The following is a 72,089-nucleotide window of genomic DNA, read 5'->3' as shown; positions in this document are numbered from 1 at the left end:
AAAAGCATTTTTTTTATTTTCCATTTTAAACTAAACAGTGGGCCTTTCCTGTTCCAGGGAATGGGAGTTTTGCCATTGTCTTCGGCAAGACAAGGAGTTAACCCATAATATCCATGCATCTCATCACTGAAGTTGATATGAGAGCTGAAAAAGAAAGATTTAAAGGGAAGAAACAGTGTTGAACATTTTACAGTTTATTTCCAGAATGATCCAGTAGGTTTGTTAAACATTTTTAGTATTTCATTCACCTAAGCAGTCATGGCTGATCTGCATACATTTACACTCTGAGAATAAATGAAGCATTTCAAGAGTTTAGGGAATCACAGTATCCAAAAGACTATTTTTTGTCCTACTAAAAACATAAACTATATGTTTGCCATTAACAAATTCAATAAATCACATGTCAAAACTCATTTAGGTAATGTCTCTATTGAAAACTCAGCGTATTTCAGTCAAATAATTGATTATAATTCTCTTGTAATTAGTTTATTGTCTAATATTGTGTATACAACTCAAGTTGTTTTCTAGTCATGCTCATATTTCACCCAAGATACTAAATATTTATAAATACAAGCTGTCTCTGTTAGAGAAATATTGATAAACAATTTTCAAGTCATCCCTTTGTTCAGTCTGTCATTTAATCATACTCAAGAAGCAAAATATTTTTAGATACAAGCTGTCTCTGTCAGAGCAATCACTTTCATCTGATGTTCTGGCTGTTGCATTCATCAGGGAAGCAGAAGTGGAGAATGCTCAGAGGAGGTTTAAATAACCAAGAGCGCCCCTCCTCCACAGAATCTGCATATTGTAGCAAAGGGGCCCAGTGCTTCTCTCAGCTCCACTTGGGCAGCCTCATTGCCTTGACTGGATAGCCCCAAGAATAGATATTACAGCTATTTCAGGCAGCAGCTGGATTTCATTTGTACTGGTGTGACTGGATTAACTCCAGTGAGTTACTGTAGCTTTACACTGGAATAAACTACATCAGAAGTGTGGCCATGAGTGTGTATGTTATATGGTTTATCTGCCCTAGGCTTAGTGCTGAATTGTGTAACGTAGATCCTGAACTTTCAAGTCACATATATATATATGTTAAAGAACAGCCAAGTTTAAGACCTGGAATTGAAAGTCATCATAACATTCACCACCCATGTGATGACATTAAAGCTGTCCTGAATTTTAAATATGTGTAAGAGTGAGATAAATTCCACTTGATAATCTAATAGATATACTGGTCCTGAATCTTCTCTCACTTACATCAGTGACAATCCACTGACTTCATTGGTGATATTCCTGATTTAGCCTGATATAAATAATAGGGGAGTTAGCCCACTGTATTTAAATTCTACATCTGTCTCCTATGTAAGGATGTGGTAAATATTATGTACAGTTATAATGGATAAGCTAATGGACATACTGGACCTCATTTTCATTTACACAATCTGCTCTAGCAGAATAAAGGGAGCTTAAATGCAATTAGGTGTTATCTGGTACATAGCCCATACTTCCCCCTGTACTCAGAGCCAGGATCTGAGCAGGTGTAATATGGTTGCAGTAGCCAATAGGGTGAGGCCTCACTTCCCTCATCTCCCGTGTCTGATTGTGTTAGGCCCTGGTCACACTCTAGCACAATGAAAAATGTTGCAGTTTGAACAGTTTCCTTCAAATTACAGAAAGAGAAGAGTAGTAATGAGACATGACATGTTATCAGGGGCGTCTCCAGACACCACCGCACCAAGCGTGTGCCTGGGGTGGCCTGCCGGTTGCCGTGAAGGCGGAAGTCAGGCTGCCTTCGGTGGCATGCCTGCAGGAGGTCCGCTGGTCCCACGGCTTCGGCGGCAATTCGGCGGCGGGTATGCCAAAGGTGCGGGACCGGCAGACCTCCCGCAGGCATGCTACCGAATCCGCTTTACCAGCAGACTTCCTGCAGGCATGCCGCCGAAGGCTGCCTCACTGCCATGCTAGGGGCGGCAAAATACATAGAGCTGCCCCTGCATGATATGTTGCTCATTGTATTAGAACATGTATTTTTGAACACTGGGACAACTCAAATATTCCATAGCAGAAAACATGGTCAATAAATGAACCAGAAATGACATCCCAGATTATAGTTTTTATATATTAGGCCTATTATTGCCATGACATGCTTTGTTGTACCACATCGATAATGATACCCATGATTTCTATTATAGGCATGGGCGTGGAGAAAGGAGAGGTTGACAATCTCTGGGAAGCTGATGAAAATATGAAAGTGAGCCTTACTAGGCTAGATTCCCAAAGGAACTTTGACACGGCAAACGCTGACTGTTACCACATCTAACTCTCACTGCCCAGGGGAGCGCACTCACTCCCAGGCTACAGTGTCATTCTCATGCTTGTTCTCTCTCTGTCCCAGAGATTCATGCATTACTTACCCAAAGTGAAACGGCTTCAACATTGGACCAGAGAGAGAGCTGTGCAAGCCTGAGAATGACTTTGTAGCCTGGTGGCTATAGCACGCATGTAGAAGATCCAGTCCTCCTGCACCAAAGAACTTTAAAATTATAAATCCACAGATGAACTGCTTGAACAGGAGAGACTGGGGGAGGCCCATGTCACAATATCCTGCAGCCCAGGGGCTAGCATGCTCACTTGAGAGGCACCAGATTCCTCTTCAAAACCCTTCCCTCCCTCATTTGGAGGTCCCATAGGAGTATCCTAATCACTGGGCTAAAAGTGACAATTCTTCCACATTCCACCCACCGCCGGTGATTTTGTTTAAGATCCCTATGGGGGTCCATGGGGTTTGTGAGCTCTGAACAAAACTTACAGGATCAGGTCCCACACACAAGTTAGGTGGAGGAATGCCTATCTTCCCCCAGATTGTGGCATGGGGCTCCAGTGCACATGCACAGAAAAAGAAACAAAGGTGCCTATGAAATTTTTACTGCAGACATTAAGGTACCGAGTGAGTTTAGGTATTCACAGGGTTCAATGGCAGCTGAATGGGGGCTTTGTGAATCCCCGTAGGGCCTGATCCTGGGATTTAGGCACTTACTTCTTTCTGTGAACCTAGCCCTATGTTTGTATGCGTAAATGACTACACAACGTGCAGAGCAAAACAGAATGAATGTTTTTGCCAGTGATGGCTTCTTAATCTTCTGTTGCTATTGCAGGCGACACCAGAGTTTGTTATAAATACCATCCAGCCAGACTTCTCAACTGGTAGAAACCAGACAAGTAAGCAGAGGTGACACGTTGGACCAAGCTTTGCTGCAGCAAGATTATTAGGTGAGATTGCTGCCAGCCTCCCTCCGTGAGTGAGATTCTCACTTCCATTCCAGCCCCTTTGCAGCAGGGCCTGAGCAGAGTAATGGGGCCTGGAAAGCTCTGGATCCATCTGGCAGAGAATTATCCCAAGAACTCAGTAAAGCAGCTGCAGGCTGTCTTCTGAAGATCCCCTTGCAAGCCCTGATGTAGCCGGTGTGCTGGGAACAGAAGAGGCATTGCAGGTCCACGGAACATAGGAAGGCAGAGATTCTGGGCAGCATTGCTGCACTTAGGCAGCCAGAGAGTGGCTGTTGTAACTGACAGAGCCCTTGGGGCTATTTAAATTATGTGGAATGGTCCAGAATGGAGAGGGTGCAATAATGGCTTTAAGACACCTTAGCTCCCTCTCCCTCTGACCTACGAGTTTTATGCTGCACTGTTTAGAGGCAGACCCCAGAACCTCACTATTGATGCTGGAATCCTCAGGAGTAAGTTGAAGTGGAACAGTTGTGTGTGTTTCCACAAGATCGGGCCTAAAATTAATTTTTACTGTAATAGCCTCACTAGAACTGGTTGAGCAATGCTATGTGTTTTTCTGCAAACATTCAAATGAAACAAGAGTTTCATTTACTGTAGCATTTTTGTGGGCTTTTCCATTTTTTTCTTTCTTTTTCTTTTTTTAAGTAAAACAAAACTCACATTTTTTCCCCAACAACAAAATGAAAGTGTTGACAAATGAACACTTTCACTTTGGTAGAAAACCTTTTGTTTGTTTGTTTGTAATCACCAATAAAATTTCACTCATTACATTTTTATATAACATGCATTACATAATATAATGTATTACAGAATCCTTGTTCTTACTTTGGTCTTGATCACTTTTAGGCATCAGTGGGGAGTCTGAGTACCAACTAGTAGCAGGATCTTTGGAGAATACCACCAAAGAGGATCTGGTCAAACACAATGCTCGGTGGCACCTTACATGCTATAAGTGAACTGAATTTGGCAAGGTTGGAGAGGAGGAAGTACATCACTCATCACGAAAACGTTGAAGATACTGGGCCAAGTGCCAGCTGTGGGTGAGACTCTCCTTACACTAGTTCTCATGGCATGTGTTTCAAGAAGAAGACATGCTTCGTCGGCGGTAAGCCAGAAGGCATCTGGTAAGCACAGTTTCAACACATGAAAAACTGTATGAAGCAGTCATTCTTAGCGAGAACATTGCACAAAAAGTAAAGATAAGTGGGTGAACTTGTTATGCTTATAAGAAGCACACGGATTCTTTTAAAGGGGATAAGGCAATACGCCGCATTTATTGAGAGTACAACTTAAGCGTTAAAATCAGCATGCTTCCATACACACACATCCACACCCACGCACCCCAAAAGGTTCTGCAGCTGGATTTTATAGTTACCTTAGTATTGCTTGGTCAGTTCCAGTGGCCAGCTGAAACTGCACACGAGGGCGGGGAGCTGGGCCTCTGTCGAATGTGTTTCAAGCTCCGATGTTGATGCAGAACGAACCCAAAGTCCCAAGGCAATACACCTTTTTTTATAGTAATAAGTTCCCATACAAGTCTCTGGACCTTGCTGTGTTCCACGGGAGCTGTTCAAGGTTGCTCCAATCAGCATTATTTGGGTTGTTACTGGGAGTTATCTGCAGCTGTTTCTCATCCCTCTAGCTCCACTCTTTATCTTGTCCTTGGTGTGTGTGTCTGCCTTTGCTTTAGGGTCATCAATCTGCCATCTGGGTGAAAGTCGGTGCCTCTCGACTCTTCCACTCCCTTCTTGACCATCTGGCCTAGCTGTCCTTTCTCAGTTAATTACCATACATTCTTCACTCACACCAAACAGTAAATAAGGCAATTACAGCCATAAAACTTCTATACTGATTGTGTTAATGATTGTTTTTAGAAGGAAAGAATAAATTCAGAACTATTTCTTCTTACTAATTCAAGGCTACAATTTCTTCTTATTAATTCAAAGCTAGCAACATGGAGTATAAAGCAAAATAAGCAAAATGGAGTACACTTTTACTTGAGACAATTTCTTCCCATTAGGCTTTTGCTTACACACTGACCCAAAAGATGCTCAGGCCTATTGACATTGTGTGTCACATAGAGTGCTACACCAAAAAAGTATGTAATGTGTTGCGTCAAAAATGTAAAAGCAACAGAAACAAATACTGATTTTACTACTGCAAACTGTGCAACTCAGCTGGAGTTCATAAATTGCCTCTCAAAGACGCTAATGGATGGGAAAGTGGTAGCAATGGGCAATACAGAGGCTAAGTATAGAGAAATATGTGCTTTGAATAGAATTGAAGAGGAAAAATGCTTAGCAGAAAGGTTCTTAAAGCATGTATTGAAGATGAACTGTTGGATATGGACAGAGTTTTTAGCAATCTTATCTGCAGAACTTAATCACAGAACATACTCTAAAAAGCTGTAAAAGACACGGCACTATCAAAAGTGGAAGAAAGCGCTGGGTCATCAGTAGTATGAAGACTCTGTTTGCAGCTGCTAAATTTTTACAGAAAGGCATTTTGTGCTTCAGTACGTGAGAGTTTCAGGGATTCATAGCTGATGCCAAAAATAAAATTCAGCGTGACCTGTACTACTACTGTAAGTGTTGCATCAGTGGTCACAGTGACTTCAGCACCAGCAAGTATGACACTGAGCAAGTGGAGCAAAGCTGCCACTTTATTGCAAAGGCTCTCGTACAAGTGCTTGAGAAAGAGGCAGGTTTCCAACACACATGCAACACTGTGTGGCATATGTGTAATTTGCCACTACAAGTAGCTGTTGGTTTAACGATTCATTCCAAATCCTGTAGCAAATTCATCACGCAGCTTATGCACAGCATTGATTCCTCCAATGACTATAGCAAAGTACTTCACTTGGAGACTGCAGTTGCAAACGAGGTTCTTCACCGCATGGAACTGAACAAAGGGTTTGTACATTTCCCCCAGACCTTGTCAGAGGTCGGTTTATATTTTATCCTGACAATAACTTAAACTTTATTGAAGATATGAAGGATATATTTGGCATCTGCTTATGATGCTCTTATGGTCTGCTATCAGGAGCGTATTAATGGGGACCAGTCTGTAAAGTTGGTTGCAGTGACTCAAGAGCATCAACCTCAGAGCAGACTTACCTCAGGGCACAAACCCTAAATTTGTTGTGAGTTCTATACTTAGATTTTACCAACCAAACATCCCTATAAACTCCTCAGGCATTATATAAGCCTAAGTATGGAGTCACAATCACTTGGGTACTTGAATCTATCTTGTCATATCCAGCTCCAGAGCGGGAGCACCCACAGGATCAACTTCCCTCTCCCAGCCACTGCAGATTAGCTGTTCCATGTCATGCAAGAGGCACTAGTAGGGAGGGGGAGGAGCAGGGACAGGCCAGGGGTGGGGCTTTGGGGCAAGGGGTGGAGTGGGCAGGGCTGGGAAGAGAAGGAGTCAGGGTGGGGGCTTGGGAGAAGGGGTGGAGTGGGGGTGGGGCTTGGGGCTGAACATCCCTGGGGCAAGTTGGAAGCTGGCACCTGTGGTTACATCAACTGTAGAAAAGTTTTACATTCACTAACCTTGCCCACATTTGGTTATTGTGCAAAAGTAGGATGCACTCCAGAGGCAAAAAATCATTGAATGCAGCCTCCGATTAAGAGAGAGATTTATCCTTTAAATGATCTGAACATCCAAGGACATACTGTACCGCACCATTTCAGGACAAAGATACACTCCAACATGGTTGGTGGCCAAGGATCAGAGAGACAACATGTCTAGCAGTGGTGCCTTAAACAGTGATGATACTGATGATGACTTGAATAAATGAATGTTTTCAGTTCTACAAGTCAAGACTAACTTCCAAGGATTGCCAAAGTTCAATGTCTTTTTTTATGTAAGCAATTCACCCCTGCGTTAAAGCATAATTTTTTTTTTAAAAAGTTGATCTTTAAATATTTTCTCAAATATATATCTACTTATTTTTTCTAGGTTTGTCATGTTTGGAGCCATTGTGTTTGTGGGAGAAAGGGCTCTAGAATGATACCCAACTTGACACATTTCTGATGACATTGTATTATCACAACTTCCACCAGGCGGAGGACCTGCAGCTTTGGACTGGAGGAGAAGGGCAGTGAGTCCCCCTGCCTCATTACAGAAGGTGAAATTATGATTCTGTAGATTTTTATGAATCAGATAACACATCCTTTGCTTTTCTATCACTAACTTGCCCACAGAATGAGATTTTTTTTACATTATGCTCCCAGCCTACCTTTGGCTCTATGAGTGAATGAAAAGTCAGTGGTATCAGTAAATCAACTTAGACTTTCTTCTAGTATAGCTCTGTAAAACTTAAAAGACAGGTGCCTGTCAGATCTACCTACTACAGTATACACTTGGTTTGTTGTATTGGCACTGCAATGCTTGGGTTTTCTTCTCTTCTAGACTGAAGTTCTCCAGAAGTTCAGATTAAAATAAAACATCGTCAATTAATATTTCCTTTTTGCTTTAGCTGGAGAGTTGCATAACTGTTGGACATTACATTTTCTATTCCTAGAGATTACTTAAAGAAATCTTTATTAACAGATGATTGACAAAAAATTGCATTTAATATCCTTGGAGGCATAGAATATCCTGAACCATACTTATTTTTAGAGCAAAATGATTGATCAATTAATAACTGTGATCACTGTGGTAAGATATAATCTTAGCTACCGGTATAGCTGCCAAATATTTATGCAGCATATTTAATTTTTAAATGAAAATTGTGGTTAGCAGAGCTCTGTGCCTAAAATAAAATTAGGCGTGGAGAGATTCGGACCAGGATAGGGTTCAGAATAATTTACTATATGGCGGCTTTAGCTCGGCCAGCAGTTGAATTTGGCAACATGTGCATCTGCAATTTGATATTGTTTATTTTATTCTTTTGTTTGTTTTTATTATTTATATTATGGTTGTGTCTAAAGGCCACAGTAGGATCATGATCCTCTCCTGCTAGGTGCTGAATAAACACACAGAACTATCTCCACACCAAAGAATTTACAAAGCAAATGACATGCAATTAGATGTCAAAGATACTCATCTAGCAAGTTCCTTTTGTTATTTAGATTGATTATTTTTAACCATTTCCCATCTGTGCAGGGTCCAGGTGCCTCAGTTAGATGCTACACTATTGCTGTCCCCAATATTCTATCCTTCCAGCTTGTTCACCCCATGAAAATAAATCTAGGGAGAAAAATTCTCTTTGCCTTTAAAATTTTCTTTCTTCAAGTGGGGAAAGTCTGCAGCTCCTGCTTGCAGCTCCTTGGAGGCAGAAAACAGATCTATCAATCATGGTACAGTCCTGAAGACCCAGCCAGTCAGTTCAAGATAGCTCTTTGCAGCAGTTTTGGCACTAAAGTTTTATTCAGAGGTTATCAGATAGCACAAACATTCATATCAACACTTCCTACTGTAAGCAACTTCAGATTCCACCACAATTATCAAGGGGGACAGGGAGAGAGTGCTCCTCTGCATAGTTGTGGTGGAATTTGAATTATAGATAATGAAAGTGTGGAAAACATAAGCAGGTGGCCACGCTACATCTCTTTTTGTAGGTTGGATATGATCCTTCAGGCCAGAAGGCTTCCATGGCTCTGAATGAAAGTGCACCAATGTTTTTTTGGGGGGAAAGGGTACCTTTGAAAACTTATTAAATATTCCAAGTTAGCCACATGAAAAATGAAGGCTCAGGAGCAAGGTGAGGGGTGTGGTTGTGTTTTTGTTTTTTAACTTATGTTGGCAATATAGGCCACAGCTAGAGATTTTCTGAATTAGATACAGCATTCAATGTTGATTTGTAGAGCTCTATTGAGATCAAGACTTTGACAGTTGTGTGTGGCAGTTTTTTTCCCAAAGGCATTTTACCAGGGAGTAGGCAGAGGTGGAAAAGAAAACAATTTCTTGTAACCAGTTTTTATTTTAGGAATAAAGGCTGTGTTATAGCATAATACAACTTTGCCCTCATGAGAGATGCAGTACTGTTGTTCCCTCTTAAGAACCTCCCAAAATACTCATTGCTGAAGTGACAACCTCTAAAGACAGAAAATCTATGGGCGTGTAGAGAGGGTTCGTCATGGCTTGTCCCTCTCCGGGGTGGCAGGGAACCACACCACCTCCCTTAGTCCTTGCACTGGCCTCTGGGGAATCAGTCATGTCACAGGAGTCCTGGATCAAGCCGTCCAGCAGGGGCTGAGTAAACAGGTAACAGTTAGCAATTAACAGCCCACGCTCCGGGGTCAGGGTGGGGCAGCAATGAATCACAGCTGAAGCCCTTGGGCAGGGGCTGAGCAGCAGTTTATATAGGTACAGCAGCAGTGAGTCTAATGCTCAGACCCTCAGGCAGAGCTGAGCAAACAGGTAAATAGCACACCCAGACTTCAGGCTCCAAGCAGCCTGGGAGAGGGGGGCGGGGGAGGGGGGAAGACAGAGGACAGGCCCGCCCACTCCACTGCATCCCAGCCTGGGGTCCTAACAGTGGCCAAAGGCCCACTACTGTGTCAGTGGGGATCCCGTCGCAACACACTGACATGGGTTCTGGCAGTGTTGCAGCCCAACTCGACCCGGGTATCTCCAGAGGGGAAGGTGGTGTCCTCAGGGTGGTCAATCACTATTGGATCCTCTAGGTAACTGGCGAGGGGTAAGTTCAGCAACTCTTCTAGGTAGCTGACATGGGTAGGCTCGGCAACTCTCCAACACACTGATCCTCATCAAATATCGGCCGGTCGGGCCAGTCTCCAAGTCCGCCACTGGTTGCTGGAGTCTCCCCAGCGGGAGCTGGGCCAGAGGCATCTGGCCTCTCCAGCGTCTGCCTCTTGAGTGAGTTCTGGGATTGGGCTCTTATGCTTCCTGTCTGGCACCTGACCCTGTTGGGGGGTGGGCTTGGAGTGCTCTGGCTCCGCCTACTCTGGTGTCCAGCAGAGCTTATCCCTCTCCAGAGCGGTGGGGAACCACACCAACTCCTTACAGGGCACTTCTGACAAGGGATCAAAAAGATGCATAGGCAGAGCATTTAATATTTAATACAAAAGCAAGGTGGTCTCAGTGGTGCAGATTTGAGAAACATGGCAGCTCTAAGAATTTTTCTTGCTTCTGGATGCCTGCTTGCTATCTCTGACAGTTGGAAATAGGTACCACTTGGATTTTAGAGTCTGAGGTTTTAGACCAACGTTAAGATTTTAGTGTAAGAACACCAGAAAAAATAACTTAACACTATGCCATTCACATAGGCTCTTTATAGATGCCCTGTTTATAAATTCCCTTCTCAAAACAACACAAAACTGTTATGAACATATCTGAATCTCTTATTTTAATTAGTACCTCTCACATATCATGTAACTTGGTTAAATTTTTCTGAGCTTGGGCGCAGATGTTTTTTCCCTTAGGAGCATTCTTTTTTTGTAGAGGAGGCATAAGTGAGTGATGGTTGCCACCTGCTTTGGATATGAGAACCAGGACCTCCCTGGATATTGTGGGGCTACTTGGCTCACTTCTGTTTTTTTTTTTTTTTTGTACCCCCTTATGTGTGTGTTGTCTCCTTGAGAACACCGAACAGAAGAAGAGTTATGCTTTTGGCCATGGAAGAAAGTGCAAGTTTGTAGGTACAGCCAATGAATCTCTTAATATGGAATAATACTTTGGTTTCTTTGCTGGGCTGTGGATGCAAGTAGGTCCACTGATAGGTACATGACACAGGGCTCAACTCTCCACTTGAAGATCTTAGGTTGCAGATTTCATCTCTCAGATTTATCCTTTGCTTTTTCAACTAGTTTTCTTTGTGGTGGTTGAAGTAAAACTAAGGGTTTTTTTTCCTTCCTCACTTTTGCCCAGGAACAGAAAATATTAGACATCCATAGCCAGTTGGAACATCTGGTACCTTCTTTCTTGCTGATAAGTCACATCTGAAGTGTTGCAAGACACCACCAATACATCTTGGTTGATCAGGATTTGAGTTGCAGCTCTTAGGGACTATCTAATTGCTCTGAACCTGAGCCAATGGATACTGTGTTGGAGATCTGTCCCCACCCCCACCATTAGCCTAGGATGAAATTGTTCCCTGTTCTTGAATCTGGCATAGATTTTCTCAACCTACCCTTTCCAATTACAACACAACGTGGCATTCTGTGTACCCCTTGGCAACAGGAAAAGAAAAGACACGGATGGTGTGTCCTGTGAAATCAAGAAATGGCATCTATGCATAATAGTATGTCAGTGAAGAGACCTTTTGTTCAGATCCAGAAAACCCGAGCCCTGATAGATGTGACTGGAGAACAAATGTCATTGTATCTCGTGGCCACCAACTTCTAAATCCTGTTTTCTGATAGAAATAAAACTTCTCTGGAGGTGATTTTCGCTGATGACTCTGAAAATTAATATTGACTGAATTGCATCATTTGGGTCTTGTTGGTGTTGACAGATCCATATCGTTCCAGAGTAGATGCTGAGGGGCATAATGGCTATTTTGTGGGCCTTTTCCAGGAAGAGTGCTTCAGTGACTCCCATCATCTTAGAATGAGTAAACATGAACCCTTTTCTTGCTTGACGAAAACACACTGTTCCCCTCCTGTGACGTCCTCTGTCTGGCTATCAGGGTGCATCCCGGCTTGGCTGGCCTCTGGATCCTGGTGCACAGGCTCTCCCTCCTTGGGAGCTAGCGCATGCTGCCGCCTCCTCTTCCAGTGGTCCACCCAGACTGAGCAGCTCTGCAGGCTTTTATACCTGTTCTCCAGTTGGAGCTTGCCCAGCAGAGCTTCCGGGGCGTGGCTTCCTCCGCTAGGAAAGAAGGGTTAACCCCTGCAGTACCAGTGTGGGGCCACTCTGCCCCGTCACACACCCTCCCCCTTAAGACAGCCGCTGGGGCCAGCTGACCCTTGACCGTCTCCTCCCCCTCCTCTTCCCTGACTCGGGGAAAGAAGGCTGTATTCCCATGAGCCTTTCCCAGCTGGTGTAATACATGGAAGGAGTAGGGTTGGAGGGACAAGTACCATCGCATGATCTGGGTATTCGTTTCCTTCATGCTATTAATCCATCTGAGGGGTGCATGGTAAGTTACCAAGGAGAAGGGGTTCGCTAATAGGTAGTGCCTCAGTGCCTTGACCGCCCATTTAACTGCAAGGGCCTCCCGCTCTATGGTGGAATACCGGGTTCCTCAGGGTAACAGCTGTCGACCATGACCAGGATGTACTTGTAGCCCGAGCTGCTCTTTTCCAAGGGCCCCACCAAGTGAAGGCCTATCCGCTCAAAGGGCATTCCAATCTCCAGCAAAGGCACAAGGGGGGCTTTCGGTACCCCTTTTGGGACGGCCTTCTGGCACTCGGGGCAAGAGGAGCAGTAATCCCATACTTCTCGATGGATGCCCAGCCAGAAGAACCTCTGGGCCACCTGTTGCAGTGTTTTCTCCCTCCCCAAATGCCTAGCCCATGGTACTGAGTTAGCCAAGTGGAGTAAGTTCTGCCGGAACTGCCGCGGGACCAATAGTTGGCACAAGTCCTCTTTCATTTATGGCTCCTGGACCACCCAATACAGTAGGTTGTTATGGATCTCAAAGCAGGAGCCTTGCTGCCGGCGTCGAGGTGGGTCTTCCTCCCCAGGGGGGACCGTCGCCTGCTCCCAGGCCCGGCTAAGGGTGGTGTCCTCCCTTTGTTCTTCAAGGAAATCAGCATTGACATCCAGCCATCTGTGGCCCTCTCTCTTCGGGGCCTCGGTCGGGGCTCGGCCTCCTTCAGCTATCTCAGGATTCTCCGAGGGCCCCTCCAGGGGGTCGTCCAATGTTGGTTGGCCTAGTAATCCAGGCCTTTTCGCCCGCACCCCACTTCTCCTCACGGGCTGGGTACCCCACTCTCGCAGGAGGTCAGCGAAGCCCGGACAATCGTGTCCCAGAATCACTGGGTAAGCCAACTTCGGGGCCACCCCAACTAGACACCGCACTCCTTGTTGAGTAACCTCGAGCTGCACCCAGACGGTGGGGTAGGGTTTCACATCTCCATGAATACACTGCAGGCGTATGGGGGCCCCGGTGGGGCTGGTGGGCTCTACCAGCCCCACCCGGATGACTGTCTGGCTACATCCCAAGTCCACCAAGACCCGGGTAGACGTCCCATCCACTCTCACTGCTATGACGATCTTACCCGGTTCCCACTTCTGGGCGCATTGACCAGTGGCCCAAACCTGCCCATAATTACAATCCATGAACGGGATTGTCCTATCTGCCCACACTCGTAACACCGGTCCCACTTTCCTTTCCTGGGTAGGGTGTTGTGGGAGGTGCTTAGTCTTCCCAACGGGTCTTCTTGGCTCTGCACGGGGTTTGCTCCTATTGGGTCTCTTGCACTGGAAGTTGGTGGGGTCCCCGCTGGCTGGGCATACAACGTGGGGTCCCTGCTGGCTGGGCATACAACGGGGGCTCCCTCCCTCCTCGTTGCACGCCCCCCACACCCCATGCCGGGGTTGTGTTCCGTCCACCTGAGTTCCACAATTTGGAACCAGCCTTCATCTTCCTCTGCTGCCAGGTAATCCTCCATCATGGAGGTCACTTCGATGAGGGTCTTCGTGCGGTGCCGCTGCACCCACTCCTTCCCCCCCGGTAGGAAGGGTCTGGAGGAACTGCTCTAGGGACACAGTCTCAGCTACTTGAACGCTCGTCCAGCGCTCTGGTTCTAGCCACCTCCAACAGAGGTCGTGGATTCATTGCTCATGGTCTGGCCCCTGGCGCGTACCACTCTCAGAGGAGTTGCTGGCAGTAAGTCTTGGGGTTGATGCCTGTTTGGTCCAAGATGGCTGCCTTGACCTTAGAGTAGTCTAGCGCCTTCTGCAGATCAAGGTTGCGATATGCGGATTGGGCTGGGCCCATCAAATAAGGGGTTAAGATAGTGGCCTAGTGTGCGGTCAGCCATTGGACAGTGGTTGTGACCTGCTCAAAAGTCATGAGAAGGGGCCTGGGGATGACTCTAAGGCCTATCTTTGTTAGGTGCACGGGTAGTCCTCTGAGACCATCCCCAGTGCATGTCCTGTCAACGTTGCCATCTGCTGAAATAGGTGCTCCTGGTGGGCTTGTTGTTGGGCAGTCAGCTCCTGAATCAGCTGTTGCTGCTGCGCTGCCTGCAGTTGCTGTTGTGCTGCTAGCTGTTGGAGCAATTGTGCTTGCTGCTGCTGCTGCTGTTGCACCGCCTGCTGCTGCTGGCTGTCCAGCAGCCATTTCAGAAGTTTCTCTGGTTCCATCTTGGGTATCTGGGTTCTTATTTCAGTGCTGATCACTGCCCACATTCTCCACCAGTTGTGGCGGGCTTGGCACCCCACCGTCCCTTTGTGGCGGGGGGGATGGGGTGTCAGGACCTCGCCACTTACAAGTTCACACGCCCACCTTTCTGCGGGTGGCCGGTTGCGGCCTAGTGGCCTCCCTCCACACAGTCACCCCTTGATTGGGGTAGTGCGGCCTGGTGGCTGGAGTCCAGGTAACTCGCCCCCAAGGGTTGGGGCAGTGTGGCCCAATGGCCAGGGTCCATATAACTCACCCCCCATGGGGGCACAGTGCAGCCTAATGTCCAGAGTCCATGCAACCCCCTCCTTGCAAGCGGGGTAGTGCGGCCTAGCGGCAGGAGTCTATAGGATTCACACGGTTCGAGGGGAGGTTGTAGGGTGACCCGGGCCCTGGGTTGTCCCAATCCAGGGCCCTGGTAGTGGCAAGCTCCCCTTGCCAGCAGCTCAACGGGGATCTGCCCGCAACACACCAAGCGCCTATGCGGCTCTACTGCCATTTGCCGCTAAAGTTCCCCGGGGTCACTTCCTACCATAGATGCCAGGTTCTCTGCTTCAGGGGGCCCTCCGGTCTGTTCTGCTCCTGTGACATCCTCCATCTGGGTATCAGGCTGGCCTCCGGATCCTGGTGCGCAGGCTCTCCCTTCTCGGGAGCTAGCAGTGTGCCTCCTTCTCCTCCGGCGGTCCATCCAGACTGAGCAGCTCTGCAGGCTTTTATACCCGTTCTCCAGTTGGCGCATGCCCTTCTGGGGCGTGGCTTCCTGTGCTAGGAAAGAAGGATTAACCCCTGCAGTACCAGTGCGGGGCCACTCTGCCTTGTCACACACTATGTTAAGTATAGTGTTCTGCATTTTCACTTTTTATCCTTGAAAAATAAAATTCCGGGATTTTTTCTCTGTTTATTTTCCAAACATTAAAACTGGGGTGAAACAGGGTTAAATCTAAGTTTAAAAATCAGGAAATATCAGGAAAAAAGAAAAAAAACTTAAATATGCACACTTTACAACAGTATAATTGAAACTTTTTGTTATGTACAAAGGTATTTTTGTCTCTCTCGGAGCTAGTAGTTTTCCCAGAAATCCCGGTTTGTGTATGCTGCATAATTTTCTTCACAGTATCATCACTTATGTTGAGCCTCTTGCTTTCTTGGAGGTAGCCCAACTTTAAAAATAAGCTCTATATATCAATAGATCCAGGGACTCAAAGCTCACCATGCCACTTCACTGAAGTTCAGAAGAGTATCTTGATGACTGTTCCAAAAACCAATTTCACATTGTTGTGGTTAGGCATGTTCATGTAAGTAGTAAATTTCCCTTTCAGGTTTGCAATTTCATCATTCATGACAAATGGTTGAAGCACTTTGATGTAACAATTGTAGACTGTTGCAAAATTCATTTTGAGGACGGGGTTCAACACCTAGATGACATTCCAAAAAGAATCTTAGGCACCAAATACTTCAGGGATCAGATTACAGGCCACAGTCATTTCCCATTTCCTACTGAGCTTTGTGTTGAAGGTTTTGAATCCTTTTTTGGGTTTCTTATGTTCAGGGTTGGAAGGATGTCCAGAAACAGCTGGGTTTTCTTGCCATAGGACGCTCTTGCAGCTTTTGTGCTCAATTCAGCTGAGATTTTGGTTGTCAGGATCAGGTAAACATCAGTATTGGCAAACGTGTTGGCAGTAGTTGGCGAAAACTCCAGTGTTTTCTGTAGGTCACACGGTGATTCCAAGTTTTCAACAATGAACATTACCTTGGTGCGCAGAATCTGGTGGTCATTTAGGTTATTCACCAGCTTCTTCTTTAGAACCAACAAACTCAGGATGATCTAGGAGACACATTAGTACAGTCCATGTGTTGTTTACATGACAGGCAGCAAAGTACAAGCTTATCCACCAATGTGGCACTGCAGGGGTAGGTAATCAGCTATTGGCTCTGCACTCATTTCACACTGTGTAAAACAAAGCCTTCAACTTGCTTGCATACTTGAAAATGGACCTGAATCCAGTGATGCAAGATTTCTTCTGTAACAGCAGCTTCTGACAGTACAACAGTTAATCAGAGGAGCAGGACAGGTAACATGTAGCAGCTCCGGTTTCAGTTTGAACTTATCCATGTAGGAAGCAGTGTTAGCTGTGGCCACATTTTCCAAAGTTAGTTGGTATGTCTCAAACATGTCAGTTATTGCTGTGTCGACAAAATGGCTGTCAGCAGAGGGGATGAATGTCCTATCAGCACAAGACAATGCAGGTTTATTTGCTGTGAAATAAAACAAACAAAAATAAAAGGTCAAGAATCGGATGCTCCAAAGCATCAGGAGACTCATCAAAAATCAGACTAGACACCACATTTCCATCAACTCGTTCCATCAGTTTAGCTACTAAAGCATTGTCATTTATTTCAGATACTTCTGAGTGAGGTTGTCTGTTTTTGCTGCTGAACAGAGTCACCAATAGACCCCTCTGTAATAAACAGCAGTTGGCCGGCAAAACAAAGAGCACGCACAAATTTGTTGACACAATCATTCTATGTCCTCTCTTTCATTAAAGCCCCGTGAAAAGTCCTGATATTGACAGTTTATCCTATAGATCGCTTTCTTCTTTAAGCTTCTTGTGTCACTAGCTTTTGACATGCTCCTTTAATCTGTCAGACTGAGGACTGACCTCAATGCTGCAATACTTGCAACACAATGCAACCTATTTGGTCCTGTTTTTACTACTTTTGAAAATTTCTAACACTGATTTTCTTGTTGGTATTCAGGCATAGATTTGCGGTTTTGCCCCATGTTTATTTTTATTTATCCATGAAGGATTGGTTGTTTAAATTCATCACCATACTAAATGGATGCAAAGAAATATCTGGGCAGAGTTTCCTTGTGAGCCAATCATAGCGCGATATTAATGTTGTTTGATTTTCCGACATCCACTGCATGGTTGTTCTGTGTTTTACACTGCGGACTCAACAATCATGTAAAATGAGTGTTGTTAAACACTAACAAAGTACCTGAAAAAATATTGACTGGATTGATAAGGGAGTTTGGTTTATACTGCTCTACATCTGTTTAATTAAAAAAAATTGGTAATTTATCAGTGAAAAATCAGTAAAAACTGAAAATGCAGAACACTAAATTAGAACTTGGAGTGGCAGTTAGGCCAAAATGTGGAGTAGGATTCCAGTAATTTTGTCTGCTGCATGTGACGCTGAAATCTCCTGTGGGAGGCTAAATAATACTGTATAAATAGGTGGTTTTAGACCAATTCGTGATAGGAAGAATAAACTATTGGAAATGGCTCTTACGGTAGAATTTAGGATCTATATCCTGAACTCTGGCTTCCAGAGGAATCTGTTCAAGAACTTCTGGTTGAGAGTCCATTGTCTTGTTCCCAGGGAGATCAATTACCTCACCTTGAAGCTGATTGTATATTTCAGTCTTCATACTTTGGAGTTTCAAATCAGTAGAGGGACGAGGGGATGTCAATAACCTTGATTTTGGAGTTACATTTAATTTGCAGTTGTAAGCCAGGCTGGATGCCTCTGTCTAAAAGTCATTCTTCTCATGTAGTATTGAACCAGCACCTTGAAATTTCATGCCACTTGCCCCTGAAGTCATGCTTGCTTGAAAGATATACAGGGTTTTTGTTTTGGTTTGGTTTTTTGCCCCTCCTGTAGTATCTCTTCTCTTGTGACACTTGGTGTATTCAATAAGCTAGTTAGAATTACTGGAGGGATATTCAAATTGAGCACAAGAGTACCAATATCTGTGGTACTGTCTACACTTATTTTTCAGCTACCAGGTTTCTTTAGATTTTCCTATTTTTATTTATTTAAAGGAGGTTCCCATGGCAGTTCCATTTACAGTTGCCAAAGCGTCTTCCCAGTGCAATGATTAACAGAAACCTGTACTACTTTGCCTGGGATTTGGCTTTCCATGGTCTCGGCACAGCTGGTGATGTGATTGTGACACAGAATTTATTTAATTGCTTTTACTGCAAATCTCATGCTGTTGGTGAGGATGTAGGTGAGCTCTCCCACAAGAGCTATTGCTAAGGAAATCTTTCTTAAATAAGGCTTCAAGTTCAGAAGATCTTCTGATCTTGAATGACACAGTGCACAACAAGGAGTGTGACCTTGCGTGCATGAGTCTAGCACAAGAAGTGAGGACAGCATATGAACGGGCTGCTGAGGTGACTTAATTTTTTATTATATTATTCTTTTAAATACAGACTTGCCACTTCTTTAGCTAGACATGACAGTTGCATCAACTTTTGGGAGTATAAATCGTAATAGATTTACCTTTGGTTGATCTAATTCCCCTTCTCTCCCACTTCCTCCCATGTTTTCTTTTTTAGAGGCTTATCTGGGGGAAATAGAGAATCTGAACAACAAGGTGTCCGGTGGCACCTTAAAGACTACTCTTCAAAAAGATTTCAAATTACTGCTCTTCAAAATACTGATTCTGTGATCAGAGTCTAAAGTCTTGGGGGGGGGGGGGGGGAAACAAAACAAAAACCTAGTTCTGTTGGCCTACACCTCTCCATCATAAATTAAACACACACACACACACACACTAAAAAAGCTGCTACTAAGCTTTCAGTTATTAGGTGGCTAACTTGGTACATTTTGAAAGCTTTCAAACATAGATGCCTTCTCCCACCTCAGAGTCATGGAAGCCTCCTGGCCTGAAGGATCATATCCAACATACAGAGAAAGATGTAGGCTAGCCACCTTTCACACCTTCACTCTGTTCTACAAACTAAATGTGCAAGTCCCCTCAGTCTTTACCACTGGAGGAAGAGAGCCACATACCATGCTTATTCAGTAACTGATTTATTTATTTTTTAGAAAAATGTATGGTGGGAGGGATAGAAAGAAGCTGTGAGACACAGCTTCTCATTCATCCTTTGTTTTCCTCCTTCGGTGAGACACTGCTATTGGATATCCCAATGTAATGTAGCTGCAGACTTTCCCTGTGAACAGGGCCGGTGCAAGGAAGTTTCGTGCCCTAGGCGAAACTTCCACCTTGCGCCCTCCCCCCCCCCAGCCCTGAGGCAGCTCCCCTCCACCCTGAGGCACCCCTCCTGCGACAGCTCATAATTAGTCAGTTTCTAAGATCTGCTTTTTTCTTTCTGTCCAGGCTGCTAAATTTCACGTCTAGGCCCTCCACTGTGGTTGAGCTTTTGGATTTGGTTTGTAGAATTCCAAGCATAATGAAGCATCAATCTTAACTGAGTACTTTGGACACTACTACAATTCAAACAGTTAAAAATTATGATAATTTGAAAAAACAGAGGTAACTATCAATAGTCACAGATTCAAATTTATTTTCTCGTTTTTTCTATTTTTTTATTATTATTACTACACATTTTAAGGCTTTGCATACAAAGTAACACCAATTAAAAATAGTTCATTTTGGAGTAAGGAAGAAAAAGCCCTAGAAATTTCCAGTTGCTCGACTGAATAAAATAGCTCCAGCTTTCTATTCTTAAACCAGATGGTGTTTGTAGTAGTGCCGAATTCCCTTTTACACTAAAAACTGCTATTTATAACATCCTACACTACTTGCAAAGTTAAATGTTGTTAGCACAATCTACGGCAAATTGCATTAACCCAATTATATTAAATTGTTCTGATAGTAATTGTACAATTACTAATTATCCCAGTCTTCTAGTAAATCAGGTCTATTGCCCTGATTTTTAAGAAGAGTGTTAATGCCTTTTGGCATAACTCAATTAATGCGTAATGTGTGTAAAATAAATGGTTTTTCTGTAAAAAATTGTTTGCATGTTGCAATTCCTCCTATCTTGGATTAGGCAGGAAAATTATTGCCCTAGCTGCACACCTAAGTGGCTTGCTGAATAACTTGATAAATACTAATACTATACTTTTGGAATATAAAAATTTCCATTTCTGACCAAATTAATAGTTCGTTCATTTTGTAACTTGTTTCCAACAATGGTCAGTACCAGCAATGCCTGAGCTAACGGGGTGTGAGAAAAGGTGCTCCCCTGGCAGCCTTTAGGTGTACATACGGATGACATCTTTTCACATGCAGCGGGAGAGTGAGCCCTCTCCACACCCTCATTGGGGTGGAATTAGGGTTGTGATACTGTGGGTGGTCAATTACCCTGCCAATTGCAAAACTTGGCTCTGTAACTGCATACCAGCTGCTGTTTCAGAAAGAGGTGCAAAGAAATCCCTGCATTTTGTATCTTTTCTACCCATGATTGTGAATGCTTTCATTATCATCTAATATCGTTCTCTTTTGAATCTTCCAAACTCTTGATTTTAATGCCATGTTGAGGTAATGAGTTCCCAAGGTTAATAATATTTTCTGTATTTTTTTTTCTCTTGATCAGTTTTAAAGTTGTTCCTTTTCAGTTTCATCTTGTTTGCCTCCATTTTTGGGTGCCCAACTTCAGACATTAATGTAGCCCAGTTGTCAGTGGGCAAATACTTAGCATTTTCTGGAGAAAACAAACAAACAAACAAAAAACAGGCTTAAAGGTGTCTGAGGTTGGGAATCCAAAGCTTGAGGCAATCATTAGTCACTTTTGAAAACCTAGGGCTCTGTTACTGCCACCTATCACTCAGCCCTTTCTCCAGATCAGTTGTAAATACATTTACAGGTTCTGGTCCTATTACAGAACCTCAGGACACTCCACTGTTAACCTTCTACAGTGTCAAAAACTGACCATTTATTTCTATCTTTTTTTTCTTTACTGTTTTCAACCAAATCCAGGATAGAACTTGACCTCTGACTCAGAGTACTTTAATTTCATTAATAGCCTCCTGTGAGAGTCTTTGTCAAAGGTTGTGCAACATGACTTGCTGTAACAAGATAATCAATACTGACAGCACTGCTAAACAGGATTGTTCCAAGTGCAAAGACTGTAAACGTCAAGAACAAAATGTTCAAATCTGGATACAATAGGTGTGCCAAACATTTTACTGACAAAAGTGCTAGTGTAGACTTAACCCCTTGGTCTCAGGCTATTAATGAGAGAAGGTGGGTGAAGTAATATCTTTTATTGGACCAACTTCAGTTGGTGAGAGAGACAAGCTTTCAAGCTTACACAGAGCTCTAGCTAAGGTCTGGGAAACGTACTCAGAATGTCACAGCTAAATAAAAGGTTTATTTATAAAATATTATTTAAAGCATAAGTAGTTAACACACATTTCAAGGGGCCATTCAAGATGAAATGGCCCATTATCACCCTTCCAGTCATAGGGAGGAAAGGAAGCATCTGTTAGTTATAATAAGCCATAAATCCAGTCTCTATTCAGTCCATGATTTTTAGTGTCTTGCAAACTTATGAATTTAAGCTACCTGGCTCATCTTTTGAAAGTGTTGTGCAGGTTTCTTTTGGGGCTGAGGACTGATAGATCAGATATAGAGTGATCACTAAATTTCCCAGAACTGAAGTAGAGCTCTATGTAAGCTTGAAAGCTTCTCTCTCTCACCAACAGAAGTTGGTCCAATAAAAGATATTATTTCACCCACCATGTCCTTCTTAAGCATGACAGTATTGCTGTACCTTCATAAATGCTGTACCTTCTGGAATTTTTATAATAAGTGCATGATGACTTTCATTTGAAGACCTTAGATTTTTCAGTGCAGCATATGACAATATATTGTCCTGAATGACAACTCCTATTTTAATGTGCACATTTCATCTTTGTATTATAGCATAATATATATTGCTATACTATAGTTTAGAAAGATAATTGTGTACCAGAAACACACACTATTCTTAAGTAGTGTTAGTGAAGTGTACACTCAGTACTATCAAATAGACACACCTAATAAAGATACCTTCTGGATGCTGTTTAACATTGTATCATGACAAATTTATAAACCACAAAAATATCTATATAAATCTCTATACATTACTGCTATAAAAAACTTCCAACATTTCTATACATACCACAATATTATTGTTTTCATCCCTTGTGAAATCCTTTGTATGCTCAGATAATGGGATTTCTGCCGACTTTCTAACATATTGTAGTTGAACAATCATCAGCCTTTTCACTTCGTACTATTCTAGATCAAACAGAAGAATCCTGAGTCTAGGTGAATGTAAAACATTGTAGCATCAATTAAACCAAGCTGTTTTATGTATAGAAATTACCACATGTGAAGCAAGGCGCAGCTGTGTGCAAATGTACTTTACAGTGATGAAGTTGCTTTTCTTTTCATAAAAAGTGCTGACAGACTGAAGTTGATGTAAGACTTTCCAGACATGGCTACAGCACCATATACATCTAGAATTATTTTTTTTTTTTAAATCAGCATTAGGGAATAATAGAGTTTTAAATTGGAATGTCCTTTTCCAGTGCACCATGCACTATTCATACTGGGTGAGATACATTCAGTACAGAAAGCCTGGAAAAATGTACGTATGAACCATTTAAATAACCTTTGTTTAGAGGGTTTACAGGGGAAGTGGGACTTAAATGTTGCACAGGCTTGTTACACAACAGGTTTTCTCCAGTTAATATGGTAGTTTCTAATATGATGAAAGCTGCAACGTTTTAAAGCAACATGCATAAACTGTGTCTTGTTAAAATACATGAGAAATAGGATTACATGAATTAATCTATAAAAGAATAATCATTTCCCATCACCCTTCAGTAAGAACAATAAATAATGCTTAACATACTTAAGATATAAAATGGATCTTGCTTACCCAGCCATCAAGGAAATAATGCCTCCCTTATTAATTTATACAAGATGGAACTGTACGAGTCTACATTTAAACCCACAGACTTGAACAAGTTTGCATTAAGCAAAATAATGTTAGTCTTACACAAAAAAAAAAAAAGAAAACTTGAAACACACACATACCACAGAACTCCACTCAAAGCAGATTAACGTCTGCATATCAAACCTTAAATAAACCATTCACATCATCAATACAAATGTCACTTTTTATATTCGGTGAAACTCAAAGGGGCATATTTCATTGTAAAAGATGAGGTTCTCTTGCAGCAAATTGAAATGTACCATGTTCATTATTTATGTATTGGACAACATAAGTAAATGGGTCTGTTTTTCACTAAGGATTCTCCACTTAACAGCTAAAAGAGACCACCTTCTCTCGTCCATAGCCATAGAGATCAGTTTAGTCCAAAGCTGAGCATTTTCTGTTCTTTAATTTTGCTGTTCATTAGCAATTATGTTTTCAGAAGAGAAACCCTCAAAATAAATGCTGGACTAGGAAAGGGGAAGAGAAGCTCCGTTGCATGCGCTCCGTCCCATGCCACATGGAAGCACCCTCTCTATTAGCTCTGAAGCATTGTCATTCCATGGGCTGGGAGAAAGATTAACCCAGAGAGCAGACCTTCTTTGTAACATGATCCTCTTGGAGCCAGGAGGCTATCCACATAAAAGATAATACTGTTTTTAGCAGAATTCATTTCCCTTTACTACTTATAAGGGTTTAACATAGCAGCATGCCTGCTGTGGGAGAGGGGAGACTGAGAAGCATATGGGGCAGTCCTTCCATATGTTTGGGGGTTCCTTTTTTTCTAGATTATTAGGGATCTACCTGTTTGGAGACTTGCTCCCTACCATAAATATTTCCTCCCTGAGGAAAATCTAAGTAAGAAACTGTGAGGTTACCTTTATGTAGTTTACTCTGTCCCCTTCCGATCCATTTAATTTAGAAAGAGGGCAGTGGGAGAAGAAGAGGGAAATGCAAATATTTTAGCTATATTGTGTATTTCTGACAAAATTATATGTATTGACTTTCCTTATTTTCACTCATTCATATGTCTAGTTTGTTCCTTCATTTATCAACAATGATTAACAGTCCTGGTATTAAAATACACCTTTGACATGTTGAAACATTTATTACTTGTAATCGCCATCAATGTTGATAGCAAATTAACTTGCTCAGAAAGAATCCTGGCCATAGCTCAGTTTGATTTATTAAAAGTCCCTTTACTGAAAGGGACACAGCACATGAGGGACTAAGGCCTGGTCTACACTACGAGTTTAGGTCGACTGTAGCAGCGTTAAATCGAATTAAGCCTGGACACGTTCACACGACGAAGCCCTTTCTTTCGACTTAAAGGTCCCTTTAAACCGGTTTCTTTACTCTACCTCCGACGAGGGGATTAGCGATAAAATCGGCCTTAGCGGGTCGGAATTGGGGTAGTGTGGATGGAATTCGACGTTATTGGCCTCCGGGAGCTATCCCGTTGTGACCGCTCTGGACAGCACTCTCAACTCAGATGCAAAGACCAGGTAGATTGGAAAAGCCCCGCGAACATTTGAATTTCATTTCCTGTTTGCCCAGCATGGAGAGCACAGGTGACCACGCAGAGCTCATCAGCACAGGTAACCGTGATGGAGTCCCAGGATCGCAAAAGAGCTCCATCATGGACCGAACGGGCGGTACGGGATCTGCTTGCCATATGGGGAGATGAATCAGTGCTAGCTGAACTCCTTAGCAGTAAACAAAATGGAATAATATTAGAAAAGGTCTCCAAGGCCATGAAGGACAGAGGCCATAACAGGAACGCACAGCAGTGCCGCGTGAAAATTAAGGAGCTAAGGCAAGTCTACCACAAAGCCAGAGAGACAAACGGAAGGTCCGGGGCAGAGCTGCAAACATGCCGCTTCTACGCGGAGCTGCATGCCATGCTAGGGGGTGCAGCCACCACTACCCCAACCATGGGCTATGACTCCGTCAACGGAGAAACACGTAACAGGGAAGCGGGTTCGGGGTACAAGGAAGATGAGGATGAAGATAATGTAGATAGCTCACAGCAGCAAGGAAGCGGAGAAACCGGTTTCCACAACAGCCAGGATATGTTTATCACCCTGGACCTGGAGCCAGTAACCCCCGAACTCACCCAAGGCGTGCTCCCAGACCCTGAGGGCACACAGGGGACCTCTGGTGAGTGTACCTTTGTAAATATTACACATGGTTTAAAAGCAAGTGTTTTTAATGATTAATGATTAATTTGCCCTGGCAATCGCGGCCAATACAGCTACTGGAAAAGTCTGTTAACGTGTATGGGGATGGAATGGAAATCCTCCAGGGACATCTCCAGAAAGCTCTCCTTCATGTACTCCCAAAGCCTTTGCAAAAGGTTTTTGGGGAGGGCTGCCTTATCCCGTCCGCCATGGTAGGACACTTTACCATGCCAGGCCAGTAGCACGTAGTCTGGAATCATTGCATAACAAAGCATGGCAGAGTATGGTCCCGGTGTTTGTTGGCATGCAGACAACATCCATTCCTTATCTCCCTTTGTTATCCTCAGGAGAGTGATATCATTCACGGTCACCTGGTTGAAATGGGGTGATTTTATTAAGGGGGCATTCAGAGGTGCCCCTTCCTGCTCCGCTGAACAGAAATGTTCCCCGCTGTTAGCCACGCCATGGGGGGGAGGAGTGAAGTGATCATCCGCGATAATTGGGTGTGTGTGGGGGGGTGGGTTAGTTGGGTTTGTGCTGCATGTTAACCTGGAAACCGCAGTCCCTCCTTTTACATTGCAAACCCATTTTAAATGGCCAACCCAATGGGTGCTTGGTATGGGAAATGAGGGCGCTACTGTTTGAAACCATTCCCACATGTTAAGAAGGTTAAAAAAGCCAAAAGACTGTGGCTTACCATGGCTGCCTGCAAGCCGAAATCTGTTGCCTGGCACTGCATGAGTGATCTCTCACACCAAACCGGCAGGCCCTCAATATAAGAGAAAAATGCGACCTTGTAACGAAAGCACATGTGCTGTGTAATGTGAACAGCAAAATTTAACGTGAAAGAGTGTACCCGTTATCTAAAATGTCTTTTTTTAAACCACCTCTCCCTTCTCCACCACCAGCTGCAAATGTTTCTCCTTCACAGAGGCTAGTGAAGATTAGAAGGAGAAAACGGCGGACTCGGGATGATATGTTCATGGAGCTCCAGATGGCCTGCCACGCTGAAAGAGCACAGCAGAATGCGTGGAGGCAGTCAATGTCAGACTACAGAAAAGCACAGTATGAACAGGAGGAGAGGTGGCGGGCTGAATCGCGGGATGAACAGAGCAAGTGGCGGGCTGAAGATGATAGGTGGCGTCAGCTTGCAGACCAAAGGCAAGAGTGAATGCTCCGGCTGCTGGAGCATCAAACTGATATGCTCCAGCATATGGTTGAGCTTCAGGAAAGGCAGCAGAAGCAGAGACCGCCGCTACAGCCCCTGTGTAACCAACAGCCCTCTCCCCAAGTTCCATAGCCTCCTCACCCAGATGCCCAAGAACACGGTGCGGGGGCCTCCGGCCACTCAGTCACTCCACCCCAGATGATTGCTCGAGCATCAGAAGGCTGGCCTTCAATAAGAGTTAAAGTTTTAAACTGCAGTGTGTCCTTTTCCTTCCCTCCTCCCCCACCCATCCTGGGTTACCTTGGCAATTCATCACACAACTAGGGGGATAATTAATAAAGAATGCATGAATGTGAAGTAACAATGACTTTATTGCCTCTGCAAACAGTGCTTGACTGGGGGAGGGGAGGGTGGGGTGGTTGGTTTACAGAGAAGTAGAGTGAACCGGGTGGGGGGGGGGGGGGGCGGAGGGTTCATCAAGGAGAAACAAACAGAAGTTTCACACCGTAGCCTGGCCAGTCACAAAACTCATTTTCAAAGCTTCTCTGATGCGCACCGTGCCCAGCTGTGCTCTTCTAACCACCCTGGTGTCTGGCTGCGCATAATCGGCGGGCAGGCGATGTGCCTCAACCTCCCACCCTGCCATAAATGTCTCCCCCTTACTCTCACAGATATTGTGGAGCGCACAGCAAGCAGCCATAACAATGGGGATATTCTTTTTGCTGAGGTCTGTGCGAGTCAGTAAGCTGCACCAGCGCACTTTAAAACATCCAAATGCACATTCCACCTCCATTTGGCACTTGCTCAGCCTGTAGTTGAACAGGTATTGACTACTATTCAGGCTGCCTGTGTACGGCTTCATGAGCCATGGCATTAAGGGGTAGGCGGGTCCCCAAGGATCATGATAGGCATTTCAACATCCCCAACGGATATTTTCTGGTCCAGGAAGAAAGTCCCTTCCTCCAGCTTTCGAAACAGACCAGAGTGCCTGAAGACGCGAGCATCATGTACCTTTCCCGGCCATACCACATTGATGTTGGTGAAACATCCCTTGTGATCCACCAGGGCTTGCAGCAGCATTGAAAAATACCCCTTGCAGTTTATGTACTCGGTGGCTTGGTGCTCCGGTGCCAAGATAGGGATATGGGTTCCGTCTATCGCCCCACCACAGTTTGGGAATCCCATTGCAGCAAAGCCATCCGCTATGGCCTGCACATTTCCCAGAGTCACTACCCTTGATATCACCAGGTCTTTGATTGCCCTGGCAACTTGGATCACAGCAGCCCCCACAATAGATTTGCCCACTCCAAATTGATTCCCGACTGACCAGCTGTCTGGCATTGCAAGCTTCCACAGGGCTATCGCCACTTGCTCCTCAACTGTGAGGGCTACTCTCATCCTGGTATTCTGGCAATTCAGGGCAGGGGAAAGCAAGTCACAAAGTTCCATGAAAGTGCCCTTATGCATGCGAAAGTTTTGCAGCCACTGGGAATCGTCCCACACCTGCAGCACGATGCGGTCCCACCAGTCTGTGCTTGTTTCCCGGGCCCAGAATCGGTGTTCCACAGCATGAACCTGCCCCAGTAACACCATGATTTGCACATTGCTGGGGCCTATGCCTTGTGAGAGGTCTATGTCCATGTCAATTTCCTCATCACTCTCGTCGCCATGCTGCAATCGCCTCCTCGGCTGGTCCTGGTTTTGCTTTGGTATGTCCTGGTTCTGCATATACTCCAGGACAATGCGTGTGGTGTTCATAGTGCTCATAATTGCCATGGTGATCTGAGCGGGTTCCATGATCCCAGTGCTATGGCATCTGGTCTGAAAAAAGGCGCAAAACTAGTATCTGATGGAGGGAGGGAGGGGTGAGTGACAACATGGCGTACAGGTACAGGGAATTAAAATCAACAAAGGTGGTTGTGCAGCAGGGAGAAACATAAACAACTGTCACACAGAATGCCCCCCCGCCCCCAAGATTGAACTCAAAACCCTGGGTTTAGCAGGCCGTTGATTTCACGGAGGGAGGGGGAAGCAAATGAATACAGAACAAATCTATTTTTTTACATCTTAAGCTGGCAGACGACGGTGCAGCATGACTGATAGCCCTCGACATCTTCTGGGTGCTTGGCAGAAAATACTGGGCGCTTGGCAGAAAATAGCATACTACGACTGATAGCCATCATCATCGAGACTGTTCAATAGGACTGAGCATGTCTGCCCAGGTGCCCATGATTGACAGCCACTGCAGTACGACGACGACGGATATCCGTCATAATATACCATCTTCTACCAAAAGGCAAGGGGCTGCTGCTGTGTGCAATGCAGCCCCACGTCTGCCAGCACCCAGATCGCCGATGAAGGCTACCAGTCATACTGCACCGTCTACTGCCAAAAGGCAATTAGCTGCTGCTGTGTAGCAATGCAGTACCATGTCTGCCAGCACCCAGATGACATATGGTGACGGTGAGCTGAGCTGAGCGGGCTCCATGCTTGGTGTGGTATGTTGTCTGCACAGGTAACCCAGGTATAAAGGCGCGAATTGATTGTCTGCCGTTGCTCTGACGGAGGGGGAGGTGCCTGACGACATGTACCCAGAACCCCCCGTGACACTGTTTTGCATCATTCAGGCATTGGGATCTCAACCCAGAATTCCAATGGGCGGCGGAGACTGTGGGAACTGTGGGATAGCTACCCACAGTGCAATGCTCCGGAAGTCGACGCTAGCCTCGGTACTGTGGACGCGGTCCGTCGACTTAATGCACTTAGAGCATTTTATGTGGGGACACACACAATCGGCTGTATACAACCGATTTCTATAGAACCGGCTTCTAGAAATTCGACCTAATTTCATAGTGTAGACATACCCTAAGTCATCTTTACTATTCATCAATATAAAATTGTTCTATGTATTCTCTTTTTAAGTTTTATTTAATTCATGGATACTGGTACTGATTGAATTTTTATCACTTATTTGCACACCAATTGTCGCAATTTGAAAGCTAATTTTCAACACTGATTTTTTCATGAATATTGCATCTCCCTGTTTTGTTACATATTCAAAGCTGCTGATGGTGATCTAAAATGTATTAATAATGTTTAAGGAAAGATTCTGACCAAAATATACAATAAATTGACATCAGTACAATTGAAGGGAAAAGTCTATCGCTGCACTAAACACAATCATGTTTCTATTTGGCAACAGCAATGTGGTTTCCATTGGTGCTTTGTCAAGTTTAATAGAGCAATGCCATGCTAAAAGAAATAGGGTAATAGTTGAACCCTTTACCGGTATATCCTCACATGTACGTGCATTTTGTATTTTACAATGTACCTAAATATATCATTTATTCACCTTCATGTAAACTCTTTTTAAAATACAACTCAACTGCTAGGGTGGGAAAAAACCAAAACTGATGATAAAGAAACTATGTAAATGAAATAGTGTCTTCTCCCCTGCTGTGTTACACACTGAAAAAGTTACAATATTTCTCATAAATATGTTTCAATATATTTGAGAGACAGATTATAGCAACAAAGTTTGTTTTGTCATTCTATTGTCGTAGATGTAATCATTTTGACTAATGGATGTTAATGTAACAGAGTTGGCATTTGCTCACTGAATATTGTTATCTTGCTTTCCTATCCTAATGGTAGTATTGGACCTAAAATGTTTATAAATGAGTTTAAAGTATTCTCTGCCCTATATTTTGAGAAGGAAAATAAATATCATGAATTTGTGCTCTATTCTTCTCCAGACTACAAAGATAATATTAATCTATTAACCCACCATTAAACACACTCAGTGTGGACTCTGTATGTGACATCAAAAACATTCTGACTAACCCCAAGTAACAGTTCTGAGAATTACTCAATAGCCACCTCATTTATTCCATTCCCAGAAACTAACCGGTATGTCTTTAGAGTTTAAAGGTCTTTCTTAAAAAAAATAAAGAGAAAAAATAAAGAACTACAATCCTATTACAGGTAATCTGCAAATTTAAGACAACTTTGTATGGCTGATTTTGGGATCCAGTTTTCCAGACAAACTTATCAAAAGGCATAAACAAGGAACAAGGATAACTCTAGAAACCAAGAGAAAGGCAAAAGGGCACTGGTGAAGCCTGCTTTTGAAAATACAGTGACAAAACTGAAAAGAAGAACAGGAGTACTTGTGGCACCTTAGAGACTAACAAATTTATTAGAGCATAAGCTTTCGTGGACTACAGCCCACTTCTTCGGATGCATATAGAATGGAACATATAATGAGGAGATATATATACACACATACAGAGAGCATAAACAGGTGGGAGTTGTCTTACTAACTCTGAGAGGCCAATTAATTAAGAGAAAAAAAAAAAAAAACTTTTGAAGTGATAATCAAGCTAGCCGAGTACAGACAGTGTGATAAGAAGTGTGAGAGTACTTACAAGGGGAGATAGTCAACGTTTGTAATGGCTCAGCCATTCCCAGTCCTTATTCAAACCGGAGTTGATTGTGTCTAGTTTGCATATCAATTCTAGCTCTGCAGTCTCTCTTTGGAGTCTGTTTTTGAAGTTTTTCTGTTGTAATATAGCCACCCGCAGGTCTGTCACTGAATGACCAGACAGGTTAAAGTGTTCTCCCACTGGTTTTTGAGTATTTTGATTCCTGATGTCAGATTTGTGTCCATTAATTCTTTTGCGTAGAGACTGTCCGGTTTGGCCAATGTACATGGCAGAGGGGCATTGCTGGCACATGATGGCATAGATCACATTGGTAGATGTGCAGGTGAACGAGCCCCTGATGGTATGGCTGATGTGATTAGGTCCTATGATGATGTCACTTGAATAGATATGTGGACAGAGTTGGCATCGGGGTTTGTTACAAGGATAGGTTCCTGGGTTAGTGGTTTTGTTCAGTGATGTGTGGTTGCTGGTGAGTATTTGCTTTAGGTTGGGGGGTTGTCTGTAAGCGAGGACAGGTCTGTCTCCCAAGATCTGTGAGAGTAAAGGATCATCTTTCAGGATAGGTTGTAGATCTCTGATGATGCGCTGGAGAGGTTCATCTTCATCATCTGGACCCATGGAAAAGAAGCCCTTGAGGAATTTCACCATGATTTCAATAATTTCCATCCCACCATCAACCTCAGCCTAGATCAATCCACACAAGCGGTCCATTTCCTGGACACTACTGTGCTAATAAGCGATGGTCACATCAATACCACCCTATACCGGAAACCTACTGACCGCTACACTTACCTACATGCCTCCAGCTTCCATCCAGGACACACCACACGATCCATTGTCTACAGCCACGCTCTAAGATATAACCGCATTTGCTCCAATCCCTCGGATAGAGACAAGCACCTACAAGATCTCTATCAAGCATTCTTAAAACTACAATACCCACCTGCTGAAGTGAAAAAACAGATTGACAGAGCCAGACGAGTACCCAGAAGTCACCTCCTACAAGACAGGCCCAACAAAGAAAATAACAGAACACCACTAGCTGTCACCTTCAGCCCCCAACTAAAACCTCTCCAGCGCATCATCAGAGATCTACAACCTATCCTGAAAGATGATCCTTTACTCTCACAGATCTTGGGAGACAGACCTGTCCTCGCTTACAGACAACCCCCCAACCTAAAGCAAATACTCACCAGCAACCACACATCACTGAACAAAACCACTAACCCAGGAACCTATCCTTGTAACAAACCCCGATGCCAACTCTGTCCACATATCTATTCAAGTGACATCATCATAGGACCTAATCACATCAGCCATACCATCAGGGGCTCGTTCACCTGCACATCTACCAATGTGATCTATGCCATCATGTGCCAGCAATGCCCCTCTGCCATGTACATTGGCCAAACCGGACAGTCTCTACGCAAAAGAATTAATGGACACAAATCTGACATCAGGAATCAAAATACTCAAAAACCAGTGGGAGAACACTTTAACCTGTCTGGTCATTCAGTGACAGACCTGCGGGTGGCTATATTACAACAGAAAAACTTCAAAAACAGACTCCAAAGAGAGACTGCAGAGCTAGAATTGATATGCAAACTAGACACAATCAACTCCGGTTTGAATAAGGACTGGGAATGGCTGAGCCATTACAAACGTTGACTATCTCCCCTTGTAAGTACTCTCACACTTCTTATCACACTGTCTGTACTCGGCTAGCTTGATTATCACTTCAAAAGTTTTTTTTTTTTTTTCTCTTAATTAATTGGCCTCTCAGAGTTAGTAAGACAACTCCCACCTGTTTATGCTCTCTGTATGTGTGTATATATATCTCCTCATTATATGTTCCATTCTATATGCATCCGAAGAAGTGGGCTGTAGTCCACGAAAGCTTATGCTCTAATAAATTTGTTAGTCTCTAAGGTGCCACAAGTACTCCTGTTCTTCTTTTTGCGGATACAGACTAACACGGCTGTTACTCTGAAAACTGAAAAGGTCTGTCAGATTTTACAATCACATTTCCAAATTTTCCATCTTTATTTTTGTGGAATTCTGTCATTTTCATAATTTTCACAGGTTATCATTTTCACAAAAAATATGTAGCTGGAGCAGATAAGGTAGCTTTTTGTAGGAAGAAATACAAAATGGCTTCTTTCCGCCACACCTCCCAATCCATGGAAGTCTTTACCTATGGGATGAAATGCTGGACCCACTGACTTCACCCATTATCTTTACATTCTTGGCTTCTGTAGCTTGAAGAAGCAAGTGGCAGTCCCTTACATGGATTGCTGGGGATTTCTTATATGTGATATAATGCTGACACTGTCCACCGTTCCTCCACTAAATGAATGTGTATTAAATATAGATTGGAAACTAATAGGAGCATATTAGCCTACATTATAAAAAGGGACTAGGGAATAGTGAATTTTGGTGCATCCATTTTTGGTTGTCCAACGTGAGACATCTTAAAGGAGTATGATTTTTCAAGAAGCAGGTCCTCAACACTTTCTGACAATCATGCCCCTTTCACGTGTCAGGTTGGGTACCCAAAAACTGATACTCCCACACTCACTAGTTGCTTTTTAAAACTTATTCCTTAGCTTCAATAAGACGTGGTGGCCTGGAAAGCAGAAAAGAAGAAATGGGCTTTTACACAAATCTGCTTCCCCTCTTTGTACATGCTGCGAAATACAAGCAGATTCAGTGCATCTTTAAACATCCACAGTTTTTATTTCACATGCATCACAGGGGTAAGTATACAACAATTTATTTGACAAATTTAGGGCCTGATCTGAAGCCCACTGAAGTCAATTAGATCCTTTCCATGGACTTCACTAGGCCGTGGATCAGACTTAGTCCTTTTTGTTTGTCTCTTAGTAGATAATGATTTAACATAAGAACGGCCATACTGGGTCAGACCAAAGGTCCATTAAGCCCAGTATCCTGTCCTCTGACAGTGGCCAATGGCAGGTGCTCTAAAGGGAATGAACAGAACAAGTTATCATCAAGTGATCCATGCCCTGTCACCCCAAACCCAGCTTCTGGCAAGCAGAGGCTAGGGACACCTTTCCTGCCCATCCTGGCTAATAGCCATTGATGGACTTATCTTCCATGAATCTATCTAGCTCCCTTTTGAACCTCGTTATAGTATTGGCCTTCACAACACCCTCTGGCAAGGAGTTCCAGAAGTTGACATTGCATTGTGTGAAAAAAATACTTTGTGTTTGTTTTAAACCTGCTACCTATTAATTTCAGTATTCAAGGTGTGGGAGTACCATGGATTTATAGAGAGGCAATATGATATTTTCTGTCTTATTATCTATCCCTTTCTTAATGATGCCCAACATTCTGTTCACTTTTTTGACTGCCGCTGCACATTGAGTGGATGATTTCAGAGAACTATCCACAATGACTACAAGATCTCTTTCTTGATTTGTAGCAGCTAATTTAGACCCAATCATTGTGTGTGTGTGTGTGTGTGTGTGTGTGTGTGTGTGTGTGTGTGTGTGTGTGTGTATATATATATAGAGAGAGAGAGAGAGTGAGTGAGTGTTAGGCTTATGTTTTCCAATGTGCATTACTTTGCATTTATCAACATTAAATTTAATCTGCCATTTTGTTGCCCAGTCACCCAGTTTTGTGAGATCCTTTTGTAGCTCTTCGCAGTCGCCTGGTACTTAAATATTTTGAGTAGTTTTGTATCATCTGCAAATTTTGCCACTTCACTGTTTACCCCTTTTTCCAGATTGTTTACGAATATGTTAAATATGACTGTGCCCAGTACAGATCCCTGGGGGACACCACTGTTTACCTCTCTCTATTCTGAAAACTGACCATTTATTCCTACCCTTTGTTTCCTACCTTTTAACCAGTTACCAATCCATGAGAGAACCTTCCCTCTTATCCCATGACTGCTTATTTTGCTTAAGAGCTTTTGGTAAGGGACCTTGTCAAAGACTTTCTGAAAATCTAAATACACTATATCTACTGGATCTCCTTTGTCTGCATGCTTGTTGACCCCCTCAAAGAATTCTAGTAGAGTGGTGAGGCATGATTTCCCTTTACAAAAACCATGTTGACTATTTCCCAACAAATTATGTTCATCTATGTGTCTGACAATTTTGTTCTTTATGATAGCTTCAACCAATTTGCTCAGTACTGAAGTGAGGCTTAATGGCCTGTAATTACCAGGGTCACCTCTGGAGCCCTTTTTAAAAATTGGTGTTACATTAGCTATCCTCCAGTCATTTGGTACAGAAGCTGATTTAAATGATAGGTTATAGATGACAATTGTTAGTCCTGCAATTTCACATTTGAGTTTCTTCAGAACTCTTGGGTGAATACCATCAGGTCTTGGAGACTTATTACTGTTTAGAGGAGTTTTTGGAATAAATTGATAAACTAATGGCACCTCAATTTGGGACAGTTCCTCAGATCTGTCACACTAAAAGAATGGCTCAGGTTTGGGAATCTCCCTCACCGGGGTGGCTCTAGCTTCTTTGCCGCCCCAAGCACGGCAGGCAGGCTGCCTTTGGCAGCGCGCCTGCGGGAGGTCACCGGTCCCGCGCCTTTGGCGTACCCGCCGCTGACTTGCTACCAAATCCGCAGGACCGGCGGACCTTCCGCAGGCAAACCGCGGAAGGCTGCCTGACTGCCGCCCTCACAGCGACCGGCGGGGCGCCCCCTCGCAGCTTGCCACCCCAGGCACGCGCTTGGAGCGCTGGTACCTGGAGCCGCCGCTGTCCCTCACATCCTCAACAGTGAAGACTGATGCAAAGAATTCATTTAGTTTCTCTTCAATGGCCTTATCGTCTTTGAGTGCTACTTTAGCACCTCGACCGTCCAGTGGTCCCATTGGTTTTTTAGCAGGCTTTCTGCTTCTGATGTATTAAAAAAAAATTGCTATATCTTTTGGAGTCTTTGGCTAGCTGTTCTTCAAATTCTTTTTTGGTCTTTCTAATTATATTTTTACAGTTCATTTGCCAGAGTTTATGATCTTTTCTATTTTCCTCATTAGGATTTATCTTCCACTTTTTAAAGGATGCCTTTTTGCCTCTTGCTTCTTCTTTTACTTTGTTGTTTAACCACAGTGGCTCTTCTTTGGTTCTCTTACTGTGTTTTTTAATTTGGGGTATACGTTTAAATTGAGCCTCTATTAAGGTGTCTTTAAAAAGTTTTCATGCAGCTTCCAGGGATTTTACTTTTGGTACTGTACCTTTTAATTTCTGTTTCACTAACCTCCTCATTTTTGTGTAGTTCCCCTTTCTGAAATTAAGTGCTACAGTGTTGGGCCGCTGTGGAGTTTTCCCCACCACTGGGATGTTAAATTTAATTATATAATGGTCACTATTGCCAAGCGGTCTAGCTATATTTACCTCTTGGACCTGATCCTGTGCTCCACTTAGGACTAAATCAAGAATTGCCTCTCCTCTGATGGGTTCCAGGACTAGCTGCTCCAAGAAGCAGTCATTTAAGGTGTCAAGAAACTTTATTTCAGCATCCCTTCCTGAGGTGACATGTACCTAGCCAATATGGGGATAGTTGAAATCCCCCATTATTATTATTATTGAGTTTTTTATTTTAAGAGCCTCTCTAATGTCCCTGAGCATTCAGAATCACTAATACCATCCTGGTCAGGTGGTCTGTAATATAGCCCTACTGTTACATTCTTATTTTTCAAGCATGGAATTACTATCCAGAGAGATTCTGTAGTACAATTTAGTTCATTTAAGATTTTTACTTCATTTGATTCTACGCTTTCTTTCACATATAGTGCCACTCCCCCAAAGCATGACTTGGTCTGTCCTTCCAATATATTTTGTACCCTGGTATTACTGTGCCCCATTGATTATCCTCATTCCACCATATGGGGATATAGTATGATGCCTATTATATCAATATCCTCATTTAATACCAGGCACTCTAGTTCACCCATTTTATTATTTAGAGTTCTAGCATTGGTATATAAGCATTTTAATTTTTACTAGTAGGTTCAGTTTAATAGTTAAATGAAATAGTTTTTACAAACATATTTGAGATAGGGAATGCTTGTGAACTGCTTGTGGCAAGTTTTATGACTTGCAAACCACTATTGCATTGTATTATCCTCTAACTGAGAAACCTAATTTTAGGCCAGTGAATGACACAACCTTAACTACTACAGCAACTCTGTTGCTTCCCCATCTAATATAATTATAAATGAATTTTGTTTCTTGATTAAATAAATCTTGGCTACAGGCCTCATTTTTAAGAGTATTACTGTTAGTGAACAGTGAGTAATAAAGTATATGGACAGGTCAAAGAGAAACCTGCCTTTAATTTTGGAAAGATGTTCAGAAACCGGTTTTTACACTCCTTTAACCACCCTTATTCAGCTCAAACTAAAACTATACTAACTCTTCAAAAATCCAAATGACCAATAAATGAAAATGATTGTCATAAAGTGTCCATATTCATAACAGACCTGAACAGATTCATTCTCTCTCAATTTCTGCACAGTATAAGGCCTTCAGGATAGATTAGAAGGTAATAGTTAATTAAATAATAACTGAGACAATGCCTAGTATGCCACATGTATAAGTATCAACAAGTAGCCAAAGTAAAACACGCTATTACAGTATTAATTTGCCACATACGCTTTTAAACCATTTACTTGGTACACAAAATTAAGACGTTGGACCCATTCAGAGTTCCTTCTTCAATCCCACAGATCCGTACATTTATGGTCCATTTCAAACTGGGAAAGAATGTGGGCAGCCTTCTTGTTTGATCAAACTATTATCGAAGAACAGACAAACCACCCCAGCTTTCCTCATTTGCTGTGTTTCCTCAATACAGGTTTATTTCACTTATTCCTCAATAAACGATCTTCTTACCATCCAGGGAAGACAGTAATCTTAATCCAACAGGAAAGACTATCATACTAAAACATAGAGATAGTCCTTATGCTGTTTCCTCTTCTCCAACCACATTACGATTAACTATAGTCTGCTCCTGGGCTGTTGTCTGGGACACCGCCATAACTAAAAATATCGATAATCAGTTTATTGCCACTTTAAGGGCCCAGAGCAAAACAACACTTACATTATCATCAGCGTGATGCTCCCCCCTCCTTGGGCCAGTGACTGTTCTCTTTCTAACACTGCCATCCTGATGCTGTGATATGATGATTCCAGAACATATCTTTTAGTCTCCTGTCTTCCACCTCAAATTGGGAGGACTCATAAGAAGTCTAAACCCTGCCAGAGCTACATATGTCTCTTTCTGAATCATTCCCTTACTCTGGCTGAGCAGCTAGCGCTCCAGCAGAGTCATTTCAAGTTAGAATCTGTGACTAATTCCTACCTTTTCTAATGTGGTATATGAACAGTAGGGGAGGCAATGCTATTTACTTGCTCAATAGCTGTATAAAATTGAGCAGGCAGTTTATTCCTAGATTTAGAAAATGTATTCAGTGTTGTCACTGTAAGATTAATGAATCATTGGGATGCTTCTACCAGTCACACAAGCCATGCAGAGAAGTCAACACCTTGAATAGAGTATCTAACCTAGTTTCAAATTGACCAAATTTGCTAATCCTCAGTTGACTTAATGTATAAACTCTTCTAGCAGTGCCTAGCAAGACTGGACTTACACAAAACAGTGAGACTAAACAAAAGAAATACTTACTAGTTGTCATAATGATATCTTTATACCCACTATTCTTGCATGGAATACATTACTGCACGAATTGCATTGATACAGTATATTCATCTTGGACTAAACCAATGTTCATTGAAGTCAATGAAAAGATTCCTTTAGACTTGGATGGGCTTTGGATCATGCCGCTAGAGATTTCAAGCTCTCTTATAGAAACTAGAAGACAACAGTTCAAAAAAAAAAATGACTCTCTCTTTAAGGGCTCTCTTGCCGTCATGCAACTACTGAACGCTCTCCTCTGGAGTAGAACGTCACTGTTTTCTCAGCGCATTGCTATTTACCTCATGATATATCATTAGTGTGAACCCAGTTCCCTAGATCATAGGTCCAAAGCTCTAAACTTTCAAGCAGTAGGTAATGCTTCATAGCAAACAAGTTGCAAAAGCCTTTGAAGCCCCTACAGACAAAACAATGGAATTCAGTATGTTCTTCAAAATCCAGAATGTTAAATCAGCTTGTAATTGGTAAGAAATGGGAACTGAAAACATCACTAAATTATAATAGGAACATTTCTGTGTGGTTTAAATATTCTTGTTTTTAACCGATTTACACTCAAATACAAATGATGATCCAGCGAGGCAGCTGAGCATTTCAGCATTAAAAACCATATTGGATGAGAACTACGAATATATAAAGTAGTTGCAGGCTATCAAGAAAATCAAAATGCAATGTAATGAGCTGATTAAGAAGCAGAGCTGAAAGGATGATTAGCAGATGACAGACACAATTGTCCTATATTAACTCAATTTTGCTCCCTACTTCTAACTTATTTATCATATCAGCTGTGGGCAGTGATGAGGTATAAATTGCCTGAAAAAAATACATTTTTAAAGTATTACAAGGGGAAATACATGACCCATCCCCCAGTCCCTATTAAGGGAGTTAGCATATGTAAATGCTGCCCCACTGCTGTGGTACAACATTTTTTCTTATATTGGTTTGCAAAGAAAACTGTGGCTGAAACAACACCAGTAATTCCAGCCCCACCAATTAATCAGAGGCTTTTTGAAGGAAACATCATCAAAACTATCATACTAGGGGAGTGAGCTTTAAAAAGTTGTAACGGCCATAGAGAGATTAAAATTTAGTTCTGGGCCCCACATGAATTATCCAGCAGTGATTTCCACCTTAAGTTTAAATTGTTTTATAAACCAAAAGCCAAGACTGTGCATTCCCCCCCACACACCGCCTCCTTCATGCCCAAACTCAGGATACAAGGTGAGCCTAGTAACCGAAAATCAACCAATACTTCCCCCCGCCCTCCCCATCAGCAGTATGGATTTTAAAATTACTGTTTACTGTCAATGTTGTTGATGATGCATGAGGCAGAACACAACAGCTCTTTTGTCAGCAGTATTGACAGCAGTAAACACTTGAAGCAGATATGACTCAGCTCCTACATAGGAAGCAGGTACCTGCACTAACAAGATGTTATTTTTAGAGTTCCTTTTCTAGCGCATAGTTTTCACTGATCATATTTTAACAGGCTCTCTTGTAACATAAAAATAAAGCATTTCATAGCTATAATCCAACAACATTTGGAAACTACTTGACCCAATAATATTCCCCTTCTGCTGCAATACAAATAGAACCAATTAAAAAACACACTTATTTTCACCCCATTTTAACTATATTTCAAAATGGTTCTGTCCACTGAAACTGAGTGAAAAATATTTTTAACATGGGGAAAACTTGTGTGAGAAAAAAAATATAGCATTTTCATGGGTTTAAAATGTTTCAGATTTTTCTCAATTTTTATTAGAAAATCGAAAGGCAGTCCTAGCAGGCAAAAGGCTGTTTTTGTTTTGTTTTGTTTTGTTTTGTTGGGGGGGGGGTTGCATAAAGAGCTGTTTCCTCTGCTGAAATAGTGACACATCTCTGTGAAGCTGAGGGGAAAAATACTAACTGGGAAAAACTCATGATTTTTCCCAGGAGAAAAAAAAATACTGTTCTTGTCTCAGAAAGTTCTGTTCATTGGTGGATATGGCAAGCTTCACAAACATTTGTGATAATATCAGTTTTAACATACATCTTATGACTAATATCTTATATAAATACCTACGCATCAATGAGCCGTTCTACTGTGCATCACTAGCAAAGTTCATTGTTCCTGACATTTTACTGTAGTGTTGATCTCCCTGAGGCACTTGATAAGCTTTGTTGAGCTAACATATTTTCAGTGTCCCTATGCTGTGCTTATGCTGCCTCATCTCCTTTTCTCCTTGCTTTTGCACTAAAGAAAAGAGAAACATTAATGAATGAAGTAGCTTCTCCTATTTGCTGTCAAACCTGCTATAGGTGGAGCTGTCAAGCACTGCTTGTAGTTAAGGTTGTATAACACTTTCCATTATAAGAATATGTTTCTCCATTTGCTTATAGATTTGCCAATCTTTAGCTGTTTGAGTGAAATTTTCCATCCCCTCATGTCCATCTCAGGTTAGATTTTTCTTAAAGAAGAATAATAATCAGCAAAAAATGGTTCAGCCATTTCTTAGTACAAGGTTAGGGGAAAATATATTGTTTTCCACATGTTAAAAAAGAATCTTACAACCATTTCACTGAGAAGCTCTAGTAGCTTTGGCACTGGGTGTGGGGCAGGAGGTTGCTCTTGTACCAAGGCTGTGCCTTTGGCTGGTTCTGTGAAAATTCATCCAAAATTGACCAAGTTATAAGCCTCTGAAAAATTTCAGCAGGGACTTGTTAGAGTTTGGCAGCAAAGTTCTCCAAAGATTCCATCTGCACTGGGCATGCTCCCCACCCAAGGAAGCAGGATTGAGCAGGACTTTACCTGAAATTGCTGCTGGGGGTGGCTGTGGCATCAGGTTCTGGCACTCAGGGCAGAAAGATTATCTCCTGTCTTGTTGATGTTCCCCTCCTGCTAATGGGAAAGCACCTAACTGGAATGCAGAGGTGTGAGAAACTGGTGGGAGGGGAGGAGGACAGGTCCAGGAGCTGGGAGGAGCAGATAGGGAGTCCCTAGCCTCTGTTTGTCAGTGGGTGGACATGGATGGCAGGAGAGCAATCACTTAATCATTACCTGTTAGGTTCACTCCCTTTGGGACACCTGGCATTGGTCACTGTCAGTAGACAGGATAGTGGGCTGGATGGACCTTTGATCTGACCCAGTATGGCCATTCTTATGAGACAGAAGCCAGGGTAAACTGGAGAGGAGTAGAGGGGGCAGGGGCAGAAGGGTCTATAACCACTAGAATGCATTCTTATCCAGAACCTGGAAATCAGCCAAGGAGTCCTGAGTCTCACTATTCCTCTGTTTTCAGCAAACAGGTGTCAAACCTACTAGGTAAAGCATATGTCTCCTCCCTCTGTAGTGCCAGTCCACATAGAGGATATCTGCTTACCAATTACTCAGCTATGGATCTAAAACCCTCTTGATTATCCATGATTTTTTGGGGGGGAAGGGGGCAATATGGTTTCACATGATTGAAAAACACAGAAATTCTGTTTGCTTTTTGAAAATATTAAGAAATCACATTTTTAAAAGATAAAGAACATTAAGGTTGCAAAATCAAACCCTCAAATGTTAGGAAATGCTAGAATTAAGATGGCTTGTGCAACTTACGATACAGTCTTTAATTACATGACCATATGCTATTTTTCCACAGGTCCCCTACCTCATTCAGTATTATTTCTAATATACAAACATTTCATGCATAAAATGGCCATATTTTTAGAAATATTAATAAATTGAAGTGTATCGCTCAGAAACAAACAGGTAAAACACGGAGGCATGATTCTGCAGCCTTTATGAAAGTAAAGTTGCCACTGATTACACAAATGTTCACCTCACAAAAACCACCGCTGTAACTCGTGGCACTCCTGCTGCTATCTTTAGCAGTGACCATGGACCTCAGAGAGGTGATCTGCCCATGTTAAAATCCAGAAACTAATGCAGCAGTTGATTATTCTATACCTGTCTCAGTTACCAGCAGTTTGGCGCTCCTCACAAGCAATCTGGCCATGATGCAGCAAAGCACTTAAGCATGTGCTTAACTTAAGTATGGGAGTAGTCCAGTTTACTTCAACAAAATTACCTATTACATAAGTGGATAGTGGGATTGGGGCATATTTTTTTAAATGAATCTTACAGAGATAAGTAATAATAAAAAAAATGGGGGGGGGGAAGGCTTGGGGAACAAAATCTGGTCTATTACACCCATGTAAACCCAATGAAGTCAACTCTATTGTAACCCAGTTGAAGTCACAAAGATTGTACGGATGTTACAGAACACAAAGTGATCATTTTTGGTTTATTAGGCATATAGATGGTAGATGCCAATAGCAAACTTTTGAACATCATATATAGTACAGTAGCAAGGCAAACCACAAATCTATTTTTTTTTTATTAATCATATTACTTAGTCAGTCAGTCACCTAAGAAAGACCAGATGGCACAATTCAAGAAGAATCAATTACCACAGTACAAAAAAGGGTGATCAGTATTTCTTGCCTACCACTGTAATTTATAATATAGACTCATTTGTTACATAGATTGGCTAGGTATTCACTGTCAAGCTTCATTCACTGTCATGCTTATCTCCTTTAGAAGGAGAATTTAGAGTTAATGTATTTCTAACAAATGTATTATATATCTAGGCAATGGAGATTAAATATTCCAATAAATTAAGATCAAGAAAAGAATCAGCAATACGCAAAAACAGACTAAAATAAAAGGACTTCCTAATTGGTTTTAAAGGAGTCTGAGTTTTCATGATCCTAACAATAGAGCTAAATTATCATCTTAATCTGCATGGCTTTGCAGCGGAAATGTATGATGCACCTCCCCAGGCATAATGCCTCTGAGAGCATAGATCAAAGTAACCCACTATTAGAACCTTTTAAAGGATGCATATAACCCATCCATTGTGACAGGCTGATGCTGAAGTCACTGCTAGTCAGGTTACATCTTTTCACTCAGGGACTGCTGAGACTAAGGCCTGGTCTACACTACGACTTTAATTCGGATTTATCAGCTTTAATTCGAATTAACCCTGCAACCGTCCACACAACGACGCTATTTATTTCGATGTAAAGGGCCCTTTAAATCGATTTCTGTACTCCACCCCGACGAGCGGAGTAGTGCCAAAATCGATTTTAGCAATTCGAATTAGGGTTAGTGTGGCCGCAATTCGATGGTATTGGCCTCTGGGAGCTATCCCACAGTGCATCATTGTGACCGCTCTGGACAGCAATCTAAACTCGGATGCACTGGCCAGGTAGACAGGAAAAGCCCCGCGAACATTTGAATTCCATTTCCTGTTTGCCCAGCGTGGAGAGCACAGGTGACCATAGATAGCTCATCAGCACAGGTAACCATGCAGGCTGATAATCGAAAAAGAGCACCAGCATGGACCGTGAGGGAGGTACTGGATCTGATCGCTGTATGGGGAGAGGATTCAGTGCTTGCAGAACTTCGTTCTAAAAGACGAAATGCAAAAACTTTTGAAAAAATCTCCAAGGGCATGATGGAGAGAGGCCACAATAGGGACTCTGAGCAGTGCCGCGTGAAAGTCAAGGAGCTCAGACAAGCCTATCAAAAAACAAAGGAGGCAAACGGTCGCTCCGGGTCAGAGCCGCGGACATGCCGCTTCTACGCCGAGCTGCATGCAATTCTAGGGGGGGCTGCCACCACTACCCCACCTTTGTTCGTGGATTCTGGGTCGGGGATAGTCTCATCAGCGACGCCTGAGGATTCTGCCGATGGGGTAGAGGAGGAGGAGGAGGAGGAGGAGGATGAGCTTGCAGAGAGCACACAGCACTCCATTCTCCCCAACAGCCAGGATCTTTTTCTCACCCTGACTGAAGTACCCTCCCAAGCCTCCCAAGCCAGTACCCAAGACTCTGACCCCATGGAAGGGACCTCAGGTGAGTTTACCTTTTAAAATATAAAACTTGTTTTAAAAGCAAACGGTTTTTAATGATTACTTTGCCTGACTTTGCATTCACGGTCAGTTCAGCTACTGGAAAAGTCTGTAGCTACTGGAAAAGTCTGTTAACGTGTATGGGGATGGAGCGGAAATCCTCCAGGGATATCTCCATGAAGCTCTCCTGGAGGTACTCCGAAAGCCTTGCCAGAAGGTTTCTGGGCAGTGCATCCTTATTCCTTCCTCCATGGTAGGACACTTGACCACGCCATGCTTGCAGCAAGTAATCTGGTATCATTGCCTGACAAAGCCTGGCAGCGTATGGTCCCAGTGTTTGCTGGCATTCAAGCAACATCCGTTCTTTATCTTGTTGTGTAATCCTCAGGAGAGTGATATCACTCCTGGTAACCTGGTTGAAATACGGGAACTTAATTAAGGGGACAGAGGTGGCCGTTCCTACTGGGCTGTTTGCCTGTGGTGGAAAATAAATCCTTCCCTGCAGTTAGCCAAGCGCAGATGGGAAATTGGCCCTGAGTTTTTCGCGTTTGGCTAGCAGGGATCTTCCCTGTTACCAGCCACGTGGTGGGGGGAGGGGTACTGTGATCATCCCAGAGAATTCATGGCGGGAGGGGGGCGGCGGCGGGGGGGGGAGGGGTTAGTTTGGTGCCTGCAGGGATCTTCCCTGATACCAGCCACGCGGTGGGGGGGAGGGGTACAGCGATCATCCCAGAGAATTCATGGCGAGGGGGGGGGGGGTTAGTTTGTTTTCTGGTGCTGCTGAATGTTAACAGAAAAACCGCAGCACTCTACTTGCCTGAAGGGGCCCAGACAAGCCCCCCCACACTGCCCCCCCCCACAACTGGCTGAGATTGGCCAGGCTTCTGCAGCACTCTACAAGCTATGCTTGGTATGTGGGAAAGGAGGGCGCAGAAGCTTACCATGGCCGCATGGAAGCCGAATTCTGTTGCCCAGACCTGTGATCTCTAGCAGCAAAGCCACAGGCACTCAGCATTAAGAGGCAAAATGCGACCTTGCACAGAAATCACATGTGCTATGTAATGTGAACAGTGTTGGTCACCGTGAAAGAGTATAAGCATTGTTCTGCAAAATGTAGCTTTTAAAACAATTCTCTCTTTTTTCCCCTCCCTACAGCAGCTGCAAATTCCTCAAGCCTCCCTCCTCCATCCCAAAGGTTATCACAGATAAGGCGTCGTAAGAAGAGAACGCGAGACGAGATGTTTTCGGAAATTATGGAATCCAGCCGCAGTGACAGAGCTCATGTGAATGAGTGGAAGGAAACAGTTTCAAAGTATAGGAAAGAAGTCAGTGAACGTGAGGACAGGAGGGACCAACGTGAGGAGAGGAGGGACCAACGTGAGGAGAGGAGAGACGCTCGAGATGAGAGGTGGCGGCAGGAAGACCAGAGGATGAAGGATGCAACGCTGGGGCTGCTCCGGCGTCTGGTGGAGGTTCAGGAACGGCTGCTGGAAAACAGACTGCCGCTTCAGCCCCTGTTCCACCCTCCCCCCTCCCCATGTTCCGTATCCTCCTCACCCAGATGTGTAAGAACACGGGAGGGGGAGGCTCCGTACACCTTCCCATTCCACCCCAGTAGACAGCCCAACCAAAAGGCTGTCATTTTTTTAACCTTTTCTTTGTGGCTTTTTCCTTCCCAGCAATCCTCCTCCCAAATACCACCCGGGTTCCCTCCCTCTTTTTCTAATCTATTAATAAAGAATAAATGATTTTTAAATGATAGTGACTTTATTTGGTTTGAAAGAAAGCTGGGGGAAGGGGCAGGGTGGGTTCCTTACAAAAAATCAGTCAATAAAGGGGGTGGGTTTTCATGAAGGAGAAACAAACAGATATTTCACACTGTAGCCTGGCCAGCCATGAAACTGGTTTTTAAAGCTTCTCTGATGCACAGCGCTTCATGGTGTGCTCTTCTAATTGCCCTGGTGTCTGGCTGCGCGTAATCAGCAGCCAGGCGATTTGCCTCAGCCTCCCACCCCACCATAAAGGTCTCCCCCTTACTTTCACAGAGATTGTGGAGCACACAGCAAGCAGAAATAACAATGGGGAGATTTCTTTGGCTGAGGTCAGAGCGAGTCAATAATGATCTCCAGCGACCTTTTAAACGGCCAAATGCACATTCTACCACCATTCTGCACTTGCTTAGCCTGTAGTTAAACAGCTCCTGACTCCTGTCCAGGCTGCCTGTGTATGGCTTCATAAGCCATGGCATTAAGGGGTAGGCTGGGTCCCCAAGAATAACTATGGGCATTTCAACATCCCCAACGGTTATTTTCTGGTCCGGAAAGTAAGTCCCTTGCTGCAGCCCTTTAAACAGAGTAGTGTTCCTGAAGACGCGAGCGTCATGAACCCTTCCCGCCCAGCCCGCGTTGATGTTGGTGAAACGTCCCTTGTGATCCACAAGTGCTTGCAGCACCATTGAAAAGTACCCCTTGCGGTTTATGTACTCGGTGGCTTGGTGCTCCGGTGCCAAGATAGGGATGTGGGTTCCGTCTATCGCCCCACCACAGTTAGGGAATCCCATTGCAGCAAAACCATCCACTATAGCCTGCACATTTCCCAGAGTCACAAACTTTCGTAGCAGCACCTGAGTGATTGCTTTGGCTACTTGCATCACAGCAGCCCCCACAGTAGATTTGCCCACTCCAAATTGATTCCTGACTGACCGGTAGCTGTCTGGCGTTGCAAGCTTCCACAGGGCTATCGCCACGCGCTTCTCAACTGTGAGGGCTGCTCTCATCTTGGTATTCTGGCGTTTCAGGGCAGGGGACAGCAAGTCACAAAGTTCCATGAAAGTGCCCTTACGCATGCGAAAGTTCCGCAGCCACTGGGAATCGTCCCAGACCTGCAACACTATGCGGTCCCACCAGTCTGTGCTTGTTTCCCTTGCCCAGAATCGGCGTTCCATGGATAGAATCTGCCCCATTAACAACATGATCTCCAAAGCACCGGGGCCTGTGGTTTCACTGAATTCTGTATCCGTGTCCGTGTCCATGTCCTCATCATGCTTGTCGCTGCGCTGCCGCTGCCTCCTCGCCTCGTTTTTCTGGTCCTGGCTGAGCATAAACTCCACGAGAACGCGCGAGGTGTTTACAATATTCATGACTGCTGTCTTGAGCTCAGCGGGCTCCATGCTTGCCGTGGTATGGAGTCTGCAGTGTTCACCCACCCAGGAAAAAAGGCGCGAAAATGGTTGTCTGCCGTCCGTTGCTTTCATGCAGGGAGGGAGGGAGGAGGTGAGGCTGTACCCAGAACCACCTGCGATGATGTTTTTTGTCCCATCAGGCACTGGGATCTTAACCCACAATCCCAATGGGCGCGGGAGACTGCGGGAACTATGGGATAGCTATGGAATTGCTACCCACAGTGCAACGGTGCAGAAATCGACGCTAGCCCCGGTACTTGGACGCACACCACCAAAGTAATGTGCTTAGTGTGGCCGCATTCATTTCGACTTTATACAACCTGTTTTTCAAATCCGAATTATCTAAATTCGGATTAATCCCGTAGTGTAGACATACCCTAAGATTGTGACTAGTGAACAGGGATAGGGCAAGTGAGACAGGATTTTCAGCCCTTCCACCCCCTTGTGCACCTGTGCAGAACTAGTCACAATCTAGCCCTAAGTACACAGTGCAAACTGTGTTTGATCTTTCATATATACTGTCTCCACATTTTCCTTAAAAAAGCAAAAAAAACAAAACTACAGACTCATTTGGCCTACCCAACATTAAATAGCTGTAGCGATGAAAAGCTTTAATATGTATATAGCTCCTTTTAATCTAAAGAGTGTCACTGATTTTTTTATGCACACGTGCGCACGCACACACACCGACCCCAGCAGCATGGAAATGCAGCTGTCTTTGGGGTGAAAGGCAGCAAACAATTGGCATACGGCACAACAGCTTGAAGGGGAAGAAACTGACATCAGAGCAAAACTCTGCTTTTATCAAACATGCTTTAGGATCTTCAGGGCTTGATTCTATACACTGTTGCGCAAGGTTAAAAAAAGGGATGTGCAGGACCGACGGAGAACCAGTTCCTGGATTAATGAATGTTGCTTTGTTCCCAGAAAGTACAGTTGGAAAGTACGTAGTAGCAGGAGTGAAGCCAAAGAGAGCACATAATAAAGCAGCTCATTAGAATGCAGACCTCTTACTCAAGTGCCTACCTATTTGCCACCCACACGCCATCCTTTTATTTATTTATTACAATGTGATCTTGGGCCTGATGCAGAGACCACTGAATAGGAGTATTTCTAGTGACTTCAGTGCATGTTGGTTCAGACCTTTTGAGAGCAAGGCACACAAGCAGTTTGAAACTTTTGTGCAGTGCCAGGGATTATATCTACTATTTAGTCCTCCTTGATGTTCTACCATGGAAGGTGGAAAGGTTGGTTCAATGCTGCCAGAATGTGAACACGCTGTTGTTCAGGGAATTTGGCTATTCCAACTATGATCCTTGGCTGCTAAGCCAATCCTTTCAGCAAAGATCTAGTGTGAAAAGGATAGGAGGAACGGAATGTTGCAGTGTCCTTTCAATCCATGAGTGGGGTTAAGCAGGGAACGATGTCATGCAAAAACTAAGATTTTATTTAATTAATTTAAATCTTCATCAGCATGTCAAAATATAAAAGCTGTTAGCATTAACCATGGAAACATTACCTCTACTGCCAATTCTCAGAATACTTATGTATCATTTGGTGTGTCTCATAAAGGTTTCTTGACTTCCATGCTGCTTACAATTTCTCTAGGATGTTTTAATGTTTTTTCCTCAATCTTCCTTGCAGCCAAATGATGGAAAATATAGAAAGCAGCTAGCAAAGACTCAATGAAACAACATCCAAGAGCTGGATTCACAGAAGGATTTAGGCACCTAACTGCCACTTTTGGTGCCTAAATCCTAGAATCAGGCCCCGGTGGGATTCACAAAGCCCCTGCCCAGCTGCCCCTGAACCTGTAGGCACCTAAAAATCACCCTAGATGCCTATTTCTGCCTCTCTGTGTATGCACTGCAGTCTCATGCCACATGGCTGCACACACCTAAGCCCCAGACTGATGCACAAACTGGGAGAATATAGACATTCTTCTGCCTAACTTGCCTGCGATCTGGTAAGCATGCTCAGACTTTACCTTTCAGATCTGACCCCTATAGATGCATTTACCCGAAACAGCCAGAGGGGAGGCACTTCCTCAAAATGTTTAACCTGGTGGTTAGGCTAGATTAGTGCAAGGCCCCCAGTTCACGTCCTCTACCTGAGGGGCAGAAAGGATTTGAATAGGGATAACCTACCCCTCAGGTGACCCCACATTGAGCCCAACCATTGGGCTATTCTGATGTGGGGCTTCCTCACTGTCTCCTGTTAAGTATCAGGGGGTAGCCGTGTTAGTCTGTATCTACAAAAACAACAAGGAGTCTGGTGGCACCTTAAAGACTAACAGATTTATTTGGGCATAAGCTTTCGTGAGTAAAAACCTCACTTCTTCGGATGCAAGTGATGCATCCGAAGAAGTGAGGTTTTTACTCACGAAAGCTTATGCCCAAATAAATCTGTTAGTCTTTAAGGTGCCACCAGACTCCTTGTTGTTTTTGTCTCCTGTTGAAGCTGTTTCACTCTGGATAAATAATTTAAAAAGTGTCTGGAGCAGGGGGACTGGATCCTGGGTCTGTCCATCCTGCTTCTTGCAAGAATGACGTAAGTGCTTAACACCAAGAGAGGGTTTGCAGCTGAGAATCCCAAGCCAAGGGAAGCACCTCCCTGCAGCCCAGACTTAGACATCTATCTGCAAGTTAGGTGAGGGAGTTAGCACACACCACTTGACTTGGCACTTCTCATTGGCTTAGGCAAGGAGCCTCCTAACATGCTAGCTTCTGTGAACCCCATGCTAAAGTGCTTCTCTCTCTCCATTCATTGCGTAGGGAGCCTTGGTGCCAAACTCAGGCTTTGTCAATCCCAGTGATTTTCTAGGCACCCGTAAGTTAGTCATGGGGGCTGTTAAGGCTGGATTCCCACTTTGAACTTTAGGGTACAAATGTAGGGGCCTGCATGAAAACTTTTAAGCTTAACTACCAGCTTAGCTTTGGTTTTGCTGCCACCATTAATTTTTTTTTCCTGGGAAGCCTTGAAAAACCTTCACCAATTTTCTGGTGAATACAGATTCAAACCCCTTGGATTTTAAAACAAGGAGAAATTAACCATTTCCCCTCCTTTCTTCCACCAACTTCTGGTGAATACAGTTTTAACCCCCCTGGGATCTACAACAGGGAGAAATTAACCATTTCCCCTTCTTTCTCCCACCAACTTTTGGTGAATCAAGATTCAAACCCCTTGGATTTTAAAACAAGGAAAAATTAATTAGGTTTTAAAAAGAAAACTTTTAATTAAAGAAAAAAAGGTAGAAATTATTTTGGTAAAATTAGTATGGAAATTAACCTTACAGGGTAATTAAACTTAAAGAGCTTAGAGGACTTTCCTTTAGTTTTAGGTTTAAAGTACAGCAAACAAAGATAAACACTTTAGTAAAAGGTACATTTACAAGTTGAGAAAACAAAGGAAAACTAACACGCCTTGCCTGGCTATTTACTTACAAGTTTGAAATAGGAGAGACTTGTTTAGAAAGATGTGGAGAACCTGGATTGATGTTTGGTCCCTCTTAGTCCCGAGAACGAACACACTCCCAAACAAAGAACACAAACAAAAGACTTCCCCCCCCCCCCCCCCCCAAGATTTGAAAGTATTTTGTCCCCTTATTGGTCCTTTAGGTCAGATGCCAGCCAGGTTACCTGAGCTTCTTAACCCTTTACAGGGAAAAGGATTTTGGAGTCTCTGGCCAGGAGGGATTTTATAGTACTGTACACAGGACAGCTGTTACCCTTCCCTTTATAGTTATGACAGGGGCGCTCAGCATTACCAGAGCTAGGTTTCTTTGTGAATCTCACCCTAAATGTCCCGGAAAAAGTTTTTAAGGATTTCTGAAAATAATAGTAACCACTATACCTTGCTGAATAATGGAAACATTTATTTGTGTATATTATTATTTGCAATTAATTATTTACCCAGTTTTTAAATACTTAATTATGCAGGATGTTATTATTTCACACAATTCATTCACCTTAATGATGTTTGTTCTCAGTCTTAATAAACAGTGCGTGGCTAAAATAACATAGTCACAGGTTGTTATCGCTGAGTATATTTTAACTACTAATATACAACACAGGAGATAGATTTTTTAGTCTTTTCACTCACCCCTATTTACACACCATTATTTCCTTGGAACAGATAATTTATGTTATAGTTTTCTTTAGACATGGGAAACCATTTTCAGTTAAAACAAATCTTCACATGTCTCATTCTCAACTGAACTGTCAATATTCATCAGAGTAATTCACTGTTTGTAATGTTTTCCACAGCAGTAACAGATCTGCAGTTGCCCTTCTTTGCCTTGGAAAACATCCGTGCATTCTGTTTGACTTGTTAGAGCTGATTCTAATAACTGGGCAGTAATTGACACTAGAGACCAACCTATTCCCCTTCATGTCTCAAGGGAGTGGTCCATGGTGTGTCTTCAGTGTTAGAGTCCAGCTGCTAGAATCATGGAGACCCACTTTCACTTAGAATAACCTTCCACCACAAGATTTTGTGGGGCTCTGTATCAAGTTAGTAACTCAGCCATGGTGCTTCTGAGCGTTCCAACATGGTATCATACTTTGATTGTCATAGTTGTTGCTTCTACTCTGCACACTCTTGTCAAGACAGTGAAGGTACAGGAAGAAAATATAATGGCTAAATCTGCAGTTTCTCTGCCAAACTGTCTTTAGGCCTTTCCCCCTTTTCTGTTTTTTTCCTAGGATTTTTTTTAAAAGGCAGCTCAAGTCCTAACACTGAAAATGGACAATGAACATTTGGTGAGGCTGTTGTTATTGCTCCCAGAAATACACTGTGCAGTGTTATTTACAAGAACAATGCATTATTTTCTGATTCAAGAAACCACAATGTTTCCATCTGTGGTGAAAAAAGGACTTCTCAGTTACTGTACATTTCTATTTAAACTGAAAGGGAAAAAATAGCTAGCTCAAGAAAAAAATACACTTCACAGTCATTCTAAAAAACATTATTTAAATGATTAAGCATATGGCAAGAAGGTATAATGTACTGCATGCCTAAGTTAGGCTTGTTTTGAAACATAAGTAGCATTAAGAATATGATACTTTACTATATAAAGTTATTGGGAAAGATGTACAGCATACTTCTATTTGTTACTAACAGTGACTATTATTCACTGTTATTTCTGCATGAGATAAGAGACACATATACTATCCTTCCCTAGTTCCAAATGGTTATATTAATGTTTTCCAGCAATCTTGCCATAGTTCCTAAATCACTTTCCAAGTCACACCTTCTATTTTTCCTTTCAACTACCCCACACAATACAAAGAGCAATTCCATTCACAGAGCATTCCCTTTATAAGCATGTGCCATGTATCTCATGCAAAACCAGGATATAATTCTTAGGAATTTGGGATCATATTTTATTGGTTGTGGAAGAGCATTAGGGAAGATGGGAAGTATTTTCCCCCCAGTTACAAATGTACGTTACTTTACGATTACTGTTATGAAAGCATCAAGTATTATGACATCTAAACACAACTTTCTATGAATACATTTTAATAGGCATGGACAGTGCTCCCTTCTTGCTACAGTCTTTTTTGTTTTATATATCAATAATCTACCCTTCCTCTCCTGCAGGAGTCTTAATGAGGGACCGTGCATCCTATTCCAATCACTGGGCTGGAACAGCCTCTGTAGAGCAGCTCCATAGCTGCTCTGCAGCACAGGAGACAATTTATGCTTTCTTCTCAATTGTGCAGCTGATTGGCATACAGTTGGCTATGCAGTTCCTGGGAAGAGAAATAGGTGCGCACATACACTGCATGAAGTCCTAGCAAAATTCCCGTTGACATCAATAGGGATAGGGCTTCACCTCCTCTCAGTTGAGCTTTTAAAATAATGTCAACAGACAATGATAAATTCCAAATCAAGATTACCTCCATTTGACTATGATAATTGAATGCTTTAATTGTAGAATGAAGAATTTACATGAACAAAGTACCACTTATCAGAGGGGTAGCCATGTTAGTCTGTAGCCACAAAAACAATGAGGAGGCTGGTGGCACCTTAAAGACTAACAGATTTATTTGGGCATAAGCTTTCGTGGATAAAAAACCCACTTCTTCAGATGCATGGAGTGAAAATTACAGATGCAGGCATAAATATACTGACACATGAAGAGAAGGGAGTTACCTTACAAGAACCGGTGTTGACAGGGCCAATTCAATAAGGGTGGATGTGGTCCACTCCCCATAATTGATGAGGAGATGTCAATACCAAGAGAGGGAAAATTGCTTTTGTAGTGAGCCAGCCACTCTCTGTCCCTGTCCAAGCCCAAATTAATGGTGTTAAATTTGCAAATGAATTGTAACTCTGCAGTTTCTTTTTGAAGTCTGTTTTTTGATGGTTTTTTGTTGAAGTATGGCTACTTTTAAATCTGTTAGAGAACGTCCAGGAAGACTGAAATGTTCTCCTACTGACGTTTGTAAGTTACCATTCCTGATGTCTGATTTGTGTCCATTTATTCTTTTACATAGAGACTGTCTAGTTTGGCCAATGTACATGGCAGAGGGGCATTGCTGGCACATGCTGCCATATATCACATTAGTAGATCTGCAGGTGAATGTCAGCAAACTCTATTATGTTCTACACTACAACTATCAATGTTTCATCTCAGGCACTACAACATTAGATATCTCCTGAATCTAAATAGTGAGGACTTCTATTCTATAATTCACACCCTCAGATTATGACAGGGGTCATCTCAGCTGCTGCTCTTTTGCTATAGTTTGGTACATATTTCTATTGATACAATACTGGAAGGATATGAATGTTGTTTATGCATAAGATCATAGCACCAGAAATCCCCTTAGGTTATATATATTGTTGGAGACATAATTCATCCCCCAAACTAACAATTTCAGTGGGATTGAAAGACTATACTGGTGACCATTAAGTCAGCAGCATTTTCGTTTCACACACACCACCTATTGTGAAGCCTTCAGTTTCTGTTTCAGGCAGCATAAACCACTGATTCCCCAGTAAAAGTTCACTAAGCATTTTTCTAATGAGACAGACCTTTGATTTATTTAATATAGTGCACAAAGCAAAGTTTAAAAGGAGCATGGCTTCTCCCAGAAACACATTTTAATAAGGAATTCTACAGCAAAACACCATTTAAGATGTAATCAAACAATACATGTTATATAGTTATTCATCATGTAGAAACCACAGTCCTGCCATCATCTTTAATTGCTCTCTTCAGGCTTTAAGAATTAGCTTAAAAATCATATCCTCACCCCTTGGGGGTGGGGGAAGGGGAACAACAACTGAATGTTTACTTCTATAACTATCTTCTTTTCCCAGGGAATGATACCAATTGAAAATTCATTTACAATTCTTTTAATGAGGCGTCTTCTCTTTGGTGCTAGTTAAAAAACATAGATTCTGAGGATTTTCATACAGTGGAAATCTACTAGCCAGTGTGTTATCTGCAAGGGTGATCATTTCTCAGGACACTCAAGTTTTACTTCTTTTAATATAAGGAGATATACCTATTTTATAGAACTGGAAGGTCATTGAGTCCAGCCCCCTACCTTTACTAGGAGGACCAACTACTGATTTTGCCCCAGATCCCTAAGTGGACCCCTCAAGGATTGAACTCACAACCCTGGGTTTAGCAGGCCAATGCACAAAGCACTGAGCTATCCTTCCCCCATATCTAAATTTTGTGGGGTCAAACAAAATACACCCAGAGGGTTACCTTTCTAAACACTGAATTCATCTGTAACCATAGTACATTGACCACTAGGTGTGGTGCTCATCTTAACACAGGGTTTATAGATTCTAGATAGGCCAGGCTTTATATAGATCAGCATTCTAGATTCACAAGGAATGTGGTTGGCACTCAAGGCCCTTCTTCCCTAAGTGCAAGGAAAAGTGCAGGCATTATCACTACGATCCATTATATCAGTCACTAGGGTTGGTCAAGGTCTGCAACTGTATTTCAAAAAACTAACCCTTCTCCATCTTCTCTTGAATCACAGCAATACAATTATGAGAATTTTCAACATGGCATATAGGTTAGGGCTGCTCAACATTTTTTTGACAAAATGTTTGTTGAAAATTTTTTGCAATTAAATGTTCCATTTTTGGGGAGAAAATCAATTTTTATCTTGATTTTTCAAAACTTCCATTGATTTCAATGGTTAAGGATCCAGCTATATATATATGTGGACATTTAAATATCCCATAGTTGCAAATAGACTTTTTTGAGGCAGTATTTTCATTTCAGAATAATTGCCCAAGTCAGATTAAAAAAAAGCAACCAAGTTTATAAAATTATCTGTAAACCTTTTCATTGGACTTATGGAAAATCAAAAGGCAGATAAATTGGAGTAAATAGTAAGGTAGTAAGGAAAGAAATAGAATAGGAAAGGAGGTAGCTGTGCTTAAATGATTTTGTCTCCTCGCTAGATCATCAAAAACATATCTCATCAAGTCATGCAGTTTTACCATGGAGCTTTTATTTGTATGACAAGGTGGAAGTCACACACCTGATTAAGGAAGAAAAAAAAATTAAGAGCTCACTCATGAAGGAAGGAAGGCTCAGGAAAGAACATACTGTCATTTTATGTGGCCATCAGATAGGAAAATGAGGAATCAATCCTCTGAGGCAAAAAACAAATTGATAATTTTCACAGCTAGAATTTCTGAAGACCTGTTTGCTTAACAGGCAGGTCCAATTGCGTTGCATTCAGTATCACCAGTTGTAGCAAAGAGGAGAACGGCTACACACACACTGATATGTGGGTGTACCTTGCTTGTTCTCATCGTAAATTATAACCTATCACTTTCAGAAAATGTATTGCTTTAGAAAAAAAGTGTTACTGAAAAAGATTATGGCATCTCATAACAGTTTCCCATAAACAGTTGAACACAGTACTGATACCACAATTATTTAGTAGGAAGTTTGCTTCTCTTTTGGAGTGCTCAGAGCTCTCATAGGCATCATGTGATACGGAGTTATGTGATTTACACAAAAATACAAAACAAAATAGATGGTAGTATGTACCTTACTTTAAAATAAGTCAATACAGATTAATGAATACTTTCTCTCTCATTTGTATCTAAATTTATTCCTTGAAAGTTTTTTCACCTTTCAGTATTAAAATGAAAAAGAAGGTTTAACGGTTCCCCAAAGCATACAATCAAGATTTTCAAACAATGGTCTCTAATTTTATGCTTGAAATATATTTTTGTCCTGGCAGTTTATTGTTGCAAATTACTTTCAGGCATAATTTACATACCTACCAGAGTGCCTAGCTCCCTCACAAACATTCTAGCAAAGTTATAGGATACAGGATCATTTTTTTGTGACAGAGCCAAGTGTAAACTTTTGCCTCTAAAATGAACCTGCCAAATGTTTACTGAATGATATTATGAATAAATGGGGCGGGGGAGAGGACTCACTTTTGGTTTCCGCACAGTTACAAATTCCACCATGTACATAATGGTACAGAAGGATGGAGCATTCAAAGACAATTCACCAACTATATATTGTATGATGGCAGGTCATAAAAATCAATCTGGAGGCTGCTAAAGTTAAAGAAAGAGCAATAATAATAAAATATGTTTGAAAGTGGCTTTTGTATAGATGTCTAAACACAGTCTCTCTCAAAACAAACTTCCTGCTTACACAGACAGGTTCATAATATTAACTTGAAGCTTCAAGAAATGCAATGCAGACATTGGTAAAAGAACAGTAATCCTTCAGTATTATAAATGGATCCATATAGTTAATAAATACCTGAGTTCTCACAACCTTCCCTCTTAAAGTGCAACTCAATGACTGCAGCGCATACTAACAGCCTCACCTCTGGAGTGAAAACACAAAGTTGAGAATCATAGAAGATCCATAAAGCTAAGAGAGCAGACTAAAAATTCAGTAGGCAAGCTGAAGATGGCTTTAAATAAGGAGTCCATAAAAAAATAAGCATAACTCAGCACTAAAGAGGGGGCACGAGTGGGGAAGAAAGCATTCTGATAAACACATCATATATATTGGGCCCAATCCTGTACCACTTGCGAGCATGCAAGACCAAAAATGAACCACCACTACTGTTCTTCTGTGCAAGGATATGGTCTGGGTGATAAGAGGCTGAACAGGCTGTGGGAAGGGCAGGGACTTGACCAATTGGTCTGTAAAATACACATACCCACCATCCACCAACTGTACATAGGGTAACTGCAGCTGCCATAAGATACATGAATATACAGATATACCTGGCTCTGCCTCAGCTCAGGGGGCTGGCCTAGATGACCTCTCAAGGTGCTTTCCAGCCCTACATTTCCACTATTCTCTGAATGAGTGCTGCATTTTATCTAGAGCAATCCATTGAAGAAGGAATTTTGTTTTCTCAGCTTTCCTGTGAGTGATGGTTTCTACTAGAAATGGTTAAAAAATTTCCGTGCAATGATTTTCTGACAAACAGTTTTCTGCAGAAAAAAATCAGTTTTGCCAGGGAAACCATAAAAAAGATGTTTTCTATTGGGAAAATTAAAATGATGGCCACCTGGCTCCCTGTTTGGAAGGCTTTTGTCAATTTCACTTTCTGTTGATGAAATTGACAAAAGTTTTCTCTGATGCTGGTAAACCAAGTACCAGCTCTGGCCAAGGCTATAGGCATTAGCTCAGAACTCACAAACTGATAGCTGGAAACCAAACCGGTTCACTTTTATATTATTTTTGCTCAAAATAAGTATTAGTATTATATGAATGTATTTAGTGTTTAGACTCTATGAAATGCTTGAGAATTGCTGCATGCTTTAATCCCACTTGTAATGTCTGTATTCCATGCTATAAGGAGATATGCAAGTTTTGCGTTATAATTTTGAAAATATTTGCTCCGAACTTGTAAACCCAGGCACAGGAATCTCTCCCCGCCTCTTGCAACTTGATAGGAGGCCTATCAAGATTTAAAGGGCCATTAAGGAATTACAATACAAAAGATTGGAGAATTTCCCTATCACACCTTGGAAATGCTACCTGTCAGGGAGCTCATCTCATCCATTGGAAGGCTAAATGTAAAAGATAAAGGGGGTCACAAGAAAATTTTTCATCTCTTCACCCTTTGAACTCTCACAGGACCAGAGACACTAAACTAAGGCAGAAATAACTCAGGGGTTACCCCTGGGTCTGCCCTGAAAGACATTTTGAATTGACAGATCATTACATCTCTCTCTTTAGGCATCATAGATGGTAACTCATTTTTGTGTATATGATTGCTTGCTTTAACCTGTAAATAACTCTCTCTAGTTTCTTCTTCCTAGATAATAAACCATTAGTTAGTTTATTAAAGGATTGACTACAAGGATTGTCTTTGGCATAAGATCTGAGATACAAATTGATCTGAAGTATGTGACTGGTCACTTGAGACTGGGAGTAACTTACATGTTTTCTGATCTTAGGTATAGGTGACCAACTATCACTAAGCCCAGCTTGTCTGGGTGACAAGATAGCCTGGAGTGCCCAAGGGGATTGTATGTGACTCCATCGTAAGACTGTTAGTGATCCATGAGTTCACATCTGTTACTGCGCTGGTGAAATCTAGTTATAGAACATACCACCAGATTGGGGTGTGTGCCCTATTTTTGACAGTCTGCCCTGAGTAAGGAACTCATGGTCATGAGCCACTCCAGGCAGCATGACAGTTTTCCAGAGGGGTACCCAGCCAGACAGTCTGGGTGCAATCTATCCCCAGCTCTGGGAAAGAGAGGGAGAGCCCTTGTAGTTGGGATGGAAGACTGTGGAACTGATAAGAGCCCCTTCCAGGCAGGGTGCCAGAAAAATAACACATTATGTTATGGTTCCCCTGAAACAATTTTTTTCTTGAAAACCCTTCCCACAAAACAAACAAACAAACAAACATGCTTTTGAAGTTTCATTCCAGATTGCAATTATATCTTTTTTCTCCAAAACAACAATTTTTTTCACAGGAAAGTATTTCAATTTTCTGGCCATCTCATTTTCTGCCTTAATCCTTATTCTCTCTTTTTCTTTTGGAGTTTTGGCTGGGTAAGAAACAACTACTGTAGAATTTGGTCCACAATATTATAGCAGGCAGTTATTACCATTGTTGCTGTTAAGGTTGCAAAGCAGTTTCACCTACGACCCATTTATTTTGACATGCTTGTATCCTTCTCCAACATTTCCCTTTGGGGATGAAATTTTACATGCTTGGTTTCTGCCTCATAAATGTATAAACTAATATATATGCTCAGACAAACAAAATGAACTGACTTCAGCTACATTTGTACCTTTTCTGTTTTCAACTATCTCTGTAAATAAGATTATTTTCAGGAATGTTCATGAAAACTTTTATTTGTTCCTAGTATGGTAGCATGGAGAGGCCCCCATTGTGCTTGGCATTGTACAAAAACATTAATGGAAGATAAGTTCTGAACAAAAATATATACTAAAAATCTAAATCCTGAAGTTATGTTCATCCATTCAGAGAACAAAAAGGGAAAACACCAAAAGCTAGGATTATCTGGTCATGTTAATATTATGCATCTGCATCTTTTTCTACTCCTTCTTGCCTTGTTAAATTTAATCCTTAATGTATCACTTTTTTTTTTACTCGTGAATACCATAAAATATTCAGGAGTATATGTGGCTGAGCAACCTTAACTTATATAATTTGTTAACTTTTGAGAACTTGATATCAGGGTATTAACATTGCATTAACATTAGGGGATTTTGTTTTTACATTTGATATATGAATATAGGAGTGCGTTATAGAAGGTGTCTGATCTTTAAATTTTTCAGCATTGGGTTAAATCACATTATACGCATGAATCAGCTGTCCTGACTCTCCTTATATAAAAGAAGGTTAATATCATGCCAGAGAATCTTCCATTATTCTTATAGAACATAATGTATTGTTGTATTTTTCTGTGACACTGTTCTTTAAGGTTGGGCCTTTCAAAATCAGTAGCCATTGGAATAACATCATTCTCATTGTAGTAAATGGTAAAACTTCTGTTTACTTCAGAGGGAGCAGCCTAAGGCCAATGCTGAGCATTATTTAAGGATATCACAGCATAAGTCTGCAATTTGGTTACATTTACAGTCTCTTTGTAGGGACGGTGTATGTGCAATCTCATCAGCATAAGAGAGCATGCTCAGTGAGGATGGACTTATCAAAGATTTTAGCTGTCAAACTCTAGCAAGTCTCTACTGAGCATGTGCAAGGAGAAATTTTTCAGAGGCTTGCGAATGTGCAAATTTGGGTGGATTTTCACTAGTCTACAAAAGGTACATCCCTGACTCAAAACCAATCATTTGCCAAATTTCAAGTCCCTGCTCCAAAGTATGAGGGCACTAGAGCTTGCCAAATAAAAGGTCTTAAGAACATATATTGACTCAAACAATATATTTTTTCCAAGCTTCATTCTCAAAAAATGTGTGAACCATTTTGGCTTAAATTAATCAGCCTGAGGCAGACACCTGACATGGACAATTTCAGTCTAAACAGTTAAATAAATAAATTAATGGAGATATCCCATCTCCTAGAACTGGAAGGGACCTTGAAAGGTCATCAAGTCCAGCCCCCTGCCTTCACTAGCAGGACCAAGTACTGATTTTGCCCCAGATCCCTAAATGGCCCCCTCAAGGATTGAACTCACAACCCTGGGTTTAGCAGGCCAATGCTCAAACCACTGAGCTATCCCTCCCCCCTAAAGTTAAAAGCAATGGAAGGTCAAATATCACTCAGTTTATTCATGCAAGTAGTCCCTCTAACCTCACCAGAATTACTCATCAATAAAGTGAGCAGTATGTAGACCATAGTAGAATAATAAACGTACATGTAACTGACGTGTGCATGTGCTTACACAGACACCATAATTCATATAGAAAAACACGAGTCTCAATGTCTCAACAAAGACTGAACAGCAAATTTTTTTGAGATCTCATGTTAATAAGTCTTCTTACTTTTTTCCAAAATGTATTATAGTAAACTGTGAAGTAATATTACAGTTAAAACTAAATTAATTACACTAGTCCAATAAATAAACCAAGTACTTTGTCTTTTAGTTTTGTGTGTGCTCAATTATTACCTAATTTGCAAATATATATATATAATGGATCCATTCAAGGAGTCATCAGAATGTTCTTAAATAACAGTAGCAGAATTTAACCTTTTAAACTTCCTAACTTATTATGTATGGGCTCAATTCTGAACACCATTATTGAAGCTAATGAGAATTTTGCTTGAGTAAGAGCTATTTGTTTCAGGCTATTAGGAGCATTTTGAATAGAAGGTTGTGTTTGTTTTCAGCTGTAATTTTCAAATAGGGGGTAAATGGCAAAAATATGAAAATATCAGAAAACTTTTATACTCCATTTACAGTGAATGCCTGAACTTTAATTTCCATCAGGTTTTCATATGTGATTGCAGCCCAAGCTTCCTATTAGGGTTACAGAGTATGTAATTAAAAATAAAGTGCATACTATTCAAATATAATCCAGTTAATCAGATGAAAATAACCCTCCTTTGTACCTTTTCCTTTTGAATTACAGATGAGGCATGAAAAGAAATCTTGACCTTTCACCTTTAGCTTTCTCATGCAGCCATAAATGCAATTTGTTGCTTGTTCACCGCAGGAAGATTGGTTTCAGGCTTACAACTCAGAGATCTTGTTCTCTCTTACGTTAATCATACTCTGCAGTTAGATTTATAATTTTATTTTGGTTTGCTTTGTTCCAGTGCACCAAAGACGACTTAGAAAATGGTCCGCTGGCCAGCATCCAAGAGATTACTACATATTTTAATCAAATTATATTTAGCTATTTGTTCATTGATATTTGATGAAAGGTAAACTAATAAATTGAAACTGTTTGGTCTGTAATTACGCAGATAGATAAAAAAAGTTACTTTTTCCATAAAAGATTAAAAGTTTTATTTGCCTACTTTCCCCTGTACCTCCTGATAATTTTGATTGTGCATATAGAACATTTGGGTTAATATTTAGCATTTTTGCTTTGTGTGTTTTTTGTTTGCTTCATTTTGTTTGTGCATGTCAAGTACCTAGACGTGCTAGAATGGTGAAGCAGGAGGAGCATGACTCCACTTCTGCTTCCAGTAACAGCCAACACTTCTGCTCAAGCTGGCAATCAGGTCCAACATACTGAGAATATGGCCTATGCCCCATTAAAGGGTTTAGGAGTTGCAGTTCTTGCTGCTCCGACATTTGCTACCCCAAAATGTATAGAGACATCGTGCCTTAATGTATTCCCAGCATGCAGAATGTCTCTGGCTACTATTATTGGCTCACCCTCCAAAACATGAGAAAGCCAGAAGCAGGAGTATGGCTAATTGATCTGTAAAGTATAGAGATCCTCCTCCCAAAAACTCTGCAGGACAGTACTGGAGCCTGTTGCAGCAGCCACAAGGTGCCTGAATAGGTGCCACATGTATTGAATCTCAGCTATTTGAAAACTACTGTACTATAACCTCCCTTGCTTTACTTACCGTATGGCTGCAACATGTCTTTCCTCTCAAAACTACCCAAACTACCAGATCAACTTGAGTGAGTTATTATTACATTTATCTTAATGAAAAATATATTTTATTTAAAAGAAACCACAGTAGTATTCCCTTCTATCCTTTCTTCACTATAAAGTTATAAATTAGTGTACAAAGAGAACTATACAGTATACAGCCCCACATTCCATTAAAAGCATTCGACCAATTACAAAAGAACTGTTTTGTGGAGCTGTGGAAAGTTTAATGGTTTCATTTTACTAACAGGCTGCTTTTTGCTTAAATTAGTGGTAACTACTTATTATTACTCATTATATGTATTCTGAAGTGAATCCACATGTTTCACACTAACTGGTCAGCACAGACTCTGCTGGCATGAACTCAAAGTTCTGGCTGCCGCTGCCAGCAGCTCCCATTGGCCTGGAGCAGCAAACCATGGCCACTGGGAGCCACGATCGGCTGAACCTGTGGACGCGGCAGGTACACAAACCGGCCCGGCCTGCCAGGGGCTTTCCCTGCACAAGTGGCGGAACAAGTTTGGGAACCACTGCTCTAAAACTATGCCATATTCTCCATCTCTATATTAAGAGAGGAAATTACCCCCAGCACATAGAGGAAATCAGCATTTACTTCCTGACTGGCTAATTTTCTGGCTTCTGCCTGGTCTTATGAGCCTCCATATATATATACATACATACATACATACACTCAAAAGAGAGAGAGGGGAGGGGAGGTGGCCTTCAGTTTTTCTTTAGGTCCCTGCAGGCTGAGAGGGCTCCCACTCCCTTCTCAGAACAGCTATTCTTCCTCTGCAGAAAGCAGGTTGGGAGTACTCCTCTAAACAGAGACATTCATGGAAGTTTCTGGGTAGCAAAGCTGAATGTTGAAAGAACAATTTTGTGTGTGCATGTGTGATAACTCTGATTTGAAACTCCCCAATAGATTTCTAAAAGACAGTCCATGTGCATCTAATAAAGCTTTATCAAATGTGGTCAGTATAATTATTTTATTATAGCACATTGTAAAAAGTCTGTTCTGTTAAAACCTGGTGTTAGTGATGAATTTCCTTTGTAGTTATTTGTTTTGTGAAAAAACAACATGCGAAGAGCTTTAAAATCATCATACAATAAGACATAGTCCCTGCCTCAAAGAACTTATATCTAAGGATTTATCTACACTACTACAGAGAAAGCTGCACCTATTTAACTTATATGGGCTTGTAAACTGATTTAGGGAAATCAGTGAAATTATCTGTGTGTACACTTATTTCTGTTAAAAGTAGCTTATTTCACTTTTGTTTAAACCCACCAAACCAAAACAGGCCACTCTTAGACCCCAAATAAGTGCCCATTATAAAGCTTTGCAAGAGTTTAACTGAAAGTGTAAATTTAAACCATGTTAGTTAATCTGGTGCAACTTTCTTGTGTAGACAAGGGCTAAGAGATGCAACCCCATGCTCCAGTATCCATAAACCTCAGAAGTTGGGACTGGACAACGGGAGACGGATCACTTGAAACTGCCCTGTTCTATTAATTCCCTCTGAAGCATTTGGCACTGGCCTCTGTCAGAGACAGGAAAAATGGGCTAGATAGACCACTGATCTAACACTGTCTAGCTGTTCTTAAAAGACGAGCCACGTATGAAGCATGGAGGAAATGACAAAACATATTATTTTTTTTAAAGTATAGCTTAAAATAAGTGAATGCCAAAAAAGAATAGGAGATCCAAAAGAGGATAAGCCAAAATAGTAGAACAGAAAATCTAGAAAGAGAAAGGGAGAGGAAGAAATAGAAGAAGGTAATGCCAGACTATCTTGATCTTCTCTTAGAAGAAGTTGGCAAGATCTTGCATAGAGGGTGAAGAGGGAGTGTGGAAAGAGGGACAGACTGTAGGAAAGCATCAAAAGTGGTGAACAGATGCCTAAGACTGAGTATGAGAATAAATGAGATTGGAAGAGTCCTGCTTGAAAATAAAAAATGACAGAACTGCATATGCAGGAGACTTTCTCCAGTGGTGCTTGGCAGCACTAAAATAGAAGTAATGTAACTGGATGTTAGGAATGAGCCAGGGTTGGGTCTTGGTGAGACAAAGCAAGGGTGGGCGGGCGCCGGGTAAAAGTGTAAAGCGTGCGGCAAAAGGTTTGACTAAGTCAGTGGAAGAGGGAGAACAGAATGGGGAGTAAGGAACCGAAAGTGGTATAGAAGTCATAGGCATTGAAAAGCCAGCTGGAAGTTAAGGGAGATGAGGTGGTGTCCAGTTCAGAGCAATGATAAATGAAAACAAGGTTGAGTTAGTGGATATTTTAGTCAGATAAAGCTGATCCAGGGTTGAAGCTCAAACGGTGGTGAAGGTGAGAAGGAAGATCGCTAAGGCTCAGATTGGCTGTCAGTTTGAAAGCTGAAGCTACTGAAAATGGAGGTGTGAGATTGCTAGAAGCAACCAATTCTTCGTCTTGGCTCAATTAGAAGCCATTAATTAAATGGCTAGGAAATCACAGATGGCTGGATTAATTAATGAAGTAAATAAACCAGATCAAAAGAATCCAAGAGTGTCTGAGGGGTGGTATGTTCTGGGAAGATTATCAGCAATGATGTGTGATTTAATGTGCAATGTTGTGGAGATGTCAGTGTGGAAACAGGCAGGTTGACAGAATATACAATCATGGCAGAAGTTATATGCTCACTGGAGCACTTGCTGGTACTGCTGCTTCTGGCTGCAGGAAAACTGGCTGATCAACTTATCATGGGGCTAAGAAGTAAGTGACTAAAGAAGTTGCTGGTAACCTTGCTCTGAAGTGCGTAGGGTGGATGTTTGGAGGCGGTAGGGACAAGAGAAGACATCTGCCTGCTTCCTGGATCCCTTACTGATGACAGCAGCCTTAGCTGGGGAAGACTAACTTGGCAAGTTCCAGCCTTTTAGGAGAGGGGAGTGGGAGTGGGAGTGGGAGTGGGGGTGGGGAAGGTGAAAGCCCTGCTGAGTGGCTCCTGGATCACCGAGTGTTCCAACAGTTGACCATTCAATATCTCCTTTCTGTAGCTAATGCGTTACATTGATAGAAAACATATAAATTAAAACTAGCCCATCTAGTCTTTAAATTAACATCACAGTTGTGTTTGCACAGCTCTTCACAATTGTTTAACTACATTGTTTAGTCTAGAAATAATCATTGCAAAAATGGATCTAAGCTCTTTTTCTCCATGGCTTTCTTTTAGAAAAAGTATTAACAGACCTAATACTTGGTAATTGTTTTATAAGCAATTTCCAGCTACAGTATTTCTAGGAATAAAATACAATGCGTCTTACCATCCTTTGACTGGCTTCATTATCCTGTATATACAACTTATCAAACCTGTCTTGTAAATTGCAGTGTACTTCATCAACACCAAGAAAGCTTGCATAAATAACAGAGTTATGAGTTTAAAATGATAATTACCAGAATCTAATGAATCGCATAAATCATTTATAATGAAGGGAAATAAACAAGGACTCAGAGATGAACACATTAATAACTTGAGTTTTGCAAAAGCAATGAGTAGTTTAATTTACATGGAATGTCCATAGACATTGAATTCTATCAATGAAATAATTAGTAGTTAATTTAAAGGGATAAACTTATCTAGCATATTCCAAATTGGAAAAAAAATGAATATTAAAACCATGATGAAACTATGATCATTACTGTAAAACGACAGTATATGATCTATAATGGTATATCAGAAGCTGGCAATATTGTTTGTCAAGATTAAATATCTCCTCAATGTCTCGGGAGCCTGAAAAAAAGAGTCCATAAATCTGTCCAAAATGTAGATCGGAAGATACTTAAAACAAGATATGTTGGTTCCTATGTGTGTTTAGTTCAACGCCCCCCCTCCCCCTTTTTTTTTCATTTTTTGTTTCATTAGGATTATTTTCTGATATCTTCCACTCTTTTTATTTTGACAGAATAAGAACTTTTCAAGGGTCCCTGACTAGATTCCTGGAGAGCAAAAACAAAATATGTCAGCATTAACCTGGCCTTTCTGTCCATTTCGCCATTCCAGGCCAGATTGCAAGTGTTAAATAGGCAAGATTCTGACTTCTGAAGAAAATCTGGAGTAACTCTAGGTTGCCACTAGTGAAACTTGGATCAGAATCTGACTCTGAGGTCCTTATGGTACAGTGACGATTATCTCAGCATCACATGCTGTTAAGACTTTCTTGTTCTTCTGGACAAAGTTCATCACTTGATAAGAGATGAAGCTGCTGGGTTATTTTGCTTTCTCTACTCATGTCCCATATCTCTTCTCATCAAAGGCAAGACAATTCATAATGAGTTATTTATAATCACGTAGAAGAAAGACTGAATTATTCTTTTGCCTTTTGATTTTCTCTTTTGTTAGTAATCTGCTAAGAGTGCATAGTGCTGCACAGATATGGGATAGCACTTACCACTAGTTTTATTATTATTATCTTCACCATTCTACAATCAAGAGAACAAAGTCTGCATGGCTAGTATCTACTGTAGCTACAATGTATTGCTTCTATGTTTGAAATAATGAATTAAAACCAGCAGAGAGTAATGATTGGTAATGAATCCAAACTATTCAGGTATGACAGCTGGGCATGCTTTTGTTTGACTGCCAGGTGTCATCCAGATTTCTACTTGATATCTAATGGCAATTAATATTTCCCTGCTCAGAAAGATAGCAAACATTTGCAATAACATGCTTATGCTACCAAATACCAGGAAAAGCAATGAAAATCTTTGTACTGCGTTTAAAATGATTTTGGCAGGAACTCACACCAGATAGATTAATGAAAGCTGATTGTCACTTTTATACAAAATGTTGTTATAAATATAACAATAATCATGATCAAGGATAATAAATAGCCATCATGCATAACTGTTTGGCTTGTGAGGAATATGCTATGAGTGAAATTCAACCTTGTGCAAATGACCCACACAAAGCTTAAGAGGGATTTAATTGGCACATAGATCTTGTAAGGATTCCATACACAGGGATACATTTTACCCAGTGTGCTTACTTCAGTTGCTGATAGCTTTTGATTGAACACAATTGAAGAAAGACTATTTCTTTGGGTCTGCTCAGTGGCTCTCTCTTTGGAGAAGTCTGTATTTCATGTGGCTGCAGAGACTGAATCGTAGTGCCTGTGTGCAAACCTAATATTTAGTTTGAAAGACAAACAAAAAATTCCAATGTTTCATTCTGTGTTTAGTACATTAATATCCAGTAATTTTTGACATCCCCCCCCCTCAAAGCCTCCATCACAGGTACACAACCGAAGCAATAGATAATGGATTAGATGACCTAATTGGTCTTTTCTCTCTCTAATTTTGATGATATTCTTATCCAAAGCCTAAATTGCTTAGTGTCAAAATAGTTGATTTTGCAGTGCCACCATCCAGCTGTTACACTGTGTAAATATACTATTTATTATTACACTAATCACTCATGGTAGTTGCCTACATTTTATGGGCCACATGCTATCTTCTGCTACACACTGATGAGGGGAGGAAATTGTGGCAAAATTATCTGAAAATCGGACAAAGGGGTAGAGCATTGGCTGTCTTTTCCATTTTTCATGCCTTTAGAGACAGTGAATACCATACAGCTCCAGATCTATGGGTATGTCTACTCTGCAATGTAAGCCCAGGGTTAGTGGGACTCAAGTGAGCTGACCCACGTTAGGCAGCCCTGGACTTGAGGGTCTACATTGTATTTTAACCCTACGTTTAGAGATTTTTCTAATGCGTGCTCGAACCTAGGGTTCTGGTGTCCACACTGCAGTGTACAGAGCTGAATCAAAGTAAACATATCCCAGAGTCACTAATTCCTTCCCCAAAATGTAGCTGCTCTAGCCCTAGGACAGTGGTGTACTGTCAGAAAAATGTACTGCCCACCCTGCACATACCAGTTTGCTTTGCAAAAGGCTCTATCAGGGCTGGTGCAAGGACGTTTCGCACCCTAGGCGAAACTTCCACCTTGCACCCTCCCCCGCCCCGTGGCAGCTAACCCCGCCCACCGCCCCCGCCGTGACAGCTAACCATTCCCATCCACCCCACACGCAGAGCCCCCGCTCGCAGCAGCTACCCCCCCTTGTAAGTCCCCCCTCCACAGCAGCTAACCCGGCCTGGGGAGCCCCCACCCGGTGAAGCTAACCCCACCCCCCTCCATGGCAGCTAACCCCGCCCGGGGAGCCCGCCCTAGCTCTCCTCTGCTGAGCACGCTGGCACTGCTCTAATTCTCCTCCCCTCCCAGGCTTGTGGCACCATTTGGAGGAGACTTAGAGCGGGGGCTGTGTGCTCAGCAGAGGAGGCAGAGTGGAAGTGATCTGGGGTGGGGAGCGATTCCCCTGTGTGCCCCCCCCTGTTACTGTGGGCGGCCCTCCCCGTGCCCCAGCTCACCTCCACTCCACCTCCTCACCTGAGCGGGCTTTTAGGCGCCCTCAACCACTAGGTGTCCTAGGCGGCCGCCTAGTTTGCCTAAGTGGTTGCACCGGCCCTGCTCTCTATTGTAAACCCAGGAGGCTTTCTGATAGTGTGCATTCAGATAGGTGATAAGAAGAGAATGGGTTAACTCTGAACTGAACTGCTGCCTTTTGCAAAGGGGTCTGGGGTTGCTTCCTTTTTCAATATAATGGATTGCAGATTGTTGGGATTGTTGTCCCATGGAATTGTGGGATATTACCAGCTGAATCCCAGAACCTGGGTCGAGCGGGGCTGCATCTATCCTGCAAATCAATAGGGCTCTGGGTCCCAGCTTAACTTGAGCTCAGATCTTCCAGCTCTTGGTCCTGGGTCCGAACCTTGGGTTACACAATTGCAGTGTAGATGCAAGAGGAGTTAGGCTTGAGCCCGGGCTAAAGCATGGGCTTACATTGCAGTATGGACATACCCTTCAAGGCTAGAACTCCACAGCTTAGAGACAGGAGGAAGTACAGACTAGAAACAACTGGTTACTGCAGATCTCTTCAGTAATTCCAGCTTGTTGAACAAGCAGTAAATTTCACTTGGTAACTTTGATTCTCCTTGTTCCCACCCTATTTGAGGGGTGGAAGGGAGCAGGCATAAGTGAAATGATCACTAAAGACTCAAAGATGCAGCTATATGAGGAGAGTCTAAAGACTGGGCTGTCTCTGACAATAGGTTTGTACCAAGCTCAGCATGGTGGGATTCTCATCCTAACTGGGCCCCTGGGCACTACTGCTCTACAAATTGTAAATAATAATGATGACAAATATGGATAAAGCAACATCTCACCTTGGAGCCACTGTTGGAGACAGGATACTGCAGTAGACAGACTTCGGCACTTCCTCTGTTTCTGTGGAGCCATGATGGTGAGGAGTGGAGGCCAATAGAGCATCACATGGGCCAGGATTCCTTCACATGAATGGCCTGGGTGTGCAGTGTGGACACCTAAACCCTTCTCTCTAGAAGGGAGAATCAGGTGGAAGCTCTGTGTCATTCCTGCTATGGCCTCTTTGTGCTCAGCTGCCCTCTTGAAGATACTCTCTGCACAGAGTGAATCCCTGAGTGGTGCAGCATGCTCCAATTCCCTCCCCACCCAGCGCATCAGCATAAAGGATGTGCCTGGGGTAGAAGGGGTTTGCTGGAGATTCCTAGCCCTCAGAATAGCTCTTTAAGGCCACACACAGCCAGGTACAACACAGCAGCCATAAGGGCACTCTAGCTTGTGCCAAGTGTCAGTTCTGGCACAGGACAGGCAGAATGTAAAGCGACTTTTCAGCCCTTTGTTGTATGCTGAACAAAATTCATATGGACCACAGTGTTCTGCTATGTGCTCACCCTTCCACGGATTGGCCCAAGGTCTGGAAGACACATGAGATAAATAACCTATAAACATTGAAAAACAGGCTCTCAAATTGAAAAGACAAAATTGTGCTAAAAAAGCCTTGTAAATTACAAAAACAAAAAGTGCTATTCTTTATTGGTAGAACTCAGTGTAAGCGCTCATTTCCACTGTAAACCAGCGAGATATATTTATTTAGTCCATGACTGCAAGTGAAATATATAGTATTCAAGTCAGAACCTGAGCTGGTGCAAATCAGCATAGTTCCATTGAGGCTAATGGGGCTACACTGATTTACATCAGTTGAGGATCTGGTCCAATCTCTCATATTCCATTTCTAATCATTTGTTTTTACAAAGAAAATATAGATCAAAGATTCAGCTTGTATTCCTTTGAAAACAATACTCAAGGAGTGACTCAAGGGTTCATGATAAGCAACATACATTTACAAAACATGTACTCCTGTTCTTTTTGAGAATACAGACTAACACGGCTGCTACTCTGAAACCTTACAAAACATGGATGATCTTGTAGGTAAGGCAACGGTGAGAGCCAGGAAGTGTGGATTCTTTTCTTAGAAGTGCTAAGGATTTCCTTTGTAACCTTGAGCAAGTCCATTCCTCCTTGTCTTTTTCAATTTTCTCTTTTGCAAAATAGATCAAATAATAATTATTTACCTCCCAGACATGCTTTGAGACTAAGTTTCATTAGAATATGTAAAGTGCTTTCAGAGTCTTGGATGGATAAACAAAAAGTCATCGGAGTATTTTACCTCTAGCTCAATGGTTCAAATGTGGCTTAGATAAGTAGTGATCAAAATCTATTTTCTGCCAGTGTTGGCATATGTGGAATTAATCATTGGTGTCACTGCAGTTCCCAGTGGAGAAGAATTGAAATCACAAAAAATAGCATTA

At 42.2% G+C, this 72,089-nt stretch overlaps 1 protein-coding gene across 1 annotated transcript; it reads left to right on the top strand.

Annotated features, from left to right (window-relative positions):
• The first annotated feature begins 44,638 nt into the window (after nt 1-44,638).
• On the top strand, nt 44,639-52,185 carry LOC128831268 (nucleolar protein 58-like). Its single transcript, XM_054017584.1, has 3 exons — nt 44,639-44,675; nt 45,827-46,210; nt 52,118-52,185. Exons 1-3 carry the CDS (start codon nt 44,660-44,662, stop codon nt 52,183-52,185), a joined length of 468 nt encoding a protein of 155 aa, XP_053873559.1. The 5' UTR covers nt 44,639-44,659.
• The last annotated feature ends 19,904 nt before the right edge of the window (nt 52,186-72,089 follow it).

Source organism: Malaclemys terrapin, chromosome 2 (assembly GCF_027887155.1).
Source record: "Malaclemys terrapin pileata isolate rMalTer1 chromosome 2, rMalTer1.hap1, whole genome shotgun sequence".
In the NCBI taxonomy this organism is placed as follows: Eukaryota; Metazoa; Chordata; order Testudines; family Emydidae; genus Malaclemys; species Malaclemys terrapin.
This window is presented reverse-complemented; position numbering and strand designations above follow the sequence as displayed.

Coding starts and splice junctions, on each gene's coding strand:
- LOC128831268 (XM_054017584.1), top strand. Junction 46,211..52,117: donor CCACCCTCCCCCCTCCCCAT/GTTCCGTATCCT, acceptor TGTTTTCCACAG/CAGTAACAGATCTGCAGTTG.